At 38.9% G+C, this 72,089-nt stretch overlaps 1 protein-coding gene across 2 annotated transcripts; it reads right to left on the bottom strand.

Moving 5' to 3' along the window:
- Positions 1 to 22,696: 22,696 nt before the first annotated feature.
- On the bottom strand, positions 22,697 to 71,327 carry ATP6V1H (ATPase H+ transporting V1 subunit H). Of its 2 annotated transcripts, none has more exons than XM_027673903.1 (14): positions 71,237 to 71,327; positions 69,792 to 69,918; positions 62,469 to 62,571; positions 60,967 to 61,056; positions 55,510 to 55,623; positions 52,658 to 52,762; positions 51,202 to 51,255; positions 48,507 to 48,604; positions 46,861 to 47,053; positions 43,678 to 43,856; positions 42,896 to 43,021; positions 40,531 to 40,632; positions 35,357 to 35,470; positions 22,697 to 23,080 (listed from the first exon to the last, which is right to left on the bottom strand). In XM_027673903.1, exons 2-14 carry the CDS (start codon positions 69,893 to 69,895, stop codon positions 23,020 to 23,022), a joined length of 1,443 nt encoding a protein of 480 aa, XP_027529704.1. In that variant the 5' UTR covers positions 69,896 to 69,918; positions 71,237 to 71,327; the 3' UTR covers positions 22,697 to 23,019. The 2 variants fall into 2 exon arrangements, with proteins under 2 accessions (XP_027529704.1, XP_027529712.1); XM_027673911.1 differs by lacking the exon at positions 71,237 to 71,327 and adding an exon at positions 70,914 to 71,032.
- Between the last annotated feature and the right edge of the window lie 762 nt (positions 71,328 to 72,089).

Below are 72,089 nucleotides of genomic sequence, written 5' to 3'. Positions count from 1 at the left end.
TTGAGTGTGCAATTCTTTATCCTGAATGCACAGAAAGAACACAGTAAATGCAAAAGCACCAGTGTCAAATTCTGTGCAATTCTGCTGGTTTGCTGTTTCATAAATAGATGTGTACTCAGAACTACCATAGATATTCTAAACATTCATATCTGCAGCCAGAAGAGACAAATTGAGATGGGATTTAACACCGTAACTGTAGCCAGGTGATAACTAAAAACAGAGTCATCCTAATAGAAGAACATAGAATATCCTGAATTGAAAGGGACCCACGAGGTTCTTCAAGGTCCAACTCCAAGATAATAAAGAGTGTCTGCAAAACATGTCTGCTTATCTAACATGATGTGTTTAATATGCTTTATTGCTTGCAGCAGTCAGAGTATTTCTTTAGAGCCTTGAATTGCTGCAATCCCTCAGCTGCCGCAGCTGCTGCATCATTCAGCCCCGGTTGCAGAATTCCACTTCCAGACCTCGGCTTTCATTTAAGCCACTGATGTACTTGCTCCAAACACGCTCCTGAAGACTCAGAGTGATGAAGAAAATATTGAAAAGGTGAATTACTAATTGTCTTGGGCGTTTCCTAAGAAAATATCATTACCATTTTTCTAGTACTCTTCTTAATCATCAACGAGTGGTAAATTGAAGATGCAAACATCATCATGCTTGTTAATTCCTGTAGGATAAAATTAGATTTCACTCTACACATTTTAATGGCAGCATTGTCTACACACTGCAGGATTCCACTTAAATTAAAAAAAAAAAGCAAAAACCCAAAAAAACCCCACCAACCAGTTCAAAAAGTTGTATGTAATATGTATTTTGCTTCAGTGACTCTGACCTTTGAAAATATTCAAGCTGCTGTTTGATTTAACATTTCAGCAGCAAATCCATTTTAATGCACAGAGGACCATTCTCAAAGTTCACAAAACTGTTTGCATAGACGAGAAAAGGAATAAAAGATTCCTTCCAAGTGTAGAATAATCTGAAACCAGCAAGTTTGCTCATACAGAGTCTGACACCACACATTTCTGATCACTCCGAGCCACAGAGCAGCATTTTGTAAGCAGCTTGGTTCAAAGTTGATATAAATCACCAGGAAACCTTCCACTATATAAGTGGACTATTGCATTGGATTAAATCCTTCTCATTTCTATTAGGCATTTTCCTCCAACTATGTCATAGAGCAGAATCAGAAATTATGTACAAACAACAGACCCCAGAATACAGGTGAGGTTACACCATCACCATCCCCTGGTCCCTGCCCTGATTAGGGATTCACATTCCAGGTCACTTATTGACTGACATATTTAGACATAGCAAGACCCCAAAGGCAGATGCCAAACTGCCCCAAAGGCAATGTCACATCAGCAGAATTGTCTGCTGTTCTCACAGGTATTTTGGCTTCCTCTACTGTTGCTTAGCAAGCACCCCCCACGCTCTGATGCACAGCTTGATTCGGTCACCCAAATGTCAGCACCTGGTGCCACCCGAGAAGCCTCAGGGAATCCTGCATAAAGCATCAGGGAGTACACCAACACTGGATGTATCAGTGCCTTGGGTGGTTGTGTTCAGATAGCTCAAGGTTTCAGGCAGGCTTAGAGGAGCAATTTCTTTTTGAACTTTTGGTTTGCCACTCACAGTATTTGAACTTATGCTTCCCCAGTTAGAAAAGAAGCTCTATGAACAGAACAAAAAAAATTGTTAGTTTTGGGGCTTTATTTTTTTTACCTTTGCTTAAAATAATGCACATGGCTTACTGAAAGGTCATGAGACCCCTCCTGTTTATCTCAGCTTTTGAGATAATAGTTTAGGTGTCATTTCTTTTTCCTAGGTTTAAATGACATGATACTGCTTTAATCTCTCCAGCTGGGCAACTGCTATTTTTATGGATGTTGTTTACCTTCTGCTGCTACTGCATTATTTAGATATTCTGTAACAGATAGTGGCACTTGGGCTAAATATTTTAAAAATCAGTAAAACAAATCCCCTTAAAATATTACTTGTGTGCAGGGAAATTTTATCATTACTGAACTGGATTTCACTTTTATAGCAGCCAACCTCACTGCTACTCCTTATGCTTGTAGATATTTGCATCTAAAAATGAGCTTCAGGACAAAACACTAATGAAATATTGGCAAATGTCCTGCAAATTATGCATCAAATTATTCATCACATTATTCCTTTCAACACCCTTCCAAAAAATGCATTTTGGAAAATTCAGGAGCAACAACACAGCATATGAAGAAAATGACACCGAGAATCCAATTTGTCCTTGGACTGATGCTCCTTTATCCTCCTTTCTAAGAGGATGGAGACTCTAAGACCAGACTTCATTGAACAGTCCAAGAAAGTTTTCCTTGACTTCAACGCACAAAATTCTGCCTTTACCGAGGATGACTTTGAATTATTACTATCTCAAGACTTTTCGCAGCTAGAAAGAAAGACAAAAAAATACCTTTGTGTTGCTGCATTTATTCTCACAAAAGGGCAGCAAGAGTAAGTGTGCAATTGCTTTCCAACAAGATCCTAACAAATCAAAGGTAAAACAGGAAAAACCGACCTCTAGAAAATGAGTTTGAATGCCTGTAATATTTCTTGCTCTCAGGAATAATTCTGTCTCCATGCTACGCTTTATTGGGCTGTGTGGGGGCTACCTGTCAGCCTCTCTCCCACACGTGGTAATACCAACATAGAAATGGCTCCAGGAGGTCTGAACATACAGGGATCAGTGGGGAAACAAACCAGATAGTTTCTTCACCCAAGAGGTGGTTATACGACAGGACTTTGTCATAGGGTGTTGTAACTATGAAGATGTGGGTTTGAAAGGGCTCTGGTCAAATTCAGGCAAAACAAATTAAACCTGAAGATTATTGAAGACAGATTTTGGTGCAAACAGTAGTAAACTCCCTCCAGAAATTCCTGAACTTTAGTGGACACTGGTAACACATTCCAGGATATTGACAAGTTTACCCTGCCATTCCCCTCTTCTCTGGCTTTCTGAGGTGGCCTGGTCTTCCAAATGGACATTAAGCCTCATCAAGCACAGCCTTCCTCACAGTCCCATGCTCTTCCTCTCTGCACTGGTCCTGCAGCCAGATGGTAATGTGCTGAAAAGGCTGTTCTGATACAGCCAGAGTGTGATGGAAATAAAATAAGTCACTAAAGGGAGCCATAAAATCACATTACACCATAACTTCTCCAAGCAAGCCAGTCCTACAACAGATCAGACTTCACTGACAAAAGCTTGGCTTCCCAGAAAAAAACAGACTACAACTCTCATAACATAATTTTCCAAGTTGTGCCAGGAACCCCTAGATAAATAACCTCCCAAGTCATTTGTAGCACAGTCACCTTCCCACAGATATTTGTCTGAAGAACAGTCTCAAAATATCGATGGAGCTGTTCAGTGTTTTGGCAGTGACTTACAAATATTTATTGATTTAGCTTTCCAACAGATTCAAGTGTTCAGCCTGTTATCTAGCATGAAGGTACATATTTCCCTCTTGAGTCCTGACAGGAAAACAAAGGATTTCCGCCAAACTAGTTTATCGCTATTCTCATTCTCCCATAGCTATCAATACCACCAAGACTCATATGTCAGCCATATTCTGCACAAGGATTTATTTTACCCTCTGGTTTGCTACAAACATGGTGAGGTTTGCTGGTGCCTTCCTAAGGGACCTGCTTTTTCCTCAGAGTTGCTCTAAGAATGGAGCACCCTCTTCACCATAACCCAACTAAATATTTATAACCAATATTCTTCCTGCAAATTGCATACAATACATATTTTTATGTGACAAAAAAACTATTACAGGGAGAGGTACAATCCAGTAATGCCACCAGATCATTTCCCATACAAACCATTTTATTAACTTCAGCTTTGTTCCATGCCAGATGTCCCAGTAACAGACCATTTCAGCTAGTTTCATAAATACTCATAAAAACCAGACTTAAAGAAAAGATCTTAATGATGGTAATTTTTTCTCTTTTTAAAAACAGATTCAAGACAAAGAGATAGTCAGAAAACTTCTTTGGAAAAAATTGCATATTTGCTGATTCAGTTTCACAAGCTCACTGTTCATTGCACCCTGGCAGACACTCTCAGCACAATGTATGCTTATAAAGCTATTATCTAAATCGGATGGCTTACAATCCATGAGGTTTTGTCCACGTTTGTTTAACATAATGCTCATCAGCTCCTAAGTGCCATAGGGATAGGGCTTTTAAATTATTCCCAACCACCTGTAACTTAATTGGCAAAAAAAATTCCTATCCTTTTGGGTTCAATTCATTAGACACATAATTTTGGTGCTGTTATCCACAAAAAGGCCTTGAAGACACTTAGCTTGCTGTCCCCTTATTAAGCAAAAAAATCATGATCCTGTTGTTACTGTACCTATATCACCTCAGAAAGGTGATAACCCACCAGCGACACATTATTGAACAGAAAAAGCCAAAGTCCTTTTAAATCTCAATTTCCTTGTTGTCTTTTTTTTTAATTTCAATTTAACTTATATGCCTACTTTTTATCTTTGAAATAATTGGCAGTTGCTCAACCGAAAACACACCTTTCATCCTTTAAAAAGCCCTCAAGTCTCATTATGCTAACTCTCTCCTCCTGCATCCATGGAGAGCAGCCCTGTAGGCATTTGTTAAACCTCTCCTTTGAAGTACTATTGTTTGGATGTCATGGAAGTTTCTCTTATGAAAGAGATTATATGCTTTTCACTCTCTCGTTTCCACACAATTTAGAGACCAAGTAAAGCAAGGAAATGAGGCATGATGCCTCTCTACATTTGAAAGAAACATGGCTTTGGATTGTCATCCCACCTGTGACACCAATTCCTGCTGCTTCTGCTTCTCACAGTGCTCTGAGAACCCTAGAGTTCAGTCTCCAGGCAGAGAAAAAAGCCAGTGTCTGCACACACTCTAAGGGAACCTGGGTTTATCCACTCGGAGACACTGACCCACAGCAACAGGCAGGCGCAGGCAGCACACAGCTATAACTTGTGTGCTGCTGCCTGGCAGCAGGAATCCGCTCTGCTTCCGCTGTGAGAAAACACTCATCCACTCCCTTCCAGCTCTCCTTTGCCACAGCCTCCCTCTACACAAACAGGTAACAAGCACAGCTTCCAACACTCACTGGGTTAGGTGCAGAAGCAAAAAATGACACGAATAGCTGATGTAGCACGAAATGATACATTACAAACTCATGCACATTATGGACCTGTCCTGTGCACACACCTCCAGGAGAGGTACCACATACTCCTTTTCCACTTTGAAGGCTGTTGCAAAAGCAGGTGGAGATGTACTCTGAAATGTTTTTGGCACCTTCAATCATCAGCTCAGTCATCAACCCCATATCCACATGTTCCCAGGAGGCTGGCCTTTGGCCATGGCTCAAGGTCTAAAGCCCTGCCACACCACCAGCCACTGCTTCCTACACTTGCACAGGAAGAGCTCATACTGTAAATAAATAGAGCATCTCCCAGACATTTTTGCCACAACAATATAAAATGGTTACAGCTCCTTAGAGTATCTTGTCTCTCCCCTATTGGAGTTCTTTTGTACTCCTGGATTTTTGCTATGCCTTCATTGTTACAGTCTTTATATTAATGTCTCATTTAATTGGTTTTATACCAAGAATGATATCTTGTTTACTTCAGTCCACTTCAGTCTCCATGGTCTTTTGTGCAGCGCTAAATTGCATCTGACTCTCTTTCTCTCTCTTTAGATAGATAGATAGATAGATAGACAGATAGATAGATAGATCAGGCTCACATGAGCCTTTCATTCACAGCAGTGATAGTCAGAAACTAAAGAATATCTTCTCTCACGTTTTTGGAGCAGATAAACCATAGTAAGGGAATATTAGGGGCCTATTTTGGGGAACTGAATTTTGAAGATATGTTTGAAGACATAGCAAAGGAGTGATAACCCTTGTTCTAGAGTTAAATAAGCTATAAATCAATAGGCAGAGTACTGTACAAAACAGAGAAAATAATATTTTTTTGCCAAATAATGATAACAGATAACAAGATTCTTTAGCTTGAAGTCCATAGTGGTCTTCACATGCTAGCTTACTTCATTCTGAAGTTTAGATCATAAATTATCTTTCAAAATTTATATGATGACTATATGTTTAAATTTTCTATTAAATAGTTCTTTGGCATTTTTCCCCTCCTTTTTTCTACCTTTTGATAAACAAAAAACAAAACAAAACAAAACAAAAAAACCTAACTTCTTTGCATAAACCTATTCTTCCAAATTCTCAGATGATTCATTAATTATTGTTCCTGTATCTTCAGCAGAATTAAATTAAGAAAAAAGAAATTACTTGTTATTCTTATTCTCTCATCAGACCAAACAGAATACTTGACACCTGACCAGGTAAAACACATGTGCCAGCATGCCTTTTCTGTCTGTATTTGAAAATGAGTGGTAGTGTTTCAGAGTTTCCACCTAGCATTCCCAGAGTATCCATGAGATCTAAATGCTTTAAGCTGGCTGTTGGTTATTAATTTTACTTTACGTATTCCGTAGGGGAAAAAATTAAACATAAATTTTAATGCAAGAAAATAATAGTCTCTTACATTAGAATCAATTACTGTTCTCACAAATAATTTATATCCTTTTTTCTTACTTCATTCAACTTTCAAAGAACAAAGGTTAACCTTTAGAGTGCTCATCTGTAATAACAAGTGATAAAAGAAAAAGACATAAATTACTGGTTTCAAAAGCATTAGAAATCCAACTAATAACTTGAAATAGATACTGTTCTTTAACACTGGACTCCCCACCATACAGAGCATAAGGAAAAGTAATTCTGTGAGGAGGAAACTTTGGAATTTCAAATTATTTTGTGATAAGCATCTAGTTTTAATAGGCAAATGAGTAAACTGAAGAACCAGAACTTTCCTTTCTAGAACAGAAAACCATATTCAGAGAGAATATGGTTTTTATCCTGTAGGAAAACAAACAAAAAAAAACAAAAACAAAAAACCCAACAACAAAAACCAAAAAAAAAACAAACTAAAAAAAAAAAAAAAAAAGAAAAAAGAAAAAACCACCATCCACCAGTAACAAGCAGATTATCCAGCTCATTGTATAGATGCAAATGAAGCCACCACTAAAGATCTGTGCAGAGGATTCAATCCTCCTTTTGACCTTAGCTCTTACATGCTAGTTACCTGCTTTGTTTTAAATAGTTGTTCCTCAGCCAGTGAAAAACACCTGCTGTTTCCATAGATGTTAATCTCTCTGCAGCTGAACAGGAGCTCTGCTCCAACAGCTATTTCAGAGAACATAAGGATTTAGGATGCTGCAGACACCCACTTTCTTGGGCAGCCAGAGCTTATTCCCTTTCCAAATCACATATCATATCATATCATATCATGCAGATATAGTCGTAGAAGGATGGGATAAACACAACATGGCAAAGCCTGCAGAACCCTGACAAAACTCTTATTCCCCTATTTGTACAATTCAGGTCACAAAATATCACAGAAATTCTGAAATCAAAACTGCCAAAGGCTCCATGGAGACTTTAATGACATTTTGTGAACATTTGTGGACATTTTACACACATTTTAACAGTGTGTTCTGTATACTAAGGGAATAATATGTGTGTACTATACCAAGGGTGGGGAGGGAGTGGTGGTTAATGAGGATGTATTGGCTATTGTGGGACCTGTGTGATGTTTCCCAGAGAAGTTTTGCATGCCCCATACTTTGTGGTGTTCATAGAGCTTTGAGTAACCTGGTTTAGTTGAAGGTGTCCCTGCCACCCATGGCAGAGGGGTTGAACTAGATGAACTTTAGAGGTACTTTCTAACCCAAACCATTTTATGATTCCCTCTGTTGGCTTTGCTCAGCTCATGAAGGTTCACAGCAAAACTCAGGAGCTGAGCATCCAAGTCCATCTGTTAGGACTTGAATAACATTCAGTCAAATACCACAATATAAAGTCAAGGTGCTGTTTAGTAACTTAAAAAGTCAAACACTTTGCAAGAAAGCACATTAAGGATTTCTTTCACATTGTAGGGATAGATACAATCTCAGAAGAATTTGTAACAGAAACTCAGGGACTCCGTTTTTGCTAGGAAGGCTTTCTTCCTAAATGGTAACTTTCTCACAGGCAGTTTCAAGGCTTTCTTCTCCTCCTCCCACATGGCAGGAGAAGTTCTCAGACTCTCTGATATGTGAGGAGAAAGATAGCCCTAAAAGACATACACAGAGGCCTAGGGTAGGTGGGGGAGAAACAGAGAGGATAAAAGGGGCCTCAAGAGGCAGGAACTTGCCTTTTTCCTCCCTGAGGCCCTGTGCACAAACCACACTGTTAGGTTTTTTGTGTTCTGGTCTTCTAAATAAACTTTTTTTGGATTCTTTCCACTGCCTTGACATTTCTGGGGATACCTGCGTATCGTATCTTTACAACATTATGGATTCTTGTATCTTGTAACCACTATTACAGAGCTGATGCCTCTTTTCACAAAGAGCCAGACAGGTATTCACAGAGAAAAGTGTGTAGTAACCAAAAATTATCAGAATGGGTCTTTTCCCTTTCTAATGGTGAGGTCTGCCCCTCCACCAAACTAATTTGACAAATTAACATTTGTCACTGTCCATGACCACTGTTAATTCATCCTATGCTGTACTCTACACACCTAAGGAAAGAGTAGTAAACGACTGTCTTGAATGTGATCACAATTTTTTTATGGCTGCTTCCCAGAACAAGAAAACAACCCACTGCACATGCTCAAGTTCTAATTATAAATAATAGTGCTCAACTTTTAAACCACCAAGGCTCGTACAGCACGTATGGGATGATGGGCCCTATTCCAGGCAAACAAGCGAGATGCTGTTAATGTGCACAATGCCTGGCAAAAAGGGCAACAGCCCCCATCGGGGCAGGGAGAAACTGCTCTAATATAAGTAATTTGCAAAAGAAGATTTCATTTCACATCTGAATTCAGAACAGGTATAAAAATAGGTTATTGTGTTTGGGACTGACATTTTAGATAATGCTTAGGTCAATAAAAGCCTCCTGATCCTCTTCATTTAATGCTGCTACCCAAGTGTCAAATCCCTCTCCCCACCCCATGGTCTCTACTTTTTCTCCTAATAACAAAGCTGTTTTCCTCTTGTCAAGATATACGAAGTGATAGATTGTGACTTATGTAATTACAGCAGCTCATCTAGCTCAAACCAATGGCCTCAGTTAATCACATAACTGCTGCCAACAATAACAAATACAAACAAAACCCAACTCTAAACAGAAAATTATGTCAAATAATTTAAAGAATAAATAACCCTGATGGAATTGCAACCTGCTTGTAGGCATTTTACAAATGAACTTCATCTCAATAAATCAAATAAATTCTGTAGTTATCTTCTCAATACTGTTTTTATCCAAGTGGATGAAATTTTACAATTAATTTCAGAGAGAAACAACAAACTGCTACATAAGGAATCAAGATAATATTATATCAGCTCTTTTGTGTGCATAAGAGCCATCTCCAATCCAGGTGTTAAGTGGATTAATTTATATTGCCATATAAGAAGAAATCAAATTTGCCTGGCTGGATTTAATTTCCATTCCACTTATGGAGACTTCCACTTATGGACTTCCTATTAAGTCTGAAAAGCATTTAAGCTATTTATGAACTTAAGTCTAAATGGAAAAATCTGCAAACCTCAAAATAATGGTTTGATTAGTCATCCAGGTTGTGAATACTCACCTTATCTATCTTATTTGAACTATCAATTTCAAACCAGGTATCTCTGTCCAGACAGCTCCTGTGACCACCAGCCTAGTGTTCTTGGGAAGTGTCTCCATTTGCGTTGCTGAAGCAGATCCATTTTGTGTAGCTGATTCACTGATTCAGATATAACCTCTGTCTTCTGTGTCTATAATAAGTGCTCAGACTACTTCGTTCCAATCTCTGCCCCAATATTTAACTTTCTATGTAAGGTAGACAGTAATGCATGAAGAGACAATCAATTTCAAGCATCAGCTCTACAGTCCACTTGGAGCTGGATACAAACTACAATCATCCAAAGATACCGATTTCTGACTGGGGACTCTCCAGCCCCCAGTCCACTCTCTTGGAGAGCCTCAGATTTGCATCTGTAATGAGTTGACCCGGGCTGGATAGCAGGTACCCACTAAAGCCACTCTCTCACTCCCCTCTGCAACTGGACAGAGGAAAGAAAATATAACAAAGAGTTCACGAGTTGAAATAAGGACCAGGAGAGACCACTTACTGATCATCATCCCAGGCAAAAGAGGCTCCAAGTGGGGATATTAATTAAATTTATTACTAACAGAATTAGAGCAGGAGAATGAGAAACAAATCTTAAAAACACCTTCTTCCACCCCTCCTTCCTTCCCAAGATCTACCTCTCCCCCTGCAGCGGCACATGGGGGTTATGGTCAGTTCATCACAGATCGTTTCTGCCACTGCTCACAGAGAGGAGTCCTTCCCCTGCTCCCCATGGTATCCCTCCCACAGGAGGCAGTCCTTCATGAACTTCTCCAGCGTTGAGTCCATCCCAGTTCTTCACAAACTGCTGCCACTTTGGTCACTTTTCCATGGGGTGCAGTCCTTCAGGAACAAGCTGCTCCAGCATGGGTCCCCCACAGGGCCCCAAGTCTTACCAGAAAAACTTGCTCCAGCTTTGGCTCCTTACCCCATGGGTCAGCAGGTCCCTGCCAGGACCCTAGTCCAGCATGGGCCTTCCACGGGGTCGCAGCCTCCTTCAGGCATCCACCTGCTCCAGTGTGGGTCTCCTCCATGGGCTGCAGGTGGATCTCTGCAAACCCATGGTCCTCCATGGACTGCAAGGACACAGCTGCTCCACCATGGTCTGCATCACACTCCTCAGGGGAACCTCAGCTCCAGCTCCTGGAGCACTTCCTCTCCCTCCTTCTCCACTGACCTTGGTGTCTGCAGACTTGTTGCCATGTTCTCACTCTACTCTTCTCTGGCTGCAATTTTAATCTGCACAAAACCTTTTTTTCTCCTTCTTAAATATGTTATCACAGAGGCTAAATTAGTTCAACAGCTAATAATTATCTCCTTTTAAGGTAACTGTACAGGAGAGATGGTGTCATACTCAGAGTAGTTACTAATACCATTATACTTAAGCAATTTATTTAAGGTAAATAAATCACTAACATCTCATCACCTAAGCAAGTTTTGTAAAAATAGAAAAAAATTAAATAAAATCATGCTGCATTAACAATCGTGTTCAACTTGGGAAATACCTCAAAGCAATTCAGCTCAGGAAGAAAACTGCAAATCTTCTTAATTAGAGCTTGTTATGAATCTACACACATGCAAAAACAGTCCTGCATTTCAAGATAACATGTTAAAAGACTTCTGACTCCAGCAAGCAGAAGTGGAAGTTAATCTCTTCTTAGCTCCAGAACTAGAGAAAGCAGGAAAGCTTCATCCTCTCTACTAACAAAGTCAGAAACACACACACACACACACACGTATTAAAAAAACAAAAACATTCTACCCTTATATTCAGTAGTCTACTAAAGCCTTACAAGCTTTTACAGAATTATACTAGTTATATTCATCAGGAACACAGATGAGGTCATTCACAGCAGTCAAGAATTAGGTTACATTAGCCCTCACTGTAAGCCAGTGAAGGACAAACAGAATGAATGACAAAAATGAGGGAGGACAGGTAGAACCCAGGTACTGTTGTACCATTTTTATACTGACATGAAATGGGTCAGCATAGGAAAGGCAGTGGCATTGCCATCAAGAACCACCAGATTAATAAATTAGCACAGAATTATCTCTGAACACCTAGTTACGCTACATATCTTCCCCTTATATCCTGATCTTGCTATGCACCAAATAAATTATGAGGCCACTGCAAAGGCACTGGTGAAACAAGAATACCTGTGTGATGTTGACAGAACATCATTGCACACTTAGATCAAAATGGAACTATTAAAAGAAGGAAAAGAGCTTTGGGGGAAAGTATTTTTGAGACAACAGAAGTGACTTTCCCTATTATCTTCAAAAGAACATTACCATGGGAATGGAATAATGCAATGGTAAACAATACCTGAGTGCCTCAGGATGGTTAAGAGGGAAGTGAAGATCGACATATTTGTCCACAGAGTTTCTTGGGTGGAAGAGAAAAACCAAATTCAGGTAACAGCACTGAAGTCTATTGTCATATCACAGAGTAGCTCTTTCTGTGTGAAAAACAAGTCAAGCCAGCAGACTCAGTGACAAGATAATTATGAAGTACATATAAGTACATAAAAGTTGTTTTACTCTCCTACAGAATCAAACGAAAAGTAGTTGTGTGAGTAAACAACCTAATTAAGACATTTTTAAATGTAGATCTAATACTCCAAACTTTCCCAGAAAGTCACGATTCTGACCTGGGAAAGACAATAAAAACAGAGTATATCAGTGCAGTAATTAAAGCTTCAGTTATTCACCACCTCATTAGTTCTGTCTCTGGTCATCATGCTTAAGATTTTTTTTGTGGAAGGAGGTATCATCTGCAGATACAGCCCGTGTCTCATAAGCTGGTTCTTTCTAACACAGATGTGAGGTTCGTGTCAGGACTTTCTGACACCTCTAATACATCATGTCTGTCATGCTCCTAATTTTTGCATTCTGACTCAAGGAAGAAGAGTTGGTATACCATCAGCACCCATTAGAAACAATGTTTCTAAGTCATTTCTCTCTAAAATTCTTTGGGAGGTGTCTGAGAGAGAGTTGCTGTCACCAAATGTTCAGCAGCTGTAGGAAAATACCAGCACAAGAATAAGTTATAATACTCAGGTCCAGGAGCAATGGGCATAAACTGAAATGCCGGAAGTTTCATCTGAATACGAGGAAAAACTTCCTTACTTGGAGTGTAACAGAGCACTGTAACAGGATGCCCAGAGAGGCTGTGGAGTCTCCTCTGGAGATAATCAAAATCCACTTGGATGCATTCTCATGTAACCTGCTTTAGTAGGGGACTAAAGTGGTCTTTAGAGGTCCCTTCTAACCCCAGCCATCCTGTGATTCTGTGATCCTTATCATAGCTTCTGTGGATCTGGAAGCACGAAGGCTTAAAGTTACCATAGGAGTGGGTTTCTAGTCCAAACTCTCAACAGGAAGAGTGGGAGAAAGAACTGACACTGAGACAAAGACAGTTAATAATGCAGTCTCTGAGAATGGGGACCTAGAATGAACAAGCCAGACCTTTGCTGATCTTTCATGAACCTTTCCTGCTCTGCTTCCACAAATTCAAGGATTCACAGTCCCTTCAGGGCTACTGGTTAAGCCCTAGGAAAACTTAATGGGGAAACAAGGGAGTGACTTTGCTTCAGAATCCTCCCCTCCACTTTTCTTAGTTTCAGGGGGAAAATCTGGCTCAAACCACTACACCAGTGCAAACCTCCTCCATTCCCTGCTGCATCGTCACCTCATGTAAAGACACTTGCACTAGCCTGAATCCTCAGATTCAGAAGAGATCTCTGCAAGGATCTGCCCAGGGAAACCAGATCACTGAATTAGCCTTTAAAAGGGATGAAATCAAGAATCACTTTTATGCTAGGGCAATGCACCAGAGCAGCTGAAGAGAGCAAGTCCCTCACTGATGCCCTGCTCAAGGGGCCATAGCAGTCTCGGGAGCATGGGGTTACCAAGCTGGCCTGGTACTGGATAGGACAGGTTTAATTTTTGCAGTAGCCAGGAGGGGGCACGGCCAGGACATGGAGGTTATTCTATACCATCTAACATCATTGCTGTGGGGGGGGAAGGGAGTCTCTTCTGAAGAGAAGGAGTTCCTTCAGGTCAAGTAAGAGCAGAGCAGGGAGCAGGGGGGTGTCTGTGGTTTCAAGCAGGAGGGAGCAGTTGGGTATTTTCTGTTGTCGGGGTTTTGACAGTGAGCAATAACACTTCTTTTCTTGTGCCCTCTGTCATTAGCACTGTTGCTGTTACTGTTTGATTTCTTATCTCAATGCTTCTTCCAGTAAACTGTTCTTATCTCAACCTGTGATCTTTACCTTTTGTGCGTGCAGTTCTCTTCTCCATCCCACCACAGAGGAGAGTGGGAGTGAGAGGAGAGAAGCAAGCAAGTGGCAATGGGGTTTTGGAGAGTCTCAGTGAGAACACTAAATTGGGGAGTACCATTCCTAAACCACAACACAAGCAATGCCCTGCACTGCTCATGGTGTCTGCTAAGAGTTGGGCACTTCTCATGAAAACCTTCTTATTTTATACAAACCAGTTACCTCTTGATGCCGTACCTTGGAAGGGAGACTACATGGCAGCCTGGTCATTTTGCTTGGCATAAACCAAACTATTTTCATAACAAACTATATTGGCACACAGATTTCTTTTGTTTAACCTCTTTAGCTTATTACAAATCCCGGGCTGCAACAGCGGTGATTAAACAGCATTCCCAAGCACTGGTTTAAGTGAGCAGCATCACTAAGTTATTTATGTTACATAGGAGCTCCTGATAGTATTGCAATCTTTAACTCCTTCACTGCAAAGTTGTGCTGAGAAAAAGCACTGTCGTCTACTTTGGTCATCCCTTAGCACTCACCAGCCACTCATTTTCAAAAACGCTAGGGGAAGGGCAGGCATTTCTGCTAAAGTAATGTCTACTGTAAGCAAATTCCCAAAGAGAATTTGGAGATATTAACAGAAGCTTTATGCAGACCCCATTGTGCCCTTTCATGGCAATTTTTGTATTCAAAATACAATAGCCAAAAGGTACTTTAAATAGACAGATGAGTTACCTGATCCAGCAGCAGAGTTTCTTAAAGCTCAGGAAAGTCAACAAAACCATTAATGGTTTATCATTTGGTCGCCATTGAGGAGCCCCTCTGAAAGCAAACCACCACTACATACTTCTGCAGGTATATAAGGTATCAGTTTAATTTGTCAAAGACCAATACAAGGACACTGGGGCTTAGGAAATGTGAACTTACCAAAACAGAAATCCAGGTAGAAGCTAGAGGCAGCTGTCCACTTCCCCCCAGCACCTCACAGTGCTCAAACCTCCCCATTCATATGGACCTGGGTAATTACCAAGGACCCTTCGGACTGTGTCTCCCTGCTGTAATTCCCCAGCCAGCCTACAGAAACACAGCACAATCCTTTAGATGCACAGATTCTTTGCTGCCAGGTATATTCAGCTGCACAACCCAACCTTCCCCCATCTAGGGCATGGCACACATGTCAGGCTAAAGGTAGAAAGCCACAATACTATTAACAGCCCTTTGAGTAAGACTCAGAAGCCTCATTTGATCAGGACTGACTCTATTTCACTCACTCTCCAGGCACTTTAGTAGGTAATAGCTTGCCTACCGCTTCATAAAATGAAAAGTTTTATCTGCAATTTCTAACAGCTTCACATAATAGGAAAAAAAATATAATCAAGACTAAAAAAAGTAGCCTTAAAGGAAATACGAACAGCTCTCACCCCTGGAAAAGCTTCCCATAACTTCACCAGGAGGAAGTATTATCTCTCTTGGCTTACCTGGTGTTTATGCCTCAGAGGGAGTAGGTTTTCCTGCGGTCATGGTGGAAGAGAGAAAAATGCAGCTGTAGGTCTGCTTACAAAAGGAAACAAATTGGCAGCAATGAAATACATTCAGTACAAGCCATGCAACCCCTTCTGCTGCTTTGTCAGGCTCCCAGAAAGCCAGAAGGTTAAGTGGGAACGGAAAGCAGTTCCTCACGGCCGTAGGAGTAAGCACTTGTGTCCAGACACAACACTGAACCAGACAGCTAACCCAGACACATTCAGGAAGAAAGTGAAATGGCTACATGTGTGTTATGATCTGGTTATTAAAATTATTAGAAAAGCCTCTGCCCAAATTGAGGTACAAATGAGACCAGATGCCAAAGTCAACAGTATGGGTTTTATTTAATGGTAAATGTGAGACAGAGGAAGAGAGATGGAAAGAATTAGAAAAAAGGAGGGGGGAAAGAAAGAAAGTGACAGAGAGAAATTAAAACAGAAAATGTATCACCACTCTGTGTAACCCAGCGGCATCCCATTGGCCCGGTTTTTCTGATCTTCTTGGTGGTGAGAGTCCCACAAAACATAGAGTCCAATGGATTAATATATGTTCAGAAGATGCCAGGCACCTCCCCTGGGGGTGGAGTGGAAGCTTTGCAGTCTCTTGTGACAATCTTTGGATTTGTTACCTCACTCGGATCACATGCAGTCCTCTGGTGGTGGAAGGCTTCAGGAATGAGTTGGGGGGGCGCTTTGTGGGTCTTTGATGGTTTATGAGCCCTTCTTAGCTGCCTCTCACATGAATGTCCCATGTGTACGTGGTCTTCCCAGCTGGGCTTTACTCCTTCGATTTGGTGTGAATTTATTTCACCATCACACACCCAAAACACTTCTCCTCCACCACTGCCTGGGCCTTGTTTACTTCTCCTCAGACCTGAGATGATTAGACAATAGTCTTATCTCAAGTCCCCAGCAAAAATTCCAGTCAGGAGGCACAGAGGGGGGATACCTCAGTGGTTGCAGACAGACAGTTGCTTCTTTGCAGTTTGACAAAAAGTCTTTCTGTGATTTTGACAGTTTTTAAGACCTTATCGACATTTCAGTCCATCACAATGTGCGCTACACTAAAGACTCAGCATGCATCCTGAAGGGAGTTGGTTTGTTGGATTTTCCTAAGGTAAGTAGTAGCTGGCTACCTATAGAGTGGAAAACAAGCCAACAGTATCAATTATTTTTCAAGTTTCGCAAAGCCACACCGACTGTTGACAGCTGAAGGACAGCTTGAGATCCTCCACTTGCTGACCTCTTTTTGCATCCATTTACCTGACAAACATCCCCAGTTGGGGATAAGGGAGAAGCAAACAGCTCTAGAGATGTTGCATTATGGATATTTCAAATTAAACATGACTTGAGACACTGAGCAGCAGGAGGGGTAGATGGCACAGAGCAGTCTACTTTGACAAAGACTAAGATTTAACTTGATCTTGCACAAGTTATTAGCATCACCTACAGAAGCTGCAATGGAGTTCCTTTCAGTGTTTCTCAAAAAGTGGTTTACACTTCACTGTTATTGATTTATGGTAAATAGAAAAATTATGAGAAAAAAGTTACCTTTTTGTTACTTTTGTTATTATTTATTTATACCAGAATTTTATTTTAAATTGACAATATATTATCTAATTCTCTCAGGCTACTGAGTTCAGGGCACACAGATTAAATTTAAAGTATCATGCTGCTGATACTGCAGAACCAGGGTCTTGTGAGATATGACTACAGTGAATGCAAAATACATCTATTACAAGCACTGCGTGAAACAGGTCTTCAAGAATATACTCTTCACAATCATCATTTTTCAACATCTGTTCCTCAAGTTGTCTTGGGGCAGAAGGTGAAGAGGAACCTTTTAAAAATCTATTGATTTCAAGTATTATATTTATTGTGTCTGGTGATCTAGGATGACGCCCTGGTATGAATTGGCTTTTTTAACCAAAATTGTGATTTTCCATATCTGCATAAAGAAAAAATTTAAGCTGTAGTCTCACAACCAGCAAGAGATACGTGTTTGCATCCTCACTGCTGCAGAAAAAACATGAAAAAAAAAGAGACTTACCAGATTAAGAGAAATAGGATAAAAATCTCGACTCTTTCTTTAGAAATAGCATTGACAGAATTTGAATCAGAATGTATAAGAAAAACAGGTAAAATACAACAAGACAGAAGAGGCATAAATAGCCTCTTATCAGAGAAAACTATTTTTTTCTGAAACATTTCCCTTATTCTAGGTCTCATACGTCATCTGCTTAACATAGCAAGACAATGTATTTAAATTGTGAAATTCTACCAATTCTAAGATAAATTAGGATATAATACAGAAATAACTAGATGACCCCTAAGAACTGAAACACTAAGGGAGATGTGACATTCAGAAACACAACAGAGGGTACAATTTATGTATGTCTGGTAAAAGGACTTCACCAATTGAAGACATCCCAAATGGATTTTAGTATTTCACCAGTGGTCTCATGACTATAAACTTGGATAGAAAAGAACTAGCTCTGTTCAAATGCACCAGCTGAGGAAGCCAGATAAAAAGTGATTCTTTGTAAATGTATTGTAATCTTTGTAAGTCTCAAAGATGAAGAAGACATCCTGTGATCTTGTAGGGGAAAAAAAAGTATTGCTGCGATCCCCACAGTGGCAGACTCATAATCCAAAGCTTTATTTTAGCCAACTAAACCTGACAGAATAGGCTTGTTTTGAACACTTCCTGACCATGGAAATTGCCTAGAGAAAGATGACCTTTAAGTCCACAATTTATCATGTTTTCTTGCTACAAAATAATCTGATATTGTAGCAGTTCTGTGATTTCCAAATCAAAAGGTTTTAACCATCATTGCTCAATCAGCTATCCAATTTCTTTGCCTATTTCTTGGCAGAGCTAGATGTGTGCAGCCTTTTTAAAATAGTTATTGATGACACTGAAAAAGTTATTTATATTGTCAACTTGACAGTTTGTCTTTACACAGAGTCCAGACACAGCAAACTGAAGAGCCTTGAAAAAATTATATTATAAATGTGCACATAAGGGCACAAAAGACGACTCTTGGAAAAACTTAATTTTTCCCTTCTGCATATTCAGTTTTCACATAGAGGTTCAAATTGTGCGCTTTCAGGAAAATCTGTGACTATCAGGTTAAAAATATATATATATAGCCTTTGTGTTCGCTTTTACATGAAGAGGGTTTTTTTTTCCTCTTCAAGTTTTGCCTCCAAAAAAATTACATTCCCATAGCACAGAAATGTTCTTGGATACAACCAAGAAACAGAAACAAAACACTCTGTGTGAAAATGAGTCATTATTTGATTTTGTTATTATTATTATTTATAAGACTCTTTACTACACAGTAGTTTAGCTTACAAGCAGTGGTAAGGCCAAGCGGCAGGCCATGAAAAATATTGTTAAACAAAGGATATTGACAGTTTTTAGCATATGATTTGTGTTCACCTATGTCTGATGTATCTCAGAATCAGCTGTAGCAATGAAATATGCACATCCCGAGGCAAGAAGAGTTCCAAGGTAACACCCTAAATGCTGCACCTAACATTTGCAAAACAGGTTTCTGCTTTCTCTGGTATTTGAATGATGATACCCTCAGCCACTTGAAAATTTGAACAGCAGTTTGGAATTTTTTAATAATCATATTGGAGTCTAAGAGGAAGCAAATACAATTAATAACATACCTGATCCCCATGAGAGCATGAGCTCTGTTCACAGGTCTGACAACACGTGATTCTAAAAAGACAACTCCCAACTATTCTGCAGATGCTGCCAAATGGAAAAGCAAAAGCTTTTGGATAGAGATGAGTCAACCAAATTCCATCTGACTCCTTGTCACTCACTGGGCTAAAACCAGCACGTCATATTTGTGAAAAAAATACTGCCCCAGCAGCTCTGAGCATTAGAAACTGTTGACTGTCTTCATTTGCTCATGCAGGTGCACAAAGATGTTTTTGAAACTCAGATGAGATACTGAGGAGAGGTCTCATGTAGCGTGGTACATCCAGGGCCTGGGCAGCCCTACTCCTGCTCAGCCCTGGTTTGTTTCCAGAAAAGTAGCTCACGGTGGCCAAGAGCAAAATCTGGCCTCCTCTTCATCTGTCTGCAGGCCTTAAGATCTCAAATGACTTGTGGGAATAATAAACATTCACTTAACATATGATTAAAAGCATTTTCCTTAGATCTAGGTGTCAGTACTGTTCTTCATCATGCATCCCCTCCATCCCTCCTACACAGAATTGTTACAGGTTACATTCTTTTCACAGTTGCTGCATCTCAAAAACTTACCCAAATTTATTTACCATTTAGATTTCAGACCAAACCCAAAGTTTAAAGACAATCATTTAAGCAGAAAAGCAGAAGAAATGTCAAATGCAAAACTAAAAAGTCAGCTTATAAAGATTTCAAAGACTGTTACTTTCTTTACAGGAAAATCAATTTATTGTTGGATGAAACATAAGAATGAAATCAAAAGTTTGGAAAACGGTGAATTTCACAAAGAGAAGACTGATTACCCTAATTTGGAGGATCTCCTCACTTTAGAAGCAAGTTAGTCATCTGGTCCATGGCAGCTGATCTCTGAATCTTTGTCATGGAGGGAAGTAAGGAAGCTGCTGGCACACATTTCTCTTCCTAACACCAAGCTCTGCCCACACTGTCATCACACAGCCCTGAAGCAATCTATCTGCTACCATGGCATCTGCCTGCCTGCACCATGCCAGATTTTGGGAGAATGCAGCTGAGCAAGTTAAGTGAGCTAATGTGATCAGGTGAATAGTAAAAACAGTGCTCAGTAGCAAAAGCTAACACTAATTTTAACTTGTCAGATACAAAACAGATGCAGTAGAAAGTTTTATGAATTAGTTAAAATTCAACAAAAACTTTTAGTTGATTTTCCTGATTCCAAAGGTTAAAAGCTCCAGGACACCTCTGCCCTATTTTCTGTCTTGGGACCATGGATTCAAGGCCTTCCAGTGCCTACAGGTCTAGGCCTGCCATAGGATGGGAGATGAAGAACCTGCTCTACAGCTCCCTGCTATGCCAAAATTCCCCAGGACCTTTAGGACACAGTGAGCACTCTGACTTCTGCGGAGACCTCAGCTATGGCAACTTCAGTCCAAATTACTGGCTGCACAGGAAAGTCCTCCCCCACAGGTTTCCTGGCTCCTTAAGGTACAGTTGTTGGCATCAACTCACTCAGATCATAACCCCTGAGCCACCCGAATGTCACCACCGGGTGCTGGAAATCTCAGGGCTTTCAGGTTTCACAGGCACTAGAGTATCAATACTGCACAGGGATATAAGTGAAACATCAGAGCTATTTCTTTAATTAAAAATCTGTTGGAGACAGAAGTGGTAACTTAATGGTGGAGAATGCCACGTATCACATAGCTTAGAAACAGACCACATAATGAAGAATTAAATTATGCACAGAGTAATACCAGAAAAGCAAGAGAGAATTTCTTTGTACAATACATGAACATAATACTCATAATACTGAAACATAATGTTTCAGGACAACCCTTGTAAGCAATTTTGTTTCATGTAACGATTAGCTTGGTTATTTCTAGCTCCTCCAGAAATTAAAGGGGTTGCTATTGGTAGCATTCATCATGTTTACTCATACAATTCAACCCTAAATCTCCTTACCAAGCAGTGTTTCAGTGTTCCTTTCAAAAAAGTAAACAACATACCTGGTTTTGAACGTGGGAGTATATTCCTTCCCCATTAATGCCCCACCATGGTTCTTGGGCCCAACAATACAGGTGTAATCATAGGACAAACCCTTTATAGCATTTGCAAGATAAGTCTTAGGCTCTCCTTACATCAACAAGTGTGACATGAGAATCTGACTTGTAGAGCAAGGCACTTGGCATTAAGAATCCAGCTTTCACTCCACGTGCATTTCAAAACGCCTTATTTCAAACATATCTTACCTGCTCCGGTAGACTGAACACTTGTCAAGTAGCCAAGACACACAGGATGCATGTCCTGAGCTTTAGCTTTATTGAAAGAACCCCATTCACATACTGACACCATCATGCAATGCAAATAGAAGTGTGAAATGCAGGGAGGACTCAAAGACTCATTTCAAAAGCATTCAACTGACCCAAGATAAAAATGGCAGTGTAGGTGCACCCTTGTTCTCCCAACAGCTTCCCACACCACCACTATCCCCCGTCACTGTGGGATATGCAGAGCTAAGATCCACTCATGTAAACTGACCAGTCTGAGCGAGGGTTAATTCTTTTCAGGCTTCAGCATCTATCCTCATGATACTGACTGCAATATCAAAGCCTTTGCCTCCTATATGGAGAAGTAAACAATAGTCATTAAGCTACACAATCCAATTTTAATTAAGCAGGCCAAGAAATCATCAAACCATAATCCCCTAACTGTCCTCTCTCTCCACTGCAACAGTGGTCAAATTTTAATTACGTATGATGAAAAAAAATGTTCTCCCAATTTGCCTTTTCACTTGATGACAAAGTACCCTAACCTTCCCCAGAGACTTGCACCACACAAGACTACCAACAAGATTATGTTTGCTCCTTTTTTTTAAATTCTAAAACTGAATTGCAAGAATATTAACTATGTAATGCTGCAAGTGCCTGAAGCCAGGCCTCTATCTATGCAACAAAACTATTTTCACATGCCAATCCAAGATCATCTTAGATTTATTGATGCTTATGTATTTTATACTGTCAAATTACAAAACACATAAAATACCGATAGACAAATTTGTTATTAAAAAAACCTTCAACTTGATCTCTGATTTACAGCCTCAACAGTGGTGTTATACTGCTGGACTAATAGTCTTGAGTGCACCAGTTTTCACTGATGGAAGAGTGTTCATTTTCTTTTCCTCTTCTCATTTCCAGATTTTTTAATGTAGTCTCTAACAAGAGAAGTACCCCACACTAAAAAAAAGCCCCACCTATACATTTGCTCTTATATACAATTTTAAAACTGTTTTAAGAGTTGGTTTATATTTTAGTACCCATAATCAACATTTCTCAGGCTATTGCACTTTCTATGGAACACCAAGTCAAATTTTGTCTGGAGACATATAAGGACTATTTGCTTTCCTTGGAAAGTGACAACACTGACAACCCACAAAAAGAAGAGAACAAATTTTCTGGGCTAATTATAACATCCATTATGGAAGGGACATCCTTTATTAATATTCTTTATTATGAGAATAAATACATAAAACAAATGCAATATATTAGCCACATTTCTTCATATACATTCAGAATAGAACGAGAAGCTAGTAGGCATAAGCATCAGAACTAGTTGAACAAATTTTTACTAAGCCAACAACACTAGAGGAAAGTTGGAATGTTTATGCACCAATAGCAGAGAGGGAACATGTGATTTCAGTATTTTCTTTATATTAATTTTAAGACAAACATACTGTAGTTGTAAGCATGAACTGCATGAACTGATGGAAATGTTTAGCTCCGTGCAGTGGCCGTTTGAGGTTGTTCTGACTGCAACTGTTTTCCAAGGTATTCCCTGAAATACAGCAAAAAATTAGATTGAGAAATGGCCTGGAGATTGGGGAGTGGGATAGTGGTGGGAAGTATGAAGTAAATAAAGAAGAAAAAGCTTTAAATTCAGAATTATTCCTTCAAATAATGTCTACCGTCAATAGTCAATTGAAGCAACAATCAGAGTACCAAAGCTTTAGGTATCCATCAACTATCCCTATGAAAATAAAGTACAAATCAAACATCAACAAAGCTGTCTAGAAAAGGTCAAAGTCCAATGGTAACATTTAGACACCCTGAACACTGATACAGGACACTCACATGAAGCTCATAGATTTTGCTTGTTGCAATATACATTTCAGAGGCTGTGGTAAAACATTTAAAAGTATTTCTTCCCATAACCCAGCTGCATGAGCACAAGTAACACCAATGACATACTGGCAATATAACCCATAGGCTAACGAAACAGACACTGACTGAATAACTGCACATTCAAGTTGGAAAAAAGAAGACAAAATCAATCTAGTCCCACAGTATACCAACACTTCTTTAAAGTGTTTTCTTCACCTGCATTTTGAAGTGCACTAAGTCACTTATTTTCTATCTCTCCTCTCAACCCAGGAAAAAACACTCCCCAGATTATTAGTATGTGCCTTGAGCAACAATATCTAAATTCTACGGAAAAATAACTGCACAATCCTTCTGGATGTTTCAATCCTCCAATCGCTCCTGTGAAAGCAAATCAACACTTCACAGAACCACAAAAAAGCTGAAAGAGGTCTTTAATAATAATACTTGAGTTGCTGCCTGTTACAGAAAACACAATATTTGTACCACTGTATCAACTGAAAGAGAGGTTTCAGGACTCGTGAAATGTAGGCGTTCTTTTTCCATTGCTGATCATACACTTAGTACCACGTTTTTTCTCACTACACAGATATGTCAACCTACACAGGTTAAACAATAGAAGCAGCTCAGAGGAATGATGTTCAGAATGAAGTCTCAAAAAAAAAAATCCCCTAACTCGAGTATGTGCTTTTGCTTTATTTAAAAAAAAATAATTAAAAATATTAGTTCTTTTTACACATTTCAAAAACTAGTTTTCAGCTTAGTGTCCCGTGGAACAGCTATTCCCTGTGCATTACAACTCCTATCACACAATGAAGTTTAGCACCTCAACTGCACCACCCAATGCCCCTTTTCTCAGTTTTAGCATTAAGCATCCAGAAAACCAAAATTCCTGTAAGATACAATGTTATCTTCAAACATTACTGGCAAAGAAAATAACACAGAGTTTGTATGCTGAACCATATGCTATGATTTAGCACCTTCCTTCACAGCTTTATCAGGTGTTGCTGTAGAATGCTTGGGCTGCACTCAATAGACATGGCTCTTGATCTTAACAGGCAGGTTATCACCCTCAAAGTAGAGACTCCTGAGGGCAAAGAACGAAATGAGCTGCTCTTTCTTGTGGTTTTACAGGACTCAAAAGTATACTACCAAAATAAACAAAATTTGAAAGTCATCCAAAAACACAGCCAGCAACTATGGAAGGTCTTCCAAGCTCATCAAACATTGTCCTGGTCGTTGGAAGTTGTTTTTTTTTTCATTCGTTTCATGCCTACATGCATGTACTGACTCCACTGTTTCTTCTCTGACATCAAGCTTTGAAAGCCTTGACACTTGCTTCATACATGGCTCTGCTCACCGTATTACAAGCCCACAACATTACTTATTCTTAAAGCACAGATGAACCACATTGAATGTGAAATTTCTACACCATTACTTTGAAGTAGGAAAATCAATCAAGCTAACAATCCATAAAACTACAACTGTCGCATAGCTTACACTGTTTCAGATGCATGATGAAGGCTCCCACCATAGTCCAGTATATTGAGCAAAAATCTCCAAGAAGTCAGAGCAGTAGCACATTTTGTATGTACTTAGTGCCCCCAGAGACATATTCAACTTCTAACAACATACAGTAAGTAGAACAGTATCTTCCCTACAAAATCTTTTGTAGGTGTGAAGTTTAAGCCCACAGGCATGGAAAAGCTCTCATCCCGTTTTCCCATATAGAATGAGTACCTGCAGTTACTCTTCTACATTGTCATGCTGCAAGCCCAGGTGAAAACCCCAGTGTTCCTACCCCATCACCTCTTTAGCCACCACCAAGGGCCCCCGAAATGCAAAAACCTTGCATCACCGGCTGCTACAAGTACCAGTTAATTTTCTGTTTGGTTATCACTTCCATCCGAGTGTCACTGGTTAACCCAGGACAAGTTCTTTCACAGTCTCTGTTAGATGAACATAGAATCAGAGAATGGTTTGGGTTGGAAGGGACCTTCAGGATCAACTAGTTCCAAACCCCCTGACACAGGCAGGGACACCTTCCTCTAGACCAGATTGCTCAAAGCCCCAGCCAACCTGGTCTTGAGCACTGCCAGGGATGGGGCATCCATAACTTCTCTGGACAGCCTGTTCCAGTGTTTTAGCACCCTCAGAGTAAAGAATTTCTTCCTGATACCTAATCTAAATCAACCCTCTTTTACTTTAAAGCCATCACCTCTTGGCCTATCACTAAATGGCCTTCTGAAAAGTCCCTTCAGCTTTCCTGTAGCCTCCTTTCAGTATTGAAAGGGTGTTCTAATGTCTTCCCAGAGCCTTCTCTCATCCAGGCTGAAGAACCCCAACTCCGAGCTTTTCCTCATAGGAGAGGTGTTCCATCCCTCTTAATCATCTCCGTGGCCCTCCTCTTGACCTGCTCCAACAGGAGTTCCCATCCCCAGGCTATTACAAATCAAGGGTCTAATACTTTTTATTTATCCTGCACTGTTCTTTAGTTAAATCTTGAGAGAAAAACTGGGATTTGAAAAATTACTGTTTACCTCACAAAATTAAAGTTGCCTTTAAGAATGCAAGCATTCAATACTTTGCACTGTAGGAGCATGTATGCTGAAAGGATAAATCTTGTCTCCAAGATAAAAAATAATTTCAAAAAATATTCCAAGTAGCATCTAGGAGATTTGTGATGCATGCTACAACGGAAAGTAATGAGGAATTAGACTTAGGGGTTTTTTTTATGAATTGGACCACTTTGACCTATTTTAAACCATTTTCCTCACACTGGAACAGAAAGGCCTTTATAAAAATGTCAGTTTTAGCCACCTTCTGACTTCCTTCAACATAAAACCATCGTTATTATACGGCAGATGAAGCTGGACCAAACAAGTTTGCATTTACAGATAAGAACATTCAAACATGAAACAAATGACTCAGTATAAATTTACAGGAACACAAAATATTATGTCTGCACTGCAGAGAAGTTTCAAACATGCAACTGGAGTACATCACTTTTGTGAAGTTCACATTTCTCAATTAAAGCTCAGATCAACGAAACTTGAAACACCACACTTTTTCACTTCCCTGCTTATTCAGAAGTCTGATGGTGAGGCATAAGTAATTTCCATTTGCAAATTAATCTTTCCCTTCTTATTAGAATAACTGAGATTCCTTCCACAGTAGCAATTTCCCCTTTTTCAGGCCTCTCTTTAAACACATATTTTCTGTTGTTTCCGAAGCGCTTCTTCCAAGAAGAAAAGGAAGCTTGGAGGTGAATATATGAATTAGTTGTACCTCAAAGTCTTATTCCAATTTGTTGCTTCATTCTGTTTAATTTAATTGGTTTTGTTTCATATGAGAGACACTGACACCTTCAAGCTGACATATACTTAAGTGTTGTGGTAATTGCAACAACTGTTTAAAGGTGATTTAGGAAAAGGCACATAGAACTGATCCAACATGTAAGGCAACAAATGCAGTGAGTATGGAACAAGGAGGTAATTGCAAACTGGCACAAGACACTACCTGAAAATTTTATACTAATATATACTATATATGAAAGGACTGTTGTCAACAAAAATCAATGACAGAAGGGAAAGTTTTAAGATACATACAACAGATTTCTAGAGGCTGTGTGCTAAAAGGAACAAGCCTTGAAGTTTAAGGAGTACTGCTTTAGTGTTATACTCCAAATTCCAGTGCAGTCAGATTTACCTGTCCATGAAAGAACACCGAAAATTACAGGGAAGGGAAGAAAAGTAGATGAAGCATAGAAGAAACAAAGGGTAAAGTTCTCATATTTTCTGTTCTATAGCATTTATTTTAAACTTTGCTTCCTGTTTAGTAAAGAACCAAGTTATCCAAAAAACATTTTATAGTCTTGAACATATGCAATTTCTAGCTTGGTTTAGTAGACTGAGGTTCCCAACAGACAGGATCCCTTCCTTCGACAAAGGACAAAATAAAAGTATTGATTTTATTTTTCTCTATCTAGAGAAAAATGGACCTAGAGTCCCATGCTTTTGAAAGCGAAATTGAAAAGCTAGTTCTAAAGAAATCCTTTCCCTTATGAAAGGGTACAGAAGTGTAATAAAGCTACAGTAGAAAGTCTGCCACTTGACACAACACATTCGAAAAACATTGCCAACATACAGTGTTTACAGAAAAGTCATAAATATATGACAAACAGTTAAACAAGTTCATAGGACAGGCAGCAGATAGAATAGTTTGAACAGATTGAACAGTTTTGCCATGTTTATGTTGCATTTCTGCTAGGGGTCTAATAACGTGGAGAGAGGTTATTAGACCTGCAGAGAGAGATGGACCAGTTTTAGTAATTTATTGTGGCATTACAAATAGGTATTTTAATTCATCATCATGGCTAGGCTTCGCGAACGAAGATCTGGGAAGGGCTCTACCCACGTTTCTTGCAAGCGCGTTGGTGGCTAAAAAGGTCACTACGAGAAAGGCAAGTCCGGTTGCAAAAGACACAGCAAAAAGACTCCTTAGATGGTATACTCTGCAAGGCACGATTCTTTCTGCGTTGTCTTTTCTCCTCAAGGGTGATCCTGTGTGCTTTCTCAAAATATTCCCAATTCTCAGCAGGCTAAACTGTCCCCTGAAAGTATTGCTCTTGGAAGTGTAACACTGCTGCAGAAACAACTCCACAGACTAGCACTCCCTGGAACCTCTGAGCAGCAGACACAAAGTGGCAACACTAGTACAAGGTTGCAACCATTTGTCAAATCTCTACCTAATCCAATGGGAGACAAAGCTGGAATAGCCACCCTTTAACCCATTCCAGCTGCGTACTCCTGCCTTTCTCACAGGGCATTTAAGGCATTCTGGTGAGACTGTGCTCTGTTCATTTAACTCTCAACTGAACTGCTTTCTATTAAGAAGTCCCCTTGAACCTGATTCAAGGTTTAACATCTGCAGTGTCACACTAATGCTAGTGATGCCTGGGAGAAAGGCAGGTGGAGCTGGAGAGGGGCCACCACAGATGCATTTGCCTTGCCACAGAGCCATGATCTTGGAAGCTAGGAAAGAAAATAAAGAAGCCAGGGCTCAAATCAAACCTGAAGTTAATATTTGGTTCCTGAAATGGAATATTAACATATCATACTGCTGGATCTCAAGTTATATCACTGGATATTTTTATGTATCATTTTATGCTCCTTATTATCATATGCTTCACAGAAGTAAACAGAAATTGTACAGCTACAAAAGCAGTAAACTAAAAAAACAAAGAGACATTTTCCTAGAGAGCTGGGCTGGGAAGACTGACAAAGCTAGAGTGCTATAACAGGAAAACTGCATCCCTCTTCTGTCACTTGTTTGCTGAACACAATTTTCTTCTTGAACTCAGAATATGAAATATTTCAATTTTTAAAAAGTGTTAAAGATTATAAAATATTTGTCTATTATACCAACACAGACCATAAGTAGTGCTGAAGGTAAGCCATCACAAACCAACACCAAAACCAAAGAAGAAACAAACATATATGCAACAGAATCAAAGCTACTTTGACCAAACAGTTTGGGACTCCACCACATCAAATTGTTATTTCAGTGGAACCATGGTGATTTTTACTATGTATCTCCTTGACCTACATGTATGACTGGGGATCCCAAGAGGGAGGTGATACTGCAAAATTCTCTGCAGTTCTCAATATGTAGTTTAACAGATTCCACTTCATAAAAACAAGAAGAACAAAAGCCAACTGTTAAGATGAACAGCACTTAGGACATTGTTTCACTTTAATTATTCACTGGAGAGAGACATTCAACATTCTGATGTGCACATTAAAACTAAACAGTCTGAATGGTTGTACAGAAGGATTATAAATGTTACATGAAAGGTGGGGTTTTTTTCCAAATGGAGCCTGTCTTCAGCTGAATGTAATAACATTGATAGAAAACCTACAGATAATCTCCTGATTACTAAAACCTTTCCTCATAGGATGGTTTAAAGCCCTCCTTATGACATGAAATGCAAAATTAATGCATTCAAACACTGCAAGAACCTGATTTTCACTAAGCAGTTTCCCTTCGGAGGTTTTGTCCCTTTTTTGAAGAAGTTATTATGGATTTCCAGTTCACAACTACACATCTTCACATATGAAGAAAGAGCAGATCAATGAGGTCTTATAACAAGGCTATTATTTAAGTATTTGATCAGATTTTGAAAGAAAATAGACTATAAATTCAATTCAATAGATGCCTTTCTATTGGGGAGACAAAGTATAAGTCATTTTTCACTTATAAGATACACTGTGAGCTCACACACAGAGCCCTTCTGTGAATTAAAAAAGTCCACGTGATTAAACCATGAAATATGGTTTGAAAGTAATTTTATATTTAATCAGAAGATTTAGTTGCCACAAAGAATTTTGTTGCTTTCAACACATGAGCTTTAATGTTTGCCCAGCATATGTCAGAATGACTGACATAAATAATGTTTAACTAATTTTTCCTATCAGGAAATCAAATCTTTAAAGTAATACTAATCAAAAGTAAACTATCAAAAAGTTACTTCTTTGGTGACACGTTTTTCAGTGTGAGACATGAAAATGAGCAATTTCTTTGAAAAAAGAAAATGCAAACTGAGAATGTTTGATATTTGTAAAATATTTGCTCCACATTATCACAAGAAATACTAAACTATGTTTTTGCAATGTGTAGAGATCTTATGACAGAAAACATGATCACAGTGTGAATACCAGAGAGGATATGCACAATAAAACCCACACCTCCTACCTGTACGGAATTAAGCTTTATATATACATATACATAAATAATACATATTTATGCTCAAATAAAAAGATGGAGCACTCCACTAGATACTAAGTGTGCCTATAACTAATTGGATTTTTGCCTAACTTCTCTCATTTCAGCTAAGAACTGTTCTTTTTAAAAAACACTACCTTTTATCAGGAACACTTCTCAAACTTTTCAGTTAGTTAACTTCTGTTAACTACTAAAAGGGAATTGTATTGATGATGAAGGCTAAGAAACAGGACAAATAAATACAGTGGAGTGCATTATCTTGTAGGCATTAAGATTTAAGTCTAGTACCCTATTAAGCATTCCAGACCTCAGTGTGGGGATGGGGGAAAAACTAAGGGGCAGGGGGCACAAGCTTAATGGCTGCCAGTTAACTCCCACTACACCTTACACTTCTCACTACCAAATGCAATCATGGTATGGAATTTATATGGAATAAATTTCTAAATATAGAATATTGCAAATCCTAGGCAGTTTCAAATTTTTTTTAATGTCTCTCTGCAGAACTCTCTATTTTAAAAGATGGAAAGCAAGTAATTTTGTCTGGGATGTGCACTTAAAAAAATCACATATGAAACTGTCGCATCTTCAAAGGTTATCCAAATTTGTTGCTTCAATCAGTATGCCAGTTATTAATTCCACTTCCCAAACCATACTTGATCATGCTCAAGTGATACATCCTAACTCCCCCTGTTTAGTGTCCGCCAACATACTCATAACTCTCCATGCATTGGAGAGCACTTTATTCTAAAAGTCTGCCTGTTGAAAGGAAGTTTATAGCTCAAGAACCTGGGAGATGAGGTATCACATCTGAGCCCAGAGGTAAGAGCTGGATCCCTCCCTGACAGCAGCTCACTACTACAGCATAAGCAGAAAGATGGAGCAGCACAGTCCACTAGTTTACTCAGCAGGAGCAACTGCCAATGCGCCAGCTCTTCCATCACCCTGAACCAGCCAGAGGAAAAATAAACAAGTTTGCAATCAGATCCACTATGGTTTCAGTAGCACTTGTATGAATAGTGAAGAACATTTGAGCTACAGAGGTTAAGCCACTGCATTTTACTCTACATTTGTATGAACAAGATCACACGTGATCTATCTCTGCATATCAGCTAGATTGAATATTGCAACCATTCTCTTCTATTTATGACCTCTGGTCCCCAACTCCCAGCAGCACTGCTGCTAACACAGCAAGAAAAAAAGTAATATGCTGCTCTAACTACACGAGACGAGCAAACTTTCCTGGGTCTAACCTGCCTAGAAGATAAGCAAGTTGTGGAAACTAATGCACTATGTTTTAGGTGACCAGTAAGGTCACAAATAAAATATGCATTAAAGCAGGATATCTAGATTTCACCTAAATCTTATTTTAGTGAAATAATAGAAGGTTGGAATTAACCCCTTTAAAATGAAGCCAAGAGATGCTAGGTTTACAAATCTAAAAGACAAAAGATTGTTCCCACTGCTTAACTACAGGCACTGAAGCTGCTCTGCACTGCTCTAAAAACCTGCTTCTCTCTGTTGTTCATAGAAGGAATTTGAAGGTCCTTTGAGTCACAACAACCCATCCCTGAAATTCAGTAAAATGCTGTGCCATGAAGCACATGAAAGGCACCTGCTTCATCTGTAGCGATTAACATACTGTGTTTCTTTACAGTGATACGTGTAAGTGCTGTTAGAACTTAATGATTTGATTCCTTTAAACTTTGCATCATTAAGAACATTGCTCCAAGCAGGACTAGGTTCCCAAAACAAGTTCCTAATACTAAAAACAACAAGTTGGTATTGCCTCTGAACACCAGCAAAGACAGGGAATAAGGAGACAACGTTTCTCTTACATAGTTAAAGCAAAGATTGAACAGGACACACAAAAAACTTTGAGCTATCGTTGCCAGGCCAAACTCTCCCACTTGCCAATAACAGGTTTTTACCATCAGCACGGGGTGCCATGACTAACACAGTTCAAATCAGAGTGGAACTCAGGATTAATTACCATGTATAGGCATTAAGTGATGCCAAAAAGATAATTTTGCTCCCTGCTGCATCAAGTGCATGATGATTTAATGTGCAAATGTAACTGGAATATTTCACCTGAACTTATCTCATCTGAAAAGCTGACAGCAGTTACTGCTTTTGCCAACACAGCTTCACCATTTAACAGAATGCCTGACAGTCTGATTTTTCCCCATTTATCCCTGACTTAAAAATCCCTAAGGGAAAGATAGTTGAGCAGCCTGTAATGAACTACTCAAATTACTTAGGAGTTAACTGTCTCTAAGTTGAGTTATTAGCAGTCTAATGATACAGCTGCATCTTAAGCAGAATGATACTTCAGCTGCCCCATGACACTCCCTCAATTCAGGTACCGGAAGTCTTCCTTACCCTGCTTCTTCAGGGCTCAGCACTTGCACCAAGCCTCATCCTGGCAGAGCAAACCTGTATTTTCGAATCCTTATCTCAGTCAGCCTCCAGATCTAGGAAATGCCTGACTACCTCTGTCATGCACGTGTCACAGACAGCAATACATAGTTGTTCCATGCCAATTAAACTGAAGGACATACGACAATTGCTTTGAGTGAAATAACTGGACTTCCAGAATATCTGGAAGCAAGAGGAAAAATGTTTATTGCTTCTCCACCTCTGAAGAGCAAGGAAAGCAAAACCTTGAAGTTGCTGAATAATCCACCTCATGATGAAGCAAAGCTAAATAAGCAAGCACTTAAACTGCACTGTGCTGCATTCAGGGGACTTAGCTTCTCTGGGGAGAAGGGACAGCAATGAAACAGAAGAGCTCCTGACACTCATCAAAAGCCAGATCTATACAACGACAGACCCAGTTTCCCACATTTGAACAGCGTGTCATTTCCTTAGCTGAAACTATCTGATGTCCATGGCAGGGGGAGCACTACTCTGGCAAATTTGAGCCAAGGATAATGTGTCTCAGAGGCTTGTTCCAATAAGAATTGAACAGGAAAATACTCCCTACAGAGATGACCATATGGATCTAAAAATGGCACTAAGTTATACAGATCCTTTTACTGACACCTCTGAAGATCTGAAACTAGACGTTTTTGCCATCTCCCTCTAAGTCTCAAGTCTAAAGGTTCAAAAACTGTGAAAAGCAGGCACAGAAATGCCCATGCCATTAAAAAACCAAGACAAATCTAGAAGATCAGATATGATGTTGTTACAAGTAGTATTCTCAAGCTGAAAGTGCAAAAGGGCCAGGTTAGGCATTCAGGAAAAGTTTTACTACCAGTGAGGTTTGTGCTGGAGAAAGACCGGAGTTTCATATATTTATTACCACATTTTCAAGACACCAGAACACATCTGCCCCTACTGCAGAAAGCAAATCCAGTAACTTAACCTCCCATGCCATAATCTCTATTTAGTTACAACTGGTTTATAACACTCAGAATGTTTCAAATATATGAGAAGAGCATAGTGAGAAATGTATCAAACTGAGAAGCAGGGTGGAGTGTAATATACAATAATGACCAAAAATTAGGTAGCACATGACCATGTGTTTAGTCTCCATCTCCACACACTCAGAAATTCCATATTATTTACCAACGTACTTCTTACACATGGAGAATATTAACTCTGGATTTTTCACAGTAGGATATTTAAACATGTTTCCCTGTTTTAGAAGGTTCCCACAATATGTGAGAGGGAGAGAGTAGGATAAAATGAATATAATACACGTGAGAACTAAAACCCATATTCTTCAGAAGGAGAGGCAGAAAACTAGCTTAGTTTTACCTAAGATACGCTGCAGGGAGAGATGACAGGAGCTCTTTGTCAGCCTTGCCAGCCTGTCAGGACAAGTAGGCGACTTAAACTGACAGAAGGTACTCAATAGACCTTGTTCCCCTACCACTTGCACACACTAGCATCATCAGTGCTCAGTCTTTTAAAAAGATCACATTGTCTCAGAAGTGAGAAAAGTGGAAGAAGTTACAGATACTTCCAGGCACTAAGCTTTCCAGAAATAAAAGGTTGTTCAAGTTCAAAATTAAATTAGTTGTTTGTATCCCAACATCTGCGTTCCAATGTACCCAGATGTACTGTTGCATTTCATCTTCCTTTCAGGAAATGCCAAATTGAAAATATGAGCTGTGGTGTAATCATAATTAATAATCAGAGTAAGAACTCCTAATTAATATTTTTAACTCTCCATGTTTTATGCTTAGCATACCTAATTAGTTTGGCAAGTTATACAAAGTTGTTACATGAAGTTTTTCATAACTTCACCCCTTCAGTGCTTCCCTATAAAGATCCTGTGCTCTGTTGGAAAGGTAGCATCACCCACCAGCAAGTTCTGTAGCAAAACATGCCAAGACTTTGGGGTTGTTAGAGAACTAGTTAACTAGTTAACGAAAGAAAAACTTCACTTCAAACACTATTCTCAGTGATTGATGAAAGAGGTACCAATATGAGATTTTCAGCTTCATCAAACCAAGTAGCCTAAATGTCTGCTACTCCAAGAGTTCAAAAAAGTTGTATCTGCAATCCTTAAAATGGAAAATAACAGTGAAAATAACAGTGTAGAATGGGAGAAAGGATTAGAGCAAAGAACAACAAGGTAAAGGAATGGTCAGGTATGCACTTGGTAAAGCAACTGCCAATTAAGTACTTGAACAAGTGCAAGCCTAAATTACAGCTTGTATTGAATATTAAGCAGTCCAAATAAAATCATTATAGAATATCCTGAGTTGGAAAGGAACCACAAGGATCATCGAGTCAAGCTCCTGGCCGTGCACAGGACCGGCCTAAGAATCATACCATGTACCTGAGAGCATTGTCAAGAAGCTCTTGAACTCTGTCAGGCTTGGTGCTGTGACCACTTCCCTGGGGAGCCTGTTCCAGTGCCCAACCACCCTCTGGCTGAAGAAACTTTCCCTAATATCCAACCTCAGTTAAAATACATTGTTCAAGTGAATTACTAACGTGACATTCAACCATGTAAGGTGAAGCTACCCAATTCAACTGCTTCCAAAATACACAAGAGCTAAGTTCTTACAATCAAGATCATATTGCTCCATTGTTTAGAAATTGCTGTCTTTCCACATAAAAATGCTATTTACCCCTTAAAGAAATCTACTGTCTTGAATCCTCTCTCCACACCCAAGATTTCTCACTGTTAGTTGCAAGTTAAATAATCTTCACTTACCAATTGTGAACCATCAGCTTCTGCACGGCCAGTAGTGCATTATAACGAACTTGCTGGTCTTCATGATGCATGTGGTTCATTACCAGCTGCTTACCACCAAGTTGTTCAATCACTCTGAAAGAGACGAGGGGAGCAGTTTTTTTGACATTACTTTGAATTCTGGGTAGCTATCCTATCCAACCACTTCACACTCAAGGCATTAAGAGGTTAAGTTTAAGTTACATGTAATATTTATTTTATTAAAAATATTTATTTCCTAACATACACATCTTATTTGACATGTTACAAATGCAGATTATCTCCTACTACCTACTGGGGTTTTTAAATTTTTTTTAAGAATTCACAACAACAGAAAGTGTTTGTACTGGACTCCTGTTTGCTTCCCACTATCTACTTCTATTAACTTTGAAATAAACAATCAAGGAAAGAATCCTTTTCAGAGGGGTTTTATCCAGCTCAATATCAGCTTGAAAGGGTCGGCAGGGTACAGCATTATCAATTATTAGGTAGGAGGTAGTGCTGCCCTCTCCTCCACAAATGGATGATAACCAGGTCACTCCATTTTTTGTAAGAATAAAACCCCAATCTAGTCCAGCACAGAAAAATCCTTGTAATCACACCAATACCCATTAAATCACCCACCTGGTACGTATAGTACTTTTTGATATTCAAACCGTATTAGAGCCACAGCGACTCCCGCACAAGAGGCGGAACTGGCTGCTAAGGTACCATTTCCAGAAAAATTACGTTTCAGCTTCATCTTTCACTACGCACCTTACCACCATAGTCAGCCATAGCTTTTCATAGCTGTACCAAAGCCCCCGTGAAATACCCGTGAAAGCTTGTGTTGCATTCATGAACATATAATTTCTTAATTAAAAAAAAAATAGAAGGCAATACACTTAAAAACTAAAACAGTATCACCATCCAGATGACTCTATGTGCAGCACTTCGGTCTGTCATAATAAAAATAGTAAAGTTCAGAGAGTATTTGCAAGGAATATTTAAGCTGATTACTCACTGACTTTCATATGGTTTTCTACATGAGTTCTCTCACACATCACTTAGTATTTAAACATACTATCCTGTGAAGAGGCTATCAACTTGCATTAGTCTTAACCTGATGCTGTCCTGCCATTTTAAGCTTGCATGAGGTACCTGAGTTCAGCACAGCTCTTTTCATGGCCAAATTAACATACTGCTGCTGCGCAACACAATGTATTTTTGTAAACTGCATAACGGGTATGAAGACACAGCATGGAGATGAAAAAGAGACTATCCAATTCCGTTTTATAACTCAGTCAAATCCATCCTTAAGATCATAGGGAATACTATTTCCTAACAATATTAAAACATTTAAGTATGTTTCATAAAGCAGGAGTGCATGCAGAAAAGTGCAGTTGTTTTAAGCTGGAGAATCCTTGCCAAGAATTCAAGGAGTTATTAGTAATGTAACATTCAAAAAACCTTTATGCCTGCCTTAGGCTGCCTCACATTTTTACTGAGTTAAATATAAAACCACCTCACACAAAGACAAGACTATGAAACACAAACAAGCATTTTTCTTTATTATAGGACTGACTTTAACCACTGGATTTTCAGGAACTGAAAGGATTTAAAAAAGGCATTAAACTCAAATGCTTCCTTATGCTAGGAGAATGCAAGAACCAAAATGAAAAGTTAAAAGCCTATAATCACAAATGCTAATGGGCTCTTTCAGATGACAATACATCACTGAAATTATGGCTGACAATATGAAGAGTTGAAGAACAGCATTATCATTCTTGCATAATGCCGCTTACTGGTACAAATCTCTTCCCAGCCATCAGTTTTTGACCTAAAGGTCTAACTGTGAGGAACGTTCACGTGAATCCTGTTCCTTCAAGTTCCAAACGTTCCCAAAACAGTACACTTAATTCTGTTTCCCCTCCCCTCAACTCCTGCTTACTTTACGGCAGTAAACAGAGCCCAGAGAAACAGTTACCACATGTGCACCATCTTCTGCAGGGAATGTTCCCTGTAATACCAGGGCACTAAGCCAAAACAATGGCATTTCAAACAAAGTGTCCGGATGCTGAAGATCCAGATTTCAACATGACCCATTTAAACGGAGAAAGAGGAAATGGAAGGTAAAGACAAATGAGAACAAGTTAGACTGCTATAGCAGAAAACAAATATAAAATCCACACTACATATCTAAAAGCAGATCAAGGTTAAAAAGGGAAAGCAAGTTGTTTCTGAATTGTGAGCTAAGGAAGGGAATGGTTCTAGCTGTCCATCTCTTGTACATGTAAAACACACAGCCCACGTTCATGGCATTCAAGAGCTTGAAAGTGCTGACAGTACATAACCCTTGGGCCACACAGAAGCTGTGCTGGAGGCCTGCATTTATTTTCAGTGACAGGAAACACCAGTGCCATACTTTATTTCTGCTGTTACATTGTCAGAAAATGCATCTTGGTGAGCCTCATTAGAAGCCCACAGTGCTATTGTCTTGGTAACTTGGTCCACAATGTGTAATTTTAAAGGCAACTTAAGATTATTTAAACTGACAGCACTGGAGAACAACCAAGCAAAAATATAGTGTTTAGTTTAACCAATATTTTCTTCTGTCAGACAAAGGGAAAGGTTAGTCAGAACTGTAACTCAAGGTCTCTACTGTGTGCAGCGGGTAAAGTCAAGAAGTTTTAGGTTCCAATTCTTTTCTGCAACCTTCAAAGGCTAAAGGACAATCCAGTTAAGAATTGACAATAAACACTTAAAGGAAACAAAAGTATAAGACATCTGAATTCTTCTACTCTTCTAAACCAAGGAACAGTATCCACTCTCAAAGTGAGTCATGCAATGCGAGTGTGAAATACCATCCAAGCGTGGGAACAGTAAATGACTATATATCAAAAAACATCATGGTAAGAAATGGACTATTATGCTGGAACTGATACATAAGGTATTTTAAGCTTTCAGTTAGTTTCAAAATTGCTGAAGTCATACTTGGTAAGAATATGCCAGACTACAAACAAAATTCTTTAAAAGAAAGAGATTGAGGCATTTTAGTTTGTTCAGTGGAACAGAAAGCTAAATAAGCCAAGTCTGTAAGCAGAAAGCAGCTAAAGCATTAGAATTTGAGATGTGAATGTGGGTTAGAACAGTATCTAGCACTTCTTATTTGCTGATGACCACTCCTTTGAAGGTCACCGCACTTCTGAATAGGTTTAACAGCCTGGGAGCTGAGCGGAGCTGTGGTCCCAACAGCAATACATTTTTCCAGCTACACACAGAGAGATACAGGTCCTGTTTATCCACTCTTCTGACTTCACAGCTTTGGTCCAGCAACTGCATGGCCATGCTAGCCCAAATGTTATGGCACATTCAGGTAGATGCATGCAAGCTGTTTTAAAGATTATGGCAAATGCATAACAAAATGGTTTCAAAGAGTCACTCAAAGCAAGAGCAATGAGTAATAATCAGTCCTTCAGCTTTGCCACTTGCAGGCAATACTATTACTTTCCACCTTATTAGGGGCTATCTTGCCTCTCCTCCAAATACCAGTTGCCAACAATCTCTATTGGAAGGCACAAGAGCTAATTAGCAAATACACAGCACTGCTCAGTACAAGTGGTTCACAATGAACACCTCTGACCTTTCTTAGTGGACCTAGAAAACATTTAATTTCTTCCAATAATCTAAAAATATCTTCAGTTGAAGTTGCTTACAAGACCACAAGAGCTGTGAGTCTTTCTAAAGTGAGCAAATCTTTCTAGCATACATATGGCATGAAGTTTTAGTCCGTTGTCTGTGATTCTACTACTGTCAAGTAGTCTGCACAATAAATGTTCATGAAATTCCCAGCAAGGCTAGAAGGTCCTTCTAATCTTCCCTACTGTGCTGGTTTTAGCTGAGATAGTTAATTTTCTTCTTTGTACTACCAACAGTGTTTCATTATTGCTGAGCAGTTCTTGCACTGCATCAAGGCCTTTTCTGTTCCTCACCCCAGCCCACCAGCAAGGTGGCTGGGGGTGCACAAGGAGTTGGAAAGGGACACAGTCAGGACAGCTGACCCCAATGGACCAATGGGATATTCCATACCATATGGCATCATGCTCAGCACATAAAGCTGGGGGAAGAAAGAGGAAGGGGGGGAGCATTCAAAGTGATGGTGTTTGTCTTTCCAAGTACTCATTATGCTCGATAGATCCTAGCTTTCCTCATGATGGCTGAACATATGCTGGCCCATGGGAAGCAGTGAATTAAATCTTTGTTTTCCTCTACCTATTAAATTGTCTTTATCTCAATCCACAAGTTTTCTCACTTTTACTCTTCTCTTTCTCTCCCCCATCCTGCTGTGGGAAGTGAGCAAGTGGCTGTATGGGCCTGAGTTGCCAGCTGCGGTTAAACAAGACACCCATTAAACGCTAGGCAGAAATCAGAAACAGATCACTTCTTTGCTACAAGAATTAAGTCACATGTCCTTCTGTGTGACTGATGAGACAGATTCCTGCAAAAACCAAAGGCTCCCTTCTGCTTTAGTGGTCTCTACCTGAGAGGGGCCATTATACAGCAAACATTTTTGCTCACAGGTTTTTAAAACTAAACAAAACAGTATTTCTATAGAAATTCAGGTTTACAATAAACATTTTCACCAAAATGCGTATTTGTGTAGTTAAAAGAAAACATGCTAAATTAGAAGAGTGACAATTAGAAGATGTGCTAACATCACTGAAATTACATTAGCAATTGTTTGTAAAAAAAAAAATCTTCTCAGTAGTCTTAAGTCACAAAACAGTCTTAATCATTGTTGGAATAGTCCACCCCTACAGTAAGTCCAATAATTACAGTCCAATAGTCATAACAGAGGGCAAAAATTATATGTTGATTAAATTCTTGGTAGCTCTTCCAATTTCTTCTGGTGTCTGTCTTCTGCTTAGTCTAATCAACATATTCAATATTTCTTTAAACATTGGTTCCCTTCATTGTTAAGAGACCCTGATATATATTAAGTCAAAGATTCAGTTTGCATTTTCTAATCTGATCTAGTTTGTGCTTTCTCACCTTCCCAGTGAAATAAACTCAAGTATAACCTGGAATCCCTTGGGAGAATATTTTAATATAAATAAGCAAAACAAGCCACAGGCAAAGTACATACTCCAGTTAGTCTCTTGAATAATTTTTCTTACCGTTTTCCCCGGGGATAGTGTCGTACATATTCTCCCACATCATGAGCAGCTACAGCCAGCACTTGTGGATCATCAGAAACCTCCAGAAGTTTTGTCAGGATTCTAGGAAAGGATTTGAAACAATTAAGTCCCGGGTTTTGGGTTGGTTTTTATTTTTTTTGTTTTGTTTTGGGTTTTCTTCGTTGTTGTTTTATTTTTAAATCAGTGATAACTTGAAATAACAAAGCCCATAACCGTAAAAATGCTTTACAAGTCACCCAAAGAGCAAAGCTAAAATAGAACTTTTTCTCAACATGCAGTTGCACTTAAAGCAACTGAGATCCTGCCCTTATTAATAGCATTATTAAAAGACTTCACCAGAGTCAGTTTAGTGAGCCACATCCACAAACACCTATAACCAAGGTTTACAAAATCTCTCCTTTTGTTATACGTTGGCTTCAAGACCAGCAGTTCTGAGTTCAAGATAAATTGAACTAAAAAGCAGTTCTGTCCTAACTCAGAGTTTGAGATAATGAAACCTTTACATTTGTCTAGGACTCCAGTGCCATAGATTAGTTATTTTCTTAGCATGCACAGAAATCCAGAACTGTAGGAAGTAGAAAATTGCTTCTCAACTCTTAATATTGTCTGCATTTTTGAATTAAGTAATTAAATCACCTTTAGTGGAAAACAGCTACCAGTAACACTGTCCGCTAGCCAAGTAATGAGGAGGGGGAAAGATGATACAGATTATGAAGGTTAGGTGCTAATAAATTGAAAAGGTTAAACACACAGATCACTGGAAAATTAGATTACTCTATGCTTAGTGAGATGAGAAACGTGTTCTAATCACAGAAAGTTAGTAGCAAGTTGAAATAGGTAGGTTACAGAACATTCTGGTAAAATTAAATTACTACAGCCACTGCCTCCCAAGAGGCCAGAAAGTGACAGATGAAGCACTTTTTAAATGAAAAAACCTCCTAATTTGGACAAGAAGTAGAAGCAGAAACTTGAACCATAACACTAATCATAAGACACTAAAGATCCATGCAACATTGCTGAACAAAATACAAGTCTAGCATCAAAGTAGGTAATAATGGTGGAAGGTATGAAAAAATAAGTTTAACAGTAGCGTAAATATTTTAGATTTAGAGAACTAATAAGTACACAGATAAGGAAAATAGAATTATGAGGCCTCAAGCAAATAAGTATTGTCTGTCAAACGCCTTACGATGCAAAACAAGTTCTGAGGTGCACACATGTCCCCATCACATTGTGGGGGAGGGTGGGTGGGTTTTTTGTGGGTTTTGTTGTTGTGGTGGCGGTTTGGTGGGGTTTTTTTGGGTAGTGTTAAACAAACTATTGAAGATCACTGTCTTTATAGCAGTACAAGACCATAAAATTTACCTAACAGTCCTAGAACTAGGAGAGATAAATACAGCAAAATATTGTGATCACTTCAGGAAATATTAAACCTCAACATCAACCTCATGCTGCAGTGGTCACCATCTAAAATTTTCAAGTCCATAATTTGACATATTTAGCAATATGCCTGCAGGGAAGAATTTATCAGACTTGTTTCAGTGAGGTGTCAGGGCAGATTGAAATGCACATAAAGCTCAGGATCAGTTTGCTCTTGCCAGGCCTCTGAACATCTCACATGATCCACTCAACCTCCTGATTTCTGTTAAGACTGGTACTTACTAGCAAACCCTAAACTGAAAGAACACCACATATTATCAGTTAATGACACTGCAGTTAAACAACTAAGAGCCCTTACAAGCTACTTAAGACCTAGACATCTTTTCAGTACATAATTTTCTAATTCCGCAAATCAGTCCTTGACTCCAAAAGAAAATATGAGTTTCCACTTCGTTTTGTCTAACAACCTGTGTACTCCAAACACAGTCCCAAGACAAAATAGACGGACTGGAAAGTAATGCAGCAAGTCAGATTTTCCATGGAACAGTACCACAACTTTCAGCCCCCAAATATTCAAGGTGGGAGTTCATTACTCGGACCAACGTCATCACATAACCACTAAGGTATATTAGAAACATTTTTATTTACATCACTTAGCATAGCTGTCTTTCAAATGAAAGTATGAAAAGAGTCAATGGCACAAATCTGCACACAAGTTAACCTAGAGATATTCCCTCTATCATTGATACACTTCGACCAGTTAAAGCAAATAAACAATTCTGCTTTTGAAGAAAACAAACCACACATGAGTAAGGACCATACATTCTAAAATATGTATGATGTTCTGACTTGCTTTCATTCTAGACATTACTTCATCTTGAAATGTAAAACCTGTATTAGATACAGGTTCAGTTAAACACAAAAAATATTACAGAACTATGTGATTCAAGACTTGAAAACTTACTTGAGTAGTTCATAATTCTTCTCATTTAGTCTTACAGCATTCTCCCGCCAAAACTTCTCAGACTTGTGCACAGGACTCCACTCCAGCCTTCCCGACTTGAGCTCAGAACTGTATTCATCAAAGGAGCTGCGACACAAGATGTAAATGATATACTGGCTAAGCTTGTACAAACAGTCTGAATCGCATGCCCAAGCCTGTCCCTAACAAAGTTGGAGCACATATTGCTATGACACATTTAGAAGCTGGTGCTCTGCAGAGCATGAGAACTGTTCTGTCTCAACATTTTATAAATAAGAAAGTGCATGAAAGGCAAGATGAAAAATTTGTTTTCAAACATGCCTCTCTATCCACCCCAGAACACTATTCCTAAAGGAAAAAAAAGGGGGGAAATCCAAGCCATAAGAATGCAACATTTTGGAATTTAATTAGCTCTTTTGCCAGTGTTTTAGGCTTTAAACTTCCTCAGCCAAGGATCCCAGTCTTTGCTTTCCATCCAATTAAACCTTTGATGTGAACTACAACATGCACTTCAATGTAGGCACAAGAGCAAGAACTAAGTAAGCACTAGATCATACATCTAAATGAAGACTTATGTTCTATCCAGCCTCTCCTCCCTTACAACAGAAAACTATTATATACAACCAGCATCTCTGTATGCTCTACCTTACCAACTAGTATTTACAGATCATAATTCTGTAGATTATTTAGCCTTACAAAGGAAAAAGTTTTACCAAAGCCCATACAATTGCCTTTTTTTTTAAAGTTCACAATGCAAATCATACCTAAGATCCTGCACGCTCTCGCCGAGCTTGTCCAGTAGAAATTTGATATCTTCACTTATGTCTTCATCATCATATTTCTGCTGATCCAAATTCTCTAGCTGCTTTAAAACCTTACACTGAATCATAGCAAGGGCATATTCCTGGCGAGTTTCTCTCTCAGTAGATTTCTCTAACAAATTCTAGAGAAGTAAAGATGTATTTATTTTGGGTTTTTTTTAAGACTACTTTGAAACAAAGTGGTATTTTTAAGAAATTCTTAATGGCACTTTTTAATTTAGTAAGCGACAAAACTGACCACTTCCTGAAATAATCTCTCTCTTCAATATTAGAAAATATTAATTCACTTTTTTTTAACATTTTCCACATCAAATCAGGGTGACTACAAAGACTATTCAAAGAAAAAAGAGCAGGTTTACATCCCAAATACCAGAATCTCTGCCATAAACACCTTATCTTGAATTATCATTTTAGCTTTCTGTGCAGCAACAGCACAAAGCAGAAAAGCCCAAAAAACAACCTGAAGTCATGTTTCCAAATGAAGGGTTACCATTTGGATTAGAGCAGGTCCTTTCAAATTTGGGAATATTCCAAATAGACATTTTTATTCAAACAGAAGCTTGTTGGTAAGACTGGAATTACAAGCACAGTATGTAACAGTCAAGTTCCAATGTCATTTATTCGTTACATTTCTACTCAATTTAATCAGCTTCCAATTACGTTGTTGAATCAGAGCTGGCCACCTGCACTTTTTGATAAAGCTGAAAACATGAATCTCATATAAAGATTAAGTCCTTAACAAACAAAACGTGTTCCTATAAATAAGAAAACAACTACCAGAAATAAGCAATGAAACTATATAGAAGGAATTTGACTGCATCATTCTCATGTCACAGAACTATTATATATAAGGTTTCTTAGATATCAGACATCCTATTAGTTAGTTAGACAGAGCACTGCAAATCAATGTTAAAACTTGCAAACTAAAAGTAAGTTATATTACTGCTTTTAATGGTCACATACAATTAGCTTTAATGTGCAAAAAAAAAACCCCACCCCAGTTTCTACTTCAGTAAGAGAAGTAAAAGGTAATGCAGAGGAAGTAAAGCAAAATTACTTAAAAGTGCTAATGAGAGCAAAAGGATGAATCTTAAAAGACAATTCAAGTTCAAGGAGAAGGTAGACAAAGTTTCCAAAGAACTCCTAGTTAAGAGAATTGCAGGCAGATGTGAAAGCTACTCCAAATATTATTATCCACCTCATACCATAGTGAGATATTCAAGCTTTACATAGTGAAATTGAAAGAGTATGATAACAAAATACAAACATGAACAGGTGACTAAATAGAATGGATCAGTAAACCACTCAGTGATGAAAAACAATCTTAAAGTACAAAATTAGTTACAAGCAGGAAACAGATATAAAAGACAATAAAAGTATGAAAAATGAGGGGAAAAAATTTACAGGTAAAGAAAGCAATTGAAAGAGACAGAAGTACCCAGTACCTATTGTTTTATAGAAAGAATTATTACATTAAGATGATATACTTGAGGCAATTGACAAAGAGGTGAAATAGGTCAAATTAGGAGAAATCAAGTAGTAGAGAAGACATACAAGTTGTCAAGACTCATGGCACACCTTCAGTAAGGCACAGGTAGATTTGGGGAATCATCAAGCCTAGTTTTTTATGCAATTCACCCTTTTTTTTTTCCCCCATGCCCCATAAACTGATACTGTAGCATCTCACAGGGGAAAAGGGCTATTTTGTCTATTCTACCTGTTTTAATGTTGCTTCGGAACTCTGATGTCTAATTTCTCATCTATTATTTTCCTGGCTGCCAGTTTACAACTCATTTTCAGGCCAACAAGAGTCTTTAATGTTGGAGAAAGCAAACAGCCAAATTACATTCCCCAAAGCTTGTAACAGAACCACCTTAATTCTTTCTTAGCCTTTATTTATTAAAAACAAAAACCAAACTTGGCTTCATTTTTTTCTCCTCTTGCAAAACACATTAAATCTAAGAGCTAGCTACTATTTGTCCTACTTTTTATGACCTCAGAATTGGAAGAAGCTGGATATAAACTGCTGACCCTCTCAACCTCTTTTTTTTTATTATTTTTTTCCAACCCGTCTTGCTATATGTCCCTGCTTAATCCTGACATTGAGATCCTAAAGAACACTACAACAGAGGTCTATATATTAAGAAAAGCCCCCACTGAGACCTCATACCACTGTACTCCTTCAACTGGAAAAAAGGCATATTCTTACAATCTGCCTTATCCAGAAATTTTTCAGTGGCAGATGTTTTCAGATAAAAAGACCATTTAAGACACAGAGTAAGCGCCTTCACACACCTTATTATTTCTAATCAGCCAGTCAGCAAACAACAATTCCCCTCTCCTCATCCTAGTTTGCTTGAAATGCTTACTATTAGAACAAACACAATCAACACCAAGGAAAACAAAAAGTTTCCAAGATCATCCTGTTTTAAAACAGAATTTCAAGTTGTTATAGCATTACTGTATTAATCACAAAGACACTTGACAAGCATGCACATAAAACTATTAGCATCCATGAACATAAAATAGTACTCTCACATTGCAAACATCAAGCCTAGGTACTCAGTTATTCCAAATTATCTTAAATAGGACCAGTGATTTCAGGTAATGCAGACACAGTAAACCAATTAATCACTCTTACATGGATATTCTCATTTGTCTTGACACAGCCACCAAAAGGAAATTTTTGGACTAGCAGATAAAAATAATTTTTACAGTTGGACAAACACGTGTGTGTTCAAAGTAGTATTTTGTTAATTAAAGCTTCCTAAGGCAAAATTATCAGATAGTAGTAACTAAATTGTTTTACACTAGTACAAATAGAAAAAAGAATCTTGAATTACAAAAAGAAATCACTAGTGACTGTGCTAACATAGTTTAGTTTTTTAGTCAACCTTATTTTAAGAATACATTGAATAGCAGACGTCTATTACTTGTAATAGCATGTCTATTACCTGTAGCAAAACTCAGTTCACAAAAAAAAAAAAAAAGAAAAAAAAAAGGAGAATTAAGCTTTCAATCCAGTTTACTAATGTGGCCCAGCAGAAACAGCTGTCCATCAGCAACATTTCAGACCTAGGAATTCGGGAGAGAAGCACAGCCTCATTGCAGTCAACAGGTACTTACCCGAAATGCTGCAAGAATGATTCTAGTTACTTTCTCTTTGACAGACTCCTGAAGAATATCTGACAGCACTGGGACAATATTATACCGTCTAAGATATTCACACATTTGAGGGCTAAATGCCAGCAGCCACACACAGAAAATCATCTGATACTGGAGCTGGAAACCGCATTTGTTGCTCAAGACGCCCATGATGCTGAAAAATTGACATAGTACACATTTAATTTTTAAATAATGACTCTATAGATTGCAGATTTCCACCCTGAAACATTAAAACAAGTGGTTAACAGGAACTTATTGGAAAGAGCTGCTGAGGATAAGCATACAGTACACACTTCACAGTATCCTGCATCACTACTTATCATTGTACAAGCAGCTTGTTCAGAAAGCTGTCTTTTAAAGATATAGTTAGCTTCTCCTTAGTTGAGAGCCATAAAGCAGCTTTTCCCATGTGAACTGATGTGACTGTATCCATCTTCAGGTTCACCAGGACACTTTTTCTTCTGGCATGTTTAGTGCATTATTTGTCATTCTAGGACAAACAGAAAAACACACAGCAACTCCCTCAGAGTTAAGAAGGAGTAAGCAGATAGAACAAAACCTACACAAATTGAACTTGTTTCCTTAATTGTACCTCTCCACAGGAGTGTCTGAAATGAACTGAAGTACTCATTATTTAACAGTGAGTTCTCAGAAAATGGCTCATAGAAAAAAAATATACAAAGTACTGCTAGAAAGAAATAATATCACAAGATCTCCAAGAAGAAATCATGCAGAAGATGTGCTCAGCTGAAGTTTTTAAAATTTAATAAGCAATTTCCAGGTCCATCATGAAATAGCTAACTCAACCTAAAACTTAAAAAATAATCTATGTTCAAAATCACTGCTATCAAGTTTAAGACAAATTCAAATTTGTTGAAACACAGGCTTATTGTAATACTTAAATACTTGATTAAAAAGCCTCCTTTGTGAAAAAGGCTGCATCAATAGTGTCATCTTGACACATACGAAATTCACCTGAAATTTTACTTCACTGGCAACTTTGACTTTTCTCCATTTCAGAATACAGGGATATTTTTCATTAAAGTGCAAATCATATAGCAACAATCCCCAACAGATGCATGCATGGCAGAAAAATTGTTTATAGACAATCATCTTTTAAGTAAGTTTAGTGCTACCATCCTAGCCTCATGCAAACCTATTTATTAAGAGAATCTGGATAAAAGAAAGACTTACTTGAAGTCACATGAGGCAAAAAATTGAGCTTAGCTCTAGAAAATTGCTCCTTTCACTAATATTTTCAGACTGAACACTTCCAAACTCAAAGACAAGGATGATTAGCAGAAACTCATTTCATTAGTCCTTGTTCTATTACATAATAAACAGTGCACCTTCAGCTGAAGACAAATGGGTACCTTCCCCTTCAGATACATATTTAAGCAGTATTTCTTGAAGAGGAAAGTAGCATTAAAGCCTCTACATTGCAAGTTTCATTTGTCTATTTGACTGTGTTAATGTTTGAAAACAAACCTCTTTGTACTCAAAACAGAACAGCTGTCTATTACAAGAGTTCTATTGCAAAAAAGGTCACTGGGGAACGTGCTATTGTAGGTGCAAGTATATCCATATAAATTGAAATAGATGCTCACCAATTTACTCCATCTGCTTCTACCCATGCAAAGCGATATTCATTGACCCTGAGCATCAGCTGCAGACATCCAGCAACACATTGTACATACTGGGAACTCTGGGTGGAGAGAATAACACAACATTTCTTACAAGAAGAGTTAGGTACTAAGTGCTGAACTTCAGTTTTCCAAATTAGGCTTTACTGGCACAAATCGAGAAGAGTTCTGAATACTAAAGAAGTGTCACACAAGTGATACCACTTTACATTACTAGAACACGTGAACATGCCTTCCTTCAGTATCCATGAATGAAAGCTGTCTTCTGCTTGATTATACTTGTCAGAGCCCTTTCATCCACAGGGTCAACTGTTATTCCACTGAGCAAACTTTGGAAAACAAATCAGCAAACTGGTTACAAAGCTTGAAGGATTTTGCTAGAGGTCACTACAGAAACAGGAATCTTGAGCTTAGGTTCTTCCCGCTCCAACTCAAAACAGCAATGGTGCCCTTACAATTGCAAATTTTGCTATGCATTTGCCACATAGTACAATAGGTATCATAATGAGATGTGTATTTAGACAAAAACAATGCCACCAGAAAAACATGTAAGTTGTGCTAAGAAAAGAATAAGACTAAATCTTTCCCTTCAGAAAAATGATGAGATGCACCAACTAACTCTATTTTCATTCATGAACAGTCACATTAAACAGTTTTTCATTAGTAAAACATGCATTGTAGTAACATATAAGATGGGCTGCAGTTCAAAAATGGGTTTTGGTCAACACATTGTCCTTCCCACTACAGCAACTGAAAAATCCAAAGGTACAACAGAAATAGCATGTTTTTCTCTCTTCTTACTCAATTGTCAGCATTATCTTCACTAACACTCAGATATGCTGCTGAGAAAATGTTGTTTGGGGATTTTTTCCTATAAGCCTTTTTCTTTACTGAGTGTTTTGAAAGTCTTATGGTAGCTCACTCACATAATATAAGGTCAATGCTTTCAAATATTTAATGAAGTAAAGAAGCTAGGTGATCCCATATGAAAAGAAAAGAGACAATAAACAGAATTTAAAATTAAGAGTAACTCATCCTGTTTCTCTCTCATGAGAGATTCAAGACCTTATGTAAAAACTAAGTCTGAACCTCTAGGCCCAAATCACCATACAGAACACTCATTTCCCTGGGTAAGTATTCACTTTCACACCCCATGCAAATAAAACAGCTATAAACACAGACAGGTCTCCCACCCCAAATAATATATTAACTTATCTGCATCACCAGCCCATATACTACTGAACTTGGGGTTTGTTTTCATAAAAGCATTCTCTTCCAACACTATTATAATTGAAATTTCATAATAGATTCCAGCCCTCATTATAAAATGCTACAACTGCATCTCTAATTTATTCTGAAATAAATTAGTCAGGAGCTGCTTCAGAATCCTGTATAAGCTAGATCCGAAATTGGAACGCTAATGAAGTTAGAACAATACTTGCCCGATTTAATTATTCAAGAACGTATTTGCACTATCAGTTCTGCTGCTCTGGGGCCCTGCTGTGGCACAGCACATCCCAGTGCTACAGTACAACCAATACAGATTTCTAAACAAGTCAGAAGAGCTCCATAGTAAGTGATGTTGCATGTTGTAGAGCGATCTACTCTTTTAAGGCTATGTGATAGAGGGCTGTCAGTCTAACAAAACCTAACGGTATGGCACAAAGATCTGCACATGAAAGACTGAAATACTTCATCTTCACCCCCTATCCATGGTCATGCATAACAGTCTTTCATCTTTCCTACTTTAAACAGCAGACAGATGGCAATTTAAGAGGCTCTCCTCTACAGAAAGCTAACACTTTAAAGCAATGATTACACTTAGAAGAACAACAAATTCCAGGTTAAATCTCTTGAAAAGCTGTGAACACTTTCAGACTGCAAAAGGAACAAGAGACCAAACTGAATTCTACTCCACATCCAAGAACTAAGATAAATTGCCTCATCCTGCCACAACTCCATAGCAAATCCTGTTAGGATGATCATTGCATTTGTTAAACTGCCACAGTTCGTCTCCAGGCTCAGTAGTCATTATAGCTACATGAAATTTAGTATGAAAAAAAAAATACTGATGCAAAAAGGACAATCCGTTTTCCTCTGAATTTGAGCTATTCAAATATGAGAAGCTTACAGCTTTGAAAGCACTCTTGCAATTTCATGCTACAATGGTTAAGTGGCAACATTAGCTGTAATATCTGATGTGCCCTTTCTGAGTTCAACATCCCAACAGCCAAAAGCTTTGTAGCCTTAAGTTTCTTTTACAAGTCCAACAGCTCCATCCTAAACAGACAGTATTGAATCACAGAATCATTTAGGCTGGAAAAGACCCCTAAGACCACCGAGTCAGTGACTTAACATTGTTCAAATATTAATTTTACATATTTTTTTAAAGTTTTAACAAAGAGAATGCTAGATACATCTACAGTTTTAACAGCTCAAACAAACTTGTAAAATATATACTTTCACTGCCAACATTCAATGTGAAATGAGTGTTTAAAAATACTTTTGTTTCTTGGCGCCATCACCTGGCACTCTGCTGTACAATTCTAATTCCAAGTACTTCTTATCACTGACACCAGAACAGATCTGCATCTTAATCCAAGGAGTGGGTATCACCTGCCCAAAATAGCAAATTGACAGATTTCAAAGATATACTCACATCACTTGTAGAGACTGCTCCTGTTTCCACAGAACCCCCTGTACCACGTAGTTTCTAGCAAAAAAATTAAAAAGTTTAAAATCAGACCTGTCTTTCACCCCTAAGGAACAGCTGTTACCAAGTTTCTTCTGGTTCTCCAGTCTCTCTAATCATAGAAAAAGAACAGATTTAGAATCTATTAGATAGTTTTCCTGTTCAATACATTATCATAATGTATTGTATTTATTTCCCACGCACACTTCGTGTCTAGAAAAATATGCTTGGACCTGATTCTTATATATCAAGATTTAATTTTTACTAATGTGCAGATTTACTCAAGACATATTCAACTTAGAATTTGAAAACTGTTCTTTTGAATCTTTCTGAAGGAAATTCCAACTTTAAGATACTACTTCCAAAGCAAAAATATAAAACTCCTTTTTAATAAACCCAGTTTAGAAAACTATGAGAAATACACAATTACTAAATCTACTGCATGTTTCTCCACTCTTCAGAATGCACTTCTGTCACAACACTACCTTAGAGAATGATATATTACTAGGTTTTTGAAGGAAAAATCTCCAAAAATGAACACAAAGGAGAACAAATTATCTTTGAAGCACAAGCCAGAAGTAAGCAGTTCATACTGAGCTAATACCATAATAATAATGGCCCATCTTCGTGAACGAAGATTTGGGGAAAGGTCTTTTACCTTTCCAGCCTGCGCAATGGATTTTTTTAGGTGAGACACAGCCTGCGCTGAACTGAGCCCACCCTTTAATCCTAAGGTTCATCTGCCGGGGCCAAGCAAGCTTGGACAATGGCAGTGAGGTCCTCAGGACGTAGGTTTGTTTAGAGTGTCCTTCTCATAGATGGATGGCCACACAGGGCTAACGACCTCCATCAGGCCAGAGACCGGGATTTGAACCCGTGGTCGCAGCAGTGAAAGTCCTGCACGCTAACCACTAGGCCACCAGGGGTCTCTAATACCATAAAATGATGTCCAAAAAAGCCAGAATTTATTTAATTTCAAGAGACAAGACTAAAAATAAAAGCTTTATAATATAGTCAACTGGAAAAGACTTTTGACATTCAATTCCTGCTAGATGCTGCCATAGGATTTTTCTTATCAGCAAAAAGTTCTGATAACCAAAACAACAGAGGCAAGACAAAAACCCCCATCGCATATTTTCTCAGTGTCCAGAAGAAAACTTAGTGTTAACCAACAGAAAAGGCAAAAAGTTTTACTTATTTTAAATTTAAATTTCAAGGACTAGAGTAGAAAATGTAAAATACTAAGTTAAAAACTACATGCTTGAATAAAGGATATTTAGTTGTAAAAATGACAAAGTAAAATTTCATTTAAAAAAACCCAAAACTAAAACTATACCTCTTGTTTGCACATCTATACACTAATATTCTTTAAAAATGTTTCCAAAGTCACTGTAATGTTTAAACAGAAGTAGCAGCTTTTTACCTGTGAACTGAGTTGAGTTTTAATCCAGTTGAAATAGTAATTCAGATCACTGCCTTCCATAAGCTCTCTTCCCCAAGCAGCCAGTTTGGCAATAATTCTTGCTGCCTGAAAAAATAACAATAAACAGATTTTTCCAACTCAGCAATTCCAGAATTCAGTGAGAAGTCCTATAAGCTTTGGAAACCAAGTTTAAGGAAAAAACGGTCCCTTAAAAAAATCTACCTGTTTTCTATGTAGGCGACTCCTTGTGCCTAGTAATTTTGTTTCTTTTCAGCTTTCTGCTGCTTCTACTTCCAGTAACTGGTTTATTTTCACAATGTTATCTGTTACCAATAGCTGTTGAAGTTCACAAGGTACCAATGAAGAACTCAGAAGAGGATGGATGGATGGAAGCTATCAATGGGCTACTGCTGTAGGACACCATTACAGTCAGAATTGATCAACAGTAACACTCAATGGCCTGACACGCATGAGCAGGCTTGATTTAAGCAACTATGGCATATGGCAACACAAATGAGGACACAGTATTGAAGTTCTTTTGTACTTAAACTGAAGCAAGTCATCTTCAAGAAGGCAAAAGTTTCAAGGCCAGAAAAAGAAGAGCAAAAAAGAAACCCAAAGGGAAGGTAGAATTTAAGAATGAAGTTGAGGAGTAAAAATGTAGTCAGGTTAAAAATTTTCATGATGCCTATGGCTCAAGAATACTTGAAACAACAGTACAGTTCTATGTCAGCCTCTCCAAATTATATTTGAAGTAAATCTATGTTGTAGCCTGCAACTTATTTGCAAAAACATTTGAGCCAGCTTAGATATAAAAAGGTAGTGTAATCAATAAACTACTGAAGTAGGGGTTCATTTGCCTGCATACAGCTCCGTGATGCAGTGAGGAGACTATTCCAAGCACCTTTCCACTTCACTGCATTCACATGTGCAGCACCACCACCGCCGATTTCTAGAGGATTACAAGTGAGAGTCTGGAACAAAATCTCTACACTAAAATCCATCAAATCCCCTTCTGAATGCAGTCAAATAACCCTGTAAAATCCCTCCAGCTTTACAAGACAAGATATTAGCTCTCTAGTCTACCGTGCTCCTGAGTTAAAACTGCTACCTGGCCCACAAATGAGAGACCATTTACGCTTAGCAGAATTTAAGCCTAGACAGAGGGTAAGTATTTTTATCTGGCTAGGCAGATGCAATGATGTGGCAACAAAAGTCTTCCAGTATGCATAATAAGGAGGAAAATAAAATAAAAACAACAAAAATTACACAATCCTAAAACTTGGTTTAGAAAATATTCACGTGCTTTAAAAAAATATGCACGAGGGTTATGAAAAGGTATAATAAGGCAGTAAACTTAGTGTTTTAAAGTGAATTCACTTCACATGAGGTTCTCTGTGACTTGTTAAATTATTTGTATAGTTTTGCAGTACCTAAAGGAAACATCTGAAAAACACATCTCTGAGTAAAGAAATGCTGAAGATCAAAATTTCCATTCCACACATTTAAAAGCCACAATTCCAGGGAGACTAATTAGTTGGCACTGCAAGGGGCCAAAAAAAAAAATCAGACTTTACCTGCATATTTGGGAAGTCCAAATTGTCAGAACTTGCTCAAACTGCAGTTTTGCAGGATGAGTGTTCAGCAGCATTACCACCAAATAAACCAAGAAACAAACTACACTAACCAGAAAAACCCAGGCCACCTCCTCCCTCAGCTGCACAAAGAAACCTGATTCACATCCACGCAGTCGATCAGTTAGATTAAAAAAAAGAAACAAAGGAAAAGAAGAAGAAGAAAAAAAAGAAAAAAACAAGCCCAACATTTTCCTTGAGAACAGGCCAGTTCACTGTTCAAGTGGCAGCACAGCCTCAAACAGGGTTGCACTGGTCACACCTAAGGGCAAACAGCATGACTTGCCTGGTGGAATCCTTGCACCAGTACAGTCTAATGCAGGCCAGGTACGTGGTTTTGCAGTTTGAGCCCCTGGTTTGATTCTACCATCTCATGCCAGCATAAACATATGCAGTGAAGAACAATTCACAGCCATGCAGCTTTCTCCTCTTCAAGCCATAATGTAAGTTTCACTGGTGGAAACTATGGTCTTCACTAGGAATTTACAGTAATACAGCCATATTTTTGCCCCACAAAGGAAAAAAACCCTGCCAATATGAAACAGCCAGTTCTTACCACTGATGACAGAAGAATTCCAGAAAAGTTACTCCATATACACGAGTAGCACCCAGTAGTTCAAAACACAGCAGAAACCATACACCGCATATGATTGTACTGATTGACTAGGATGGACTTAATTTTTTTAATAGCAGTCCATATGATGCTGTGGTTTAGACTGGTGCCCAAAACAGTGCTCATAACATATCAGTGTTTTAGCTGCTGGTGAGCAGCACTTGCACAGCTTTCAATGAATTGGCTGGTAGTTTGAATGTATAAGAAAATAAGGTTCATCAAGGTAAAGATATTTTCCTTGCACAGGATGAGAACTTAAATTCTTGTATTTGTACAGCATGAGGAGCATTGACTGGCAGTTCTGATAAAAGTCAGTTTTTCAGGTATGTCTTGCTGTACTTAATTAAGTCTAAAATCCTTGCTTTTCCAAGTTTTTAAAGCCTGCCCTAATCTCCCAGAAAAAAAAAAAGTCAGTAAACAATGTAACTTTTGTTTCTAAAATGTGGCTAAATGAAGCCTGTATTAAGAATGACTCATCTAGACTGCAAGAGGAAAACTTTCCAGGCCAGGCAGAAGTTTAGCTTCAAAATCCAAAATCTTGTGAAGCAAAACAGAACCAGCATTTTCCGCTTCCATCTTCAGAGACAGGTTCATTTAAAACTTACCATATGCACAGTGAAGAGATCTTGTCGATTCAACATCGGCAGAAAATAAGACCATGCAGTGTTTTTACCACGTTTTGCATAATCAAAGAAGATGCAAACACGCTGATGATTTTCCTGTAAAAATTGAGAGAGGAGAAAAGATGACAGACTTGTAAAAGCATTCAACATTAACGCAGTTATTTGCTCCTTGTTACGTTGGCACACGTTATCAGAACACATCCTGGTATGTAAGAGTCCATGGAAATTTTTCGGTTTGACAATTACTTGTGGATACAGTTCATTTCAGCACTTTGACATTATGGTTAGAGATTTGGCCCAGGGGAAACAAACTGGTTACATCTCAGCACTCTTAACACCTGCTTGAGCAAAAATGGATATATCCATTTGAAATAGGAAGTAGAATGAGAGAAATGAGAAACAAGATAATTACTGTCATTTTTTAAGAGGAACACTACTCTTCATCCAATCAATTATGCTTGATTAAGGTCTATACAAAGTTTTCCACGTACTGCTACTTCTAGACACGAGCCTGTTGTTCACCTTGGCTCCCTGTGCTACAAGTGAAACTTCGGAGGTGTAAACTAGCCCTGCCTCTCTATTCCTCTCAATCGCAAGTGAGCCCTTCTCTACCAGATGAGGCTGCAAATAATTCAGCAGTTCTCAGGCAACCTGCATACCTAAGAGAGAGCACAGTAACCAGAAGTCTGTTCCCCAGGGCCTCTATGCTGAACCACAAGTTACTGTAAGTACCTGAACCTGGGCACTGTGCACAGTCTTTTAGTATTTCACCCAATAATCACTATGCAAAGTAGCTATTACAGTTCTCCTTAAAGCAGGCCAGACAACAGGTCATACAAACATGAAGGAGAAAGGGAAGCTCTGCTCTTTCCTAGTAGCCTAGAATATAGACTGTCTCCCAAAAAATCTAATACTTGAATTCTTGCTTTTCCTCAAGCACTTCCATATACTTTCCAGCCTGGTGGATAGTAAGCTTTCCTTCTGAAGAGATGTCTCCCCATTGAAGCCAAGCTACTACAACCAAGTATGCAACTCTTTTCAAGGAAGACAGAACTGTCTGAAACACCATAATTGGAAAACTTGCATGAGAACAGTATCTCAGTCTCCACTATCCAAATGTTTTAATTTTCAAAGTCCCCTAGCTAGAAAGGCTTTTGTCCATCAGTTCTACACCTTATTATTAACTCTATGGACCAAGACTCAGCTAGGCAAGCCACCTTGTTGGAATATCCATCTAAGATCCACTAAGCACAAGATGACCAGAATGTATCTGTGATCCAAACACTGGCATCTTACTAAGCATCAGAGTTGCAACCAACCCTTCATTGAAAGTATCTGCCTTTACCTCAACCACAAGTTTTCTCACTTTTATTCTTCTTATTCTCTTTCCCACTCAGCTGGTGGATGAGTGAGCAAATGGCTGTGTGATACTTAGTTGCCAGCTGAGGTTAAACCATGACAGTACTGTACCACATGGGCTGCAAACTGCTGTCCTGATCACTGACTTGGGAAGCTGAGGTGTCACCAGTTACCTGCCAGCTATCACCCCTAACAGTGATCAGTGCTCTATATGGCATGTGTCAAAGAGCACACAGAAATGCTTTCGAAATTTGTTGTTCAAACTATGAAGTAAATAAAAAAGTAAAATGTCAGGAACACAGTGCCTTGGTGGAGAGCTTGCACTCTGTGAGGGCTTGTTTGATGAAAAATGGCAGTTCGATCAAATAAATTACTGTTTCCATCTATGCTTGTGCTACACAGTCTAGCTAAAAAAAAGATCAAACATAACTAGATCGGTGAGTTCAGTTTACAACATAATTATTAAGGAGGAGACCAACAGGTCTGGTCTGGAAGTAGAAATGCTGAAATAACTTCAACACACTGTCAATAAGAAGCCTCGTCTGGTTTGCTGCTAAGGTGCAGGATTAAAGACAGGAGGGAAGGAGTGGAAAACTGCCTATGGTCCTGAAATTTGTAGTGTTGCACCTTCCTAGGCAGTTACTGACTACGCTGCTAAAAAGAAAATCCTGAAGCTTTCACATCAACAGTTGAATAATTTAGCGTCTGTCATTTCTGAAAAAGCATAATGAAGTTCACTTGGGTGGTACTACCTGCACCAACTACAGGGTAGGTTCTTAAAGATTTCATAAGTAACAGACTGTACAGTGCGATGGGGTCACTAACCCAAAGAAATTGTTCCAAGAATTTATCAGATGAATAGAAAAAGAAATGTTTCCTCCAGGACTCCAGCATGCTAACACTCTCCACTTTCAGAAGTAAGCAGAATAGCAATATTCTTACAAGGTAAACACCATATTAATTTCATATTTGCCAGAGTTCAAAGAAATTTTTCTTAGAAAAATTATCAGATGCGTAAGTAGAACTGCTGGAACAATCCTAGACATTCAGATAGGCTTTTGGTGTGCTCAGAACACAGCTGATGTAATTTTTACCACCTCACAAGAAAAACATAGAAAGATAACAGAAGAACCACAGTCACTCATTATCAACACAGACAAAATCTGGATACTGTTACCTGTGACAGTTTCTAGAAGTTTCAGCTATCAAAAGCAGCTTTCAAATATTATTTCATTAGTTCATCTCGTGAAACTGCAGCGACCGTCCATGCTCAAGGCAAATTTTACTCAAAGAGTCAACGGCACCATGACAGGCCATGTCCTTGAACAATTTCTTGCCCTAAAATCTTTGAATATACTGAATTAAGACTACTCAGGCAAGACAGGAGACTCCATATCTACTACAGGAAAGATAGGACGACTATAAGAGCACGTAGCGACAGGACATGGGGGAATGGGACCAAATTGAAAGAGAGAAGGTTTAGATTAGATATCAGGAAAAAATTCCTTACTCTGAGGGTAGTGAGGCACTGGAACAGGTTGCCCAGGGAAGTTGTGGATGCCCCATCCCTGAACGTCTTCAAGGACAGGCTGGATGGGGCTCTGAGCAACCTAGTCTAGTTGAAGGTGTCCTGTCCCACAGCACAGGGGTTGGAACGAGATGATCTTCAAGATCCCCTTTTAAGCCAAAGCATTCTATGATTTTATGAAACTGTGGGTTCTTTTGCCCATGAAGTCTGCAGAGAACCTGCCTTAAACTCACAGTCATTGGCCAATATACTGCCTTCTGAACAGAATCTTACACCTTGAAAACATGCAACCAGGGGTCCATAAGGCATCACTGACAGCATGTTCTACCACTAGAACATGACCAAAACAAAAGAGAAGTCCTGTTTCAGCCTTGCTGCATAGAGATGTGGCAGATTAGGAGTCCCTGGGATGAAGCCATGCGGATGCCTGCACACAAGCCCTCTATGCCAGCAGCAAGACATCCCTGAATAATGCATTCACAGACAGCATTACAAAAGCCAGTGCAGCCTTTTAAAAACTGAAGCAGAATTTCTGAACTAAAAAAGGCATCCAAATTCAAACAAAAGCAAATCCATAATGTGCATCATTATATATTAGCATATATCTATTCTCCTGTATCACTATAAAGCCCAGACAATTTAAAGTCATTATGTTTAACATTAAGAATTCCACACATGCCACTTCTGTAGCAGGGTAAGGCCCTGAACACAGCAATGTCATAAAGTCATCTAACCACTAATCAGAATCACAGAATATTTTGAGTTGGAAGGGACCCACAAAGATCATCAAGTCCAACTCTCAAGTATATGGCCCATCCAGGGATCAAACCCATGACCTTGGTGTTATTAGCACCATCCTCTGACCGAGTTAATTGCAGGGTCTATGACAGAAACAATACAGCAAATAAGAGATTACTCAAAATTACTTCCTGTAACTACCTAGAACTAACGCAACGGTTCAAGAGTGGGCCAGTGAAAGCCTTTACCTGTGGGGTATTAATTCCACAACACAAGAGATGATATGGGCTATCATGTACTGTAGCTATAAGCTATGTGCTAACAGCAAAGTGCATAAGCAAAACAAGACCTACTAATACTCACAAAAAGTTCTGAAGAAGGTTAAGAGAAATTATTACTTCTGTGGCTACCGATTTCTTGCACAGAAAGTGATACTCATTCCTCACAAAAGTAGCTATAATAAACAGTTCTCACACACTGAGACAAAGTTTGTCATCAAATCCTAAATGTAAAACAAAACAAGGTACTCCCAACTCAGTGCAATAATCAAGAAATGACGCTGAGGCTCCTTTTTGTCTTCTCTGCTTCTTGATGTTTGTGCCACACTTGCAAAAAAGTAAATCTAAAGAGGAAGAGGTCAGAGTGACAAAGCTACAGAAAAATAAACTCCTGTCACCACTACTAGCTATTATCCTAGATGTCAGAGCACTCACTTAGGGCTCTACTGTGCAGACAAGTGCCTGAAAGAACACCATAATCCCCATGCTATACGTATTGCAGAAAGGTTCACATTTTTCAACTTGCCTATTGAAATACTGAATACTCAGAGCTGGCATCAGAACTCATATGGTTCACTTCCTAGGGTGATGACCTAAACCAATATCATTAGATACATTTTGCTGTAACCTTGTATCAAATATAACATGAAACAGGAGACACTGTCAAACACAGATAGTTTATGTGAATACCACGAGAAAATCTCACACGACTCAACCCATCTTGTTACATCATCACTCCAAATACTTCTCTTAGCCTACTTAAGAGCAAGGAAATGTAAAAGCAGGATTATCTGACCGAGCAAAGCCTCCCCTTCAGTTGTCCCAGTCAGCTCAGCAGTCCTGAGACCAAATTTAATAGCCTACTCTCATAAGCCTCTGTATCCCATAGCTACAAAGAGCTGTATGTTACATTAATTCACAAGTTCCAGGTTTATAACTAACCTAACTTATGCTGGAAACCTGAAGCTGCAGAAACTACACTTTCTTCTGAGGGTGGCCAAATTTTCCAATAGGAAAAGCCTCAACAACTTCAAGTTTCTGCACCACAGGAAAGGCTGAGGTCACAGGCCACAGAATCTTAGAATCATTTAGGTTGGGAAAGATCTTTAAGATCATCAAATCCAACTATTAACCTAGCGCTGTCAAGTCCACCACAATATAAGCCAATACATTAAGTGCAAAAAGTATTTTAAAAAAATTCTGCAAATTAAGATCACTTAAAAGAAACTGCTATGCAATACCAGCCTTAACATTCCACTTCTGCATTAAACAAGGTTGAGAACCCACAGACAAGCATACAGGTATGTTTTATTTCCAGATTCTGAACATATACATATATATATATACACACACACACAAGACTAAATTACCCTTATAACTTTAGATCCAACATTTAATCTCCGAAGACAAGATCTGAAAATTTAAAAGAATATTTTTAACACAGTAGGACAAACACCTGAAGAGACATAAATTAGGCTAAGGAAACATTCAGGCATGCATTTAAAGACTTAAAAATAATACAGGTTATTGACCTACTTGCAGCATATCATCAACCATAGTCAGAATGTACTGAACAGTCTGTTCCTTGGAGATATGAGTCATCAAGTTTATAAATGTTTTAGCACACTAGAAAAATAAGAGAAACATTAAAATTAATATTAGCAATTGTCTTCATTCCTTTTGATAATATAAAACAGGACCTCATTAATTCACAGTTAAGTCTTACATAAGCATTGAGCATCCCAACATCTTACTTAATTGCAGTAAGAGATGAATACATTTGACATTATCTCACAAAGAAAATTTTCTGTCACATTGATCGTTACCCTTCACAAATTGTTTTATGGCTTTCAAATGAAATAAGTACTCGCTAGGAAAAGTCACCAAGATGCTTTGTTGGAGGTCAGATTAGAAAAGTCTCCCTCAGCGTCCTTTCCTATGGCAGTGAGAAGATCCAAGTAAATTGAAAGAAGAGCAACAAACTCAGACGAAGTACAAGAAGGTTTCAGTAACATGAATGGGAGGGAGGAAGACAGGTCACTCTTGTCTCTTCACTTTCTATATACCTTGTGGACAAATCTTTGTTCCTATTTGAGCTGTGCCTCCTGAACTATTTTACAATTTCAGCAACAGATATTACAGGCTGAAATAGTTTCAACACTACTTCCTCCTTCCCCTTCACTACGTGCAACCTAAAACTGAAAGAGAAATGGAACTCTGAACTGCTACATCATAATTATATAGTGGCATATAATTTACACCATGTATGTGTTTGCTACTACACAAATTATGGTCCATTACATAAGAGTCACACAATACAATTTAAAGAGGAAATAAAAAACCAAAACACAAAAAAAAATAAAGTAGAAAAAAAGGCTGGAAAATTTTTCTACTCTTCACCTACCTCTCTGCCTCTCCCAATCCTCTTGATGTCTGATATTGTGTGCTAGAACCTCAGGTTTCAAGGCTGAGATTCTACTGATTCAAATGTCAATAAAGTGTCTTTGGGCATCCTGCCTCACTCCATAAGGGCTAAGGGCTGATTCAGTCCTGAACCAGCTCTGTCCAATGCAGATACCTTGTATCTTACCAGGCTTAAAATGACACTAGACACCTGTGTTTAACTGAATCCACCTTAGCAGTCAGTGGATTCTATTGCTGGAACTAAATTATAATTACTCAGTTAACTAAGCAGAAACCTCTCTGATAGCAGCCATCATCAATAAACTATAAGGAAAAAAGCTTAAAAAAAAGTGACTCAAGTACAAGTGTGTGCAACTAAGTAAACTGGGATGAGGAAAGACTTGAGTTGGCTTGTCCCACAACAAAGTCAGATGACATTTGATAATTATTTAATAGGTTTTAAAAATAACATCCAACCTATATCCAAGGGAAAAAAAAGAATCAGGATAGCAAGCTTTATACTTATTTCATAACATCTTAAGTGTATACAACCAACAATAAAATAAGAGTTACTATGAAAATTTCCTTCCATCTTCCTCCACAAAAGAGAGACCATTAAAAGAAAGGAAGGTTACTTGATTGCCTTCTGTTTGCAACAACTCCTGTTTTTCTTCTGGACTCCTTTTCTGTTCAAATCTTTGAATAAATTCACAGTCTTCACCTGAAATCATCTGCCCTCTGAAAAACAAAATATGAAACCATAAGTAACATGAAAAATAAGTTTGAAATAACTGTACTGGGTTCACGTGCAAAGGTTTTGGTAGCGGGGGGCCACGCGGTTGGCTGCTATAAGAAGATAGGAGAAGTGGCCCCCGTGTCATACAGAGCCAGTTCCAGCCAGATTCATGACAGACCCTCCACGAGCCAAAGCTGAGCCACACGGGGACAACAGTAACATTTCTGTGATAATATATTTTAGGAGTAAAAACTGCTATGCCATGAGACAGGACTGAGAATATGTGGAAGAAACATATTCTCAGATCAGGTCAGTGCACAAGGAGGGGGAGGAGGTGCTCCAGGCATCAGAGGAGGGACTCCTCTGCAACCCATAGTGAAGACCATGGTGAGGCAGGATGTCCCTCTGCAGCCCATGGAGGTCCACGGTGGGGCAGAGATCCTGTAGCCCATGGAAGACTTCATGATGAAGCCTGCAGGTACGCCTTGAAAGAAACTACAGCCCATGGAAAGCCCACACTAGAGCAGATTTTCTTGCAGGATCTGTGACCCCATGCAGGACCTATGTTGTTACCGTCCCTGAAAGACTGTATCCTGTGGAAAGGTTCCATGAGGGGGAGTTTGTCAAGGGACCTTGGAGGACATCTAGTTCCAACCACTCTGCCATGGACAGGGATGTCACTCATCAGATCAGGTTGCCCAGGGCCCCATCCAGCCTGGCCTTGAGCACTTCTAGGGATGGGGCACCCACAACCTCTCTGGGCAACCTATTTCAGTGCATATTTTGCATATTATGCCAAGATTATAATACATAACATGAATAACAGTCTAATTCACTTGAAATAAGTGTTGAAAAACAAAATTAATTGTTATTTTAAGTTTGCCACAAGCACTGAAGACAATTGTAAGGAGGACAGAGAACATGGCTGCTAATTTATTTTTGTCTCGCTAATTACAACATTTCAGCTTTTCCTGGTAGTTTCACCCTACTTGCACATCATAAGAAATAACAAACAAAATAGTACAATCAGGTACTCTTCAGGTAAGAAAACAAATTGTAAATCAATTAGTCCTAAAAATATCCAAGACTTTAACAGGTGACTGCCATTCCTAGGTAATACCATGAGTGCTTCAGGAAAGAAGATAACTGCGCACATCATCATCAATACAAAAGTCGCTGGGGATGAAAGCATTAGACATTGCTCTGTTTCAGTTATTTCCAAGACTCATCTCCTCTTAATATTTCCACTGAATCAAAAGCCTCTTCCACTTTGCAAAGCTATGTATCATGGACTCTTTTAACTTATCTTTTCCACATTCAAGGTCACTTTTCAGAAGTTCCATGACTAGAGGTTACATTAAAATCCTTGTAAACTTACAGGAAATATTTACTTTTTTTTTCCAAAATCATCTGGATTCTTGAAATACAGAAACAAATAAGATCTACAATGTGTTCTTATCTTTCCTCTAACTTAAATGGTTACATCTTGAGCATGGCCTCATCACAGAGCCATCTTTTACCAATTTACCATTCAAGCAAAGAATATAAACAGCCTAGTACCAGATGTGCTATTCCTGTATTCCAGCTGCTTCATCCTCATATGCACTAAAGAAAGGTAATTGAGATTTACTGGACGGAAGACTCACAAAGCCAGTGGTAGGGTAGCCCTTGACTAATTTCTACAAAAACATAAGTAGTTATAGATGAATTATATATGTTTAGCTGATGATGACCATGCTGCTAACACATGCCTTTTAGATGGACCAGTATTCTTTCTTGTCTATTAAGGATGGATTTGAGTAGTTGTGGAAAGATGAGGACAATTCATCTGACACAAATACTGGATTTAATGACCCATAACTAAAAGCCTCTTATGCTTCAAACAAGCCAGGGATGGATGGATCATATTGATATAAAAGCAACCAGATAAGCTGCTTGTTTATAAGGAAATTGCCACTTATAAAACACTTCAAAGCCAACATAAGGTGAAATCCTTAATTTTTAGCTTTGATGCTGGAGAAAGCCTCAGCTCATGAAGAAAGATGCTTCTTTATAGCCAAGCTATTAGAAGAGGTCTGCCAACTGCCAAGGAAAAAAGCTTTCAAGTTTTTGCTTTTATCCTACATTGGACCACAGGGTAAAAAAAAAAAAGAAAAAGATATGGAGATTGATATTGCCTTGAGAAAAAAGACATTAGGATTTACTATTTAATGCTTTTTTAGCACCATTCAAAAAGACACCTTCCAAGCCACACAAAACATTCCAAGGGATCTGACAGCTTTGTAAACCAGTCGTTAATATTTTATCAGGGAACTCATACATCTGATTAATAGTTTTAGTAATTTCAAATGCATCTATTTCCATTCATCTCATTTTAATATTGAAATAATTGATTAAGTAGTAAACCTCAGCAACCGCTGGAGGGGGAAAAAAACCCAACCAACGAATCATGAGAAAATGCAGAGCAGCCTCAGACAGCTGATATCAGGTCCCATGATCCTATTACACATTTTCCTCATCCCCTTTTCAAAGAGAAAGGAATTTCCCAGCACCTTTAAGAAAACAAGTAACCAAAGTTTCTTTCTATCCCTAACAGGCATTTAATTTGTTATTTTCCAGGATGTGTCTACACAGTCTTTTGTCAACAGACAGAAGTCACTTTGAGCTTCAGCTCTGTCTTGGTTTCAACTGGGACAGAGTTAATAGTCTTCCCAGTGGCTGGTACAGCGCTGTGTTCTAGTTTTAATATAAATCCTTTTGTTGTTGTTATTTTATATTAGCAGTAGTATTATTTCCCCTGCCTTTTCTGTCCTATTAAAATCTCTTTATCTCAATACATGAATTTTCCTTTTTTTCTTTTTTTTTTCCCCAATTCTTTCCCCATCCCCCTGTGGTGGGTGAGGAGTGAGCGAGCAGCTGTGTGGTGTTTAACTTCTTGCTAGGTTAAACCACAACAGGCTGTCTGAGCATATCAGGTTTAGACCAGGAGGCCTGGAACCACGTTTCAAAGCTCTGTGCTTGATATACCAAAGCCTGCCTTTGAGACCACTAGCTACAGGAGAGTAAAATCAAACTGTAAGATTTAGAAAGTATGAATTTGCAAAACCACCATTTTTAAAACCTCTTGGTCTCTTAATATGATTCAGAAACTTGTGACTCCTTCTTTTAATTATGCATTTCCTCCAGTAGCTTTTGTTCCTTTTTTTTTGTTTGAATGGTTTAACAAAAGACACTCTGGAGGTCAGAGTATTTTTGTTTTATTTTTATTTTGGATTTTTTGGTGTTTTTCCGTTGGTTGGTTTTGTTGTTGTTGTTTTTAATATAAAAAAATTTTACTACATCTGCAGCAAATATGAAGCTCATATGAAGCCAAAATTTCTTTTATCCAGGTTTCTACAATACTTTGCATGTACCTAGAAACACTCATTTTATACAATTGCTCAACAGTTTTAACATATACAAACTTGAAATAGTAAAACAGGCTGAATGTACCCTACAAGACCGGACCAGATTTTAAAAAAAGAACCCCACATACTACAAATCAAGAAACTTCTATATTTCCTCTAACATAAGACTGGCTTTTAAAGTCTGAGATATTTAACCACTTTAGAAGGTTCCTCCACTCCCGGGAACATAGAATAGATACTTTAACATCAGAATTCACAAACATGTATGTGAAGTACTTGAAGACACATGGGAAGCTATTTACAAATTAACCAACAAGTATCTCATCTGATTAAATATGAAGTACTATCAAATGCTGTATGTCTAGAAAACCTACAGTGCAGTAAGATGCAAGTTAAATTCTGAAACAAGTTCATTTTTCTACAGAACTCAAAACCAAACCTATTTCAAGCAAGCCAATACACTCTCCCCAAAGGCATTCTGACACCCTGAGACAAACACTGAAAGCAACCACAAAACAGTGACCTACTGTATTTTTAACCCACAAAGAGCATCCACACCTCTAAACTCCTACAAGTCTCAAGATTCAAAGGCAAGAAAGTCCGTACAGAACTAATGCCTTCAACTACACTTAGTTTCCAAAAGGTTGGCAGACCTACACATCACCTTCCACTGTTCCAAGTTTTGCTACTTCCTTCTCCCTCAGGCACACATCCTAGCTGGAATTCAACACAAAGAAAGGGTACATTTTAGCACCAGAAAACAAATTATCTTTTTCCACAGCCTAATTTTGCAGGGAGCAGTGAACACACTAGCAAACTGATAATATATACAGTTGTAATACCTAAATACCTCACTTTTGTGCCAACCATACACAGAAAAAACATCAGAAGTCAGCAGATGTGTGTTAGCATAGTTTCATGCTTAGTTTACAGTTACAACCTTCAGAGGTGGAATAAACACTATGTCAGTTAATCTTTAGCTTGAACTAACTCTACAAGAGAAGTCAGGCTACTAGAGTCTGACCAACTACTAGTGAGCCATTTTACTTATGCACTGAAGAACAGATAGCAGAAGAGAACTTCCAAACACCTTTCTGTGTGACCCAGACTCCAAAGCTGCAACCAATGCAATCTTTAAGCATCTTCATACACATACAACTGCCACAGTCAGAGGGAAAAAAATTCATCAGAATGTCTTGTGAAGTTTTTTGACTCCAACTACATACATACTACTTATAGCTTAAGGAGCACAAATTATGTGATGCCTCAGCTGATGTGTTAAGAACTTAGAGAAAACAAAAATATTTCCTCTAATGTAAAAACATCTGAAGACTTAAGTATGCCTTCATAGATTTCTATGCAAGTGTACCACACTAAGTGCACCAGCCATCAGAAAAAGGAGCACAAAAGAAAGAGAAGTGTCCTTTTTATTCAGCAGGACCGCATTTTCCTTCTGCTCTAAGACCAAAAACACACCAATCTGAGCTGCCTCTAACAGGTGCATCAGAATAAAGTTTCCACTCATTTAATAATGTGCTTCATTCTGCAAATGAGTCAATATAGCTGCACTGATTGACTTTTGAAGAAATCCCTTAAAGCTCAGTCTAAAAGACACTATCACATCCAAGCCTGTCCATTGTAAAAAGGACATGTCCAACACAAGCTATGATTTTATTTCCTCTTCAGAAGCACAAAAGTTCTGCTGATGTTTTTCAATAACTCATTATAAGAAAACTCCTCAGTCAAGGAACTACAGTTACTTCACGATACTCCACAACCCTCTGGCACCATTTAAGTCAATCCTTGAGCTACCTCAGCCACAGAGCCAGGCTGCTATCAGTAAATGCAAGACACAAGATTACATTCAGTTCATAGTAAAAACAAAGAGGACACACTGTCATTGACATACAAAGTGCATCAAGCATCAAACAGTCTCATAATCTGATCACAAACACCAGCCAGATAGACTACAACAGCTTCTAAAACTTGGCTGGCTCAAAGAAAAGAAATAGCTATATATTCTTCTTTCATAGTTTCCAGAACAAAACGAAGTCTAATTCTACACGTAGAATCCTGAAAAAGAACCCTGCCTCCTGGTCAAAAGAAGCTATATAAAAATTTGGTGACAGATTTATAAACAAAACTCTCCCCATCCTTATACAGCACTAGAGAAAGAGAATCCCAAGAATGAATGAAAATTATAAAAAGCATAGTCAAACAAATATTACTACATTAATATTCAAAATACAACTCCTTGTCAAACAGAACGCTCCCTTACACTAACAAAAGCAACAGATTAATCTCACCAGCCCTACAGTCAAAACCACCCAAGAAGCAGTGAAAGTGTCTCACATTCACTTACATAAGCAGTTACAACTGTACTCCCTCTTTCATCACAAGTAACTGCAAACCTGCCACTAGGACAGCACAGCTGCTCAGGCTTCCTTAGGACACGCTTCCTACCAGATGGATAACAGGGCACACAGTAACAGCAAAAGCCATAATTTGAAAAGTGCTTGGTAGCTGCCACTGTCAAGTTACCACACCATCCCTCCTCTCCTGCCTGCAAAGCCACTGGAGTACCACACTATAAACTGAAGCAGGAACTGATCCATCTTAAAAATAGCCTAGGAAAGAGAAGTTACCTCAGTAGATCAGTTCCTTTATCCAGATTTATAATGCAGATATACAATCACAAAGGGGATAAAATTAATACAATTCAATGAATGGAATAAGCAAGTCTGAGATACATAGGACAGGGCAAAGCAGGTAGTCATTAGTAAGCTTCTACTGGGTTAGCATTTCTCAGCTTGCACGTGTATGTACAGTCTTGTGGGTTATCTTAATACACAACACTTATTTACATATGTATGACAGCAATCTGAAAAAAATTTAAGTGGTGTAATGTTGATAATCACAAAGCATCATCAGTATGGTTTGTACCTCTACAATCACAAAGATTTCTGTCACTTTAGTTACTGAGCAATGAACTATGAAGTAATTTGCTAATATACATGGACCCTCATGAGATAATGGCAATTTACACTTTGTCGATATTTTTATAGGTGCCTCTCATCAGGAAGGCAGGGCTGCAAGAATGTTGCATTTCACTTCGGAGTACAGAGGACTACTGAAAGTCTGTTTCTGCTCCCTGTTCCCTACTTCATGCATAAATCTATCTTCCTCAGTTTGCCCTTATATCCTCTTAGGACAGTATTTCTCTTGCTACTCCTAGTGCCAACATATCCACATCAAAGTGAACTCTGAGCTTACCTAACACACTAGCACAGCTCTTCCCAGACCAAAGTATTTGTTTCAGCCTACTCCCTGATTTACTTGCTTCAATTGCTCTCCAGTACTGCTCTTCCTTGACTTAAGGTACAGCCTATTTTCCTGGACTACCAGTCCACTTTTGCTAGTACAATTTGTATTCCTACAAAAAGCACTTCAGCAATAGAGATAACAGACCTACATATAAGACAATTATTACTGCAAACTTTTCTTAATTCAGTACTCACCCAATAAGGCCAAACTTGAGAATGGTGTTTGAATGAGGAGGGAAAAAATGGACAGTTATACCACACATTAGTGCAAACTTATTATTTGATATTGCTGCGTTGAGTTGGCAAAAAGAGAGTTCCTCATCTGGTAATAAGTCATAGGGAAATTTTCCACAACCATTTCCATTTAATGTGGACTTTTACCAACTACTTCCATGGAACGTTCTTCACTGCAACCTAATGTTCCAACACAGCTTAAAATCTCAAGAAGTCTAACATTAAGAGGGAAAAAATTTGTGGAAAATTTTTACTTACTGGAGATACGACTGCCAGTTTACTTTGTTTGCCCGAACTTCAGCAGCTTTGGCAGCAATGATGTTTGTTGGGACAGCAGCATCTACAGCACCTCGGATATCCATCTTGACTGATAATTAAAATGCACCTAGAAATGCAAGTCAGATTTGAGACCTCTTATGAAAGTATTAAAGACCAGAGTATCTGTCCAATATTTTAAAGAAATATAAATAAAAATCTGTTCTCAGGTATCCTGTTCCCTAAAACCGTACTGAGTACTTTCTGAGAAATCAAAGCTCTGTAAAGTATTTAAAATGTGGATTACCTGAAACAAAAATAAGCCGTATCTACACACTAAATTGTAGCCAATTATAAGTTTGCTAAAATAAAAGACAATAACCATTACTAAATAACTTCCAGTCTTGTAAATCCTTGAACAATGGAAAGAAGTTATTTGAATAAAGGCTACTCTTCTGCAATATCCAAGTAGCCCTACAGTAAACAGAAGTTATCTTCCTTCCAAATCAGGGTTCAAATTGAGTGCATACCCTCCCCACCCTTACACATTAGGACTAATTTACCTCCCCTATTTGTCTAAGAGTATTTAGACATTAGAAACATGTGAACTACAATTTCAGGAAAAAAAAACACCTATAAGTATATAAATTAAAACTCATGCTATACAGACCAACAAGAAAATTAAGATCATTATTGTATAGAAACAAATCAAAAAATAAATATGAACAGAAGCCCTTCATCAGGATACACCACATTACCATAGACAGTGACCTTCACCACTTCTTCCTCCTTCCTTTAATCATCACCTGACTTTGATACCAAAACAAGAACTGTGTTTGCAGAGCTTTCAGACCCAGCTGGAGCTGGAATTCTTTACAACCTAAACTGTACCAAGCCCCTCCATGCAGCCTATTTCTGGACTGTTCTGACCCTCCCTTACAGAGCAAGCGAGAGCAAACTGGCACATTCTGCCCCGTCCCGAGCAAGCACAGCTCCTTTGTATGACAAGGAAAATACGATTCTAACAAGAAAAAAAAAAAAAAAAAGAAAAAAGGAACCATTCTGGACAAATGGAGGAGCAGAACTTTCCTCCCTTTGAAACCACTTCTATGAGCAGACACCCACAAAAGCGGCACCACTACGTCCTTCGATGACCACTGAAGGTTTCCCAGCTCCTACGTGACCGTTTCAGAGCCGCTTAAACACCCCTCGAGGGCACAGTCGGCAGCAACGGTTCCAGGAGTACGGGAGCTACAGTTGAGCCGACGCAGCCGAGAGACGCCCGGGAGAGAGGGGGGAAGAGCCCTGGTCCCGTCCTGCCGCTCCCTGCACTGCCCTCAGACACGGGGCCCGGTACAGCCCGAGCCCTCGGGGGAGCAGCGGAGCCCTTCGCGGCAACCCCCGACCCCGGGACCCACCGCCCCATGGCCCGGGCAGCTCTCACTCACCGCGGGGGCCGTGGGAGGGCAGGCGGAGGGAGGCGGCCGCGGGCGTCCCTCGCAGCCCGGGAGCTCCGCGCACCGGCCGGCCCGGCCCCGCCGCCCTCACGTGACGCCGCTCACGTGAGCGCGACGGCGGCCTGCGAGGGACAACGCGCGGCGGCTGAGGAGGGTGTCTGCGTGGCTGTGTGCGTAATGCGTAATGCATAATGCATAATGCATTTAGAGTACACACACATGCATTTATACATACATACATACATACACGTACTATAGAACCATAGGATGCTTTGGGTTCGAAGGGACCTTAGCGATCACGGAATCGACCAGGTTGGAACAGACCTCTGAGATCATCGAGTCCGACCTGTGACCGAACGCCACCTTGTCAACCAGACCATGGCACTCAATGCCACGTCCAGTCTCTTCTTAAATACCTCCAGGAACGGTGACTCCACCACCTCCCTTGGCAGACCATTCCAATGCCCAGTCACTCTCTTCGTAAAGAACTTCTTCCTAATGTCCAACCTAAATTTCCCTTGGCGCAGCTGAAGACTGTGTCATCTTGTCCTACTGGTGTGTTGCCTGGCAGAAGAGACCAATATCCCCCTCCTGTGGGCAGGGACACCTACCACTGGACCAGGATGCTCAGAGCCTCAACCAGACTGGCTTTGAACAATTCCAGGGATTTGGCAATCTGTTTTAATGCCTCATGACATTCACGGTAAAGAATTTCTTCGCAATATGTAATTGAAACCTGCCTTCTGTCCTTTTAAAGCTGTTACCGCTTGTCCCATCACTACATGCCCTTGCCAAAAGTCCCCTCAGTGCTGTCCCCCAGGGCAAGCTCCTCCTGGCCCCTGAA

Source organism: Neopelma chrysocephalum, unplaced genomic scaffold (genome assembly GCF_003984885.1).
Source record: "Neopelma chrysocephalum unplaced genomic scaffold, ASM398488v2 Primary Assembly neopelma1_22, whole genome shotgun sequence".
Taxonomy (NCBI): Eukaryota; Metazoa; Chordata; class Aves; order Passeriformes; family Pipridae; genus Neopelma; species Neopelma chrysocephalum.
This window is presented reverse-complemented; position numbering and strand designations above follow the sequence as displayed.

Excerpts from the sequence above, each read along its gene's own strand:
- ATP6V1H (XM_027673903.1), bottom strand. The coding sequence starts at position 69,895 with ATGGATATCCGAGGTGCTGTAGATGCTGCTGTCCCAACAAACATCATT. Across the intron at positions 61,057-62,468 it reads TGCAAACAGAAGGCAATCAA|TGTGCTAAAACATTTATAAA; the intron begins GTAACCTTCCTT and ends TTATTTTTCTAG. Across the intron at positions 43,022-43,677 it reads GAGAGCGTGCAGGATCTTAG|CTCCTTTGATGAATACAGTT; the intron begins GTATGATTTGCA and ends CTTGTGTCGCAG.